At 40.9% G+C, this 72,089-nt stretch overlaps 2 long non-coding RNA genes across 3 annotated transcripts; one reads left to right on the forward strand and one right to left on the reverse strand.

Annotated features, from left to right (window-relative positions):
* Positions 1 to 6,677: 6,677 nt before the first annotated feature.
* Positions 6,678 to 14,135, reverse strand: LOC135289833 (uncharacterized). The gene is made up of 3 exons (XR_010352574.1): positions 13,956 to 14,135; positions 9,736 to 9,838; positions 6,678 to 9,027 (listed from the first exon to the last, which is right to left on the reverse strand). It is a non-coding gene; the product is annotated as an uncharacterized LOC135289833 (long non-coding RNA).
* Positions 14,136 to 20,931: 6,796 nt separating this feature from the next.
* Positions 20,932 to 31,739, forward strand: LOC135283836 (uncharacterized). 2 transcript variants are annotated; one of them, XR_010349445.1, is made up of 3 exons: positions 20,932 to 21,252; positions 26,391 to 26,489; positions 29,124 to 31,739. It is a non-coding gene; the product is annotated as an uncharacterized LOC135283836 (long non-coding RNA). The 2 variants fall into 2 exon arrangements; XR_010349444.1 differs by lacking the exon at positions 20,932 to 21,252 and having other exon boundaries at positions 26,354 to 26,489.
* The last annotated feature ends 40,350 nt before the right edge of the window (positions 31,740 to 72,089 follow it).

A 72,089-nucleotide genomic window follows, 5' to 3' on the forward strand; every position in this document is an offset into this window, starting at 1 on the left:
CATTGACAGTGTGATTAACCATCCCAAAAATGTACTTACAGGACTTTTCTTTCCCATGTATGACCTTTCAGCTTTAGTGAAAGAAATCTCTGCTGTATTAAATCACAGATTATTAAGAAAAAAATATTCTAATGAGCAGTCAGAATAATTTCTGAATATTATTTATTAACCAAACAATCATGATTTTGTATGTTCTGCAGCTTTTCATCACAGTTTTATGTTATTTCCAAGTCATGGTAAATATAACATGGGATTAGAAGGAGATTTATCATGACTTCTCAATTCAAAGTTTTTAATAATCTGGTAGAGTGCTTTTTCCTTTGAAAATTTTAATATGGGGTAAATAAAACAAAAAATATCCTTGCTGATTATGATCTTTTTCACCATCATGGCTATTATATGCATGAATTCTATGTGCTAAACACATATTAATGCTTTTCTAATATAAGAAAGATTGTTGATTGTTGGATACTAAATGCAAAGAAATTCAATAAAAGTAAACATGCAGTAAAACCACACTGAAATTAAATCTAGGAAAAATAAATAAGATACTGGGGATAAAAGTACTATAAAACTATCAGTTAAAATTTAGACTGGATGAAGATATTCTTTTCTTTTCTTGCCTTTCAATAATATAATTTCTCTTCTTAAGTTCCTTTCATTAATATTAGATTTTGTTGATGTACTAAGAAAAAAATCTATAAAATCTGATATATTAAAATATAAACAAATACAATGAGTCTAAGGCAGATTATTGGAAGAGGAAAAAAAAAATGCAACACATTTCCCTAAAGGTCTTCCTATAATGAAACAGAATAAGATAACTTTTGAATTGAGATTTTGCAGAAATATTTGTATAGAGGCTGTTTCTGGAAGTCAAATCATTAATGAACTAAACAGATATAATAATGCACAAATAACATGTTATTATGTTCAAAATTAAAGACAAAAATATACAGGTTGACAGTTGTATAAAGTGAGTAGTTTTTGAGGTTAGAGTGTAGGAAGATCATAATGAAAGCATTCCTCAAAATGGGATGAATCACTTTCTGATGTTTTTCAGCCATAATGTAAGAAAAAACCCAAACCATCACCCTAAAAGGTATAATATATAGCACCAAAATATAATGTAGAACTCTGTTGATATGTTTGGTTTTTTTTTTACCTATTTTCTTGTTTACTGACTGAATAAAAAGGATTTTTAACATTCAGCAAATCAAAATATTTAGTAGCAAAATTTTAGTCAATCCACTTTTATTTTTTTTATAGATCTTTCTATAAAAGGAGAGCTAGACTTATGTGGGAGTTGAAATCTTTACGAATTTAACTGTTTAACTATTGATTCATATTGATTGATATGCTTGTGGTTTGTTGATATTTTTACACGTACTGAAAGGAAAACATAAATACATAAATTCTCTGTATGTGTATATATATATATATATATGTGTGAAAAGAATTTAGACGCTTGCTGCAGAATAGTCTCCTAGTTCAACAAAGGATATGTCCAAGGAAGCTGCAGAAAAGAAAATTGTAATAGAAGATCCTCAGCAAAAGTAATATAATGACATTTTTCGATCACTAGCTGGAAGAGCCTGGCCTTTCCAGTCAGGACCTCAGCTTGAACTGTGATTGTCACTGGCATGCACAAGAGTATTGGGGCATTTCTAGATAAACAACTACCAGAAGAGGTATTTGCCAGCTGCAAGATTATGAGTTATGATTTTCAGTGTGTAACCTGTCAGAATCTATTAGTCTCTTCTTCTCTTCATACACACTTCTCTTGGATATGTACTGATCAGGCTAGTGATGCATTGAGACAAGACCTTGAGTGTACACTGTTCTAAGATACAACAGCCTGCATATTTACTTCAGAACAGGACATAGAAAATACCAAATCTGTGTTTTATTGGAAGTTTATCTTCAAAATGAATTCATTTAGATGTAGAAAACTCAGAGTATCTGAACGGAATAGAGGTCAGAGTTATGAAAGCATATGTCTTCCCTCTCCAGCAGTCTCTCAGGGTGGGTTTTTCTTCAGGTTTACTTTCAAGCCAGCAACTGTCAGTGAGTTTTTGGATTGCACTAAGCATTAGGGAACACCTGAAAGAAATTATCTTTTTTTCTTTTTACTTGTTCTGTATCGTGACTATCTTCTACCTGTTTTTCTTAGTCCTCTCAGTCTCTGCTCTTGCAATCCTCCTATAATGGATGAATATCTTCCTCCTTTCTCCTTCCACCCTGCCTGCCCATTATCCTGTGAGTGTGATTGCACATTATACCACATCACAACATAACCTTCACACAAATAGAAGAAAAATGAATCATAGATTACGACCACTTTCAAAACTATTCTCACCATTCAGAAAGATTGAGTTAGCTTTCCTACAAATAGTTGGAGTTGGCTATTGACAGACTTTATAATTCAATACTAATTCTAAATGCCAGCATACTTCAATTATCAAGATTATAATTAACCACATGGATTAATTTCCTGTTTTAAGTGTTCTGACTGATATATCCATGCTGCAACAATTAATGGAACCCATATGTGCTTTGGATACAGAACCCATTTCCTAAAAAACAGTAGTGTGGTAGCTGCATAACAAAGGTGTGAAAACTTCACTCAGTGGTGAGCGTGCACACTGGAAAAAATTTAAAAACTGCATGTTGGAGTTGCCAAAGAAATCTTATCAACAAAAAGAATTGGTTGACTGAGCTACAGACTGGAAGGTATGAACCAAGTGGAGCAAGGATGACTGAACCTGCAGTGTGCATGCTGAGAAAATCAGCTGTCTTGTCAAGAAAGGAAACGTATTGTTAACTCATGACAAAGTAAGTCACTGATTAATAAAAATACACTGAGCTACAGAAAATATCCTCTCCTCCTCACAGGGGAAATAACATTGCTTTTTTACTTATGGACACTTTGGTAGTTCAAAGTAATTTGAGTTAAAATGTAAACATAGCTGCATAAAAATATTGTCAGTGGGTTCAATAGACTTTGAAGGAAATGAAAATACTTATCTTAAAAATAATTCTTTCTCTGATTTGACTCTTTCTGCATGGCTTAAAATTCTATTACTTTTAATGTCATTCTTGTTTATTCTCTTCTGCAAAAAATAATTCTTCTAGCACTACTCAGCTGGCTTTCAAATGTAAATCAGACTTTTATCAAGGTATTCTATGCCAAATATATTATTTCTCCTTTTAGAGTTTTGCTTCTAACTCCTCTTTAGCAGCTTGTATCAGATTGTATAATTAGGAGCCTTTCCCTGCATTTCATTTTAATCCTCAGTACTATCAGTGACTTAAGCTGTGCAAGCCCCTGTTCACACACATCAGTTAAAAATCCCCACCAGAATCAAACCACCAAATCTCTTAACTATATATGGAATCTATAGCCATCTTAAGATCACTTTCAGATTGATTTTCCTGCTCTAGTGGAATTATAAACTTCAGTGAAAACAGATATTTTAGATTTCCAAGAGAGGCCTGACTCTGAGGTATTTGAGTGTGAAATTCAACGTTTCTTGCATTGGGGTCATCTTGGGCTAATGCAGCTGGAATGAGTCTCCCTTATACAACTAATAGATGATTTCTGCTCTATTTGGGATTCCATGGACAGATGCATTGGACTACAGTAAGATCAGAAAGTTCCTAGAACATTTTGGTAAGTTAAATTCACACCAAATCACACATTCAATTATTAAAATCACATTCATCCTCAAAATAAAATTGAATTTAGGAGGGTATACCTGTCTAGACACTGCTGATTTTTTACAGTCACATATTCTTGTCAGGCATTTCTTCTGATTTCCTGGATATTCTAAATATATATATTTGAAAGATTTATTCCACCTTAGAAAAAAATTTTCTCATTCCCTTTACTCACTATTAGCTATCAAACAGGCAGTATCTCCAAAGAATGCATTTTTCTGCACAGTAATATGACTATGTACCTGTATTGCTTGTGGAGTGGTTTGGTTGTATTGATAAGGAGCTTAAGAAAGTAATGCCTTTTTAAAACAATTTAAATAGCAGCCATTTAAAATGGTAACATTTCCTATTTTTTTTTTAAAGTCAGTTTTTTGGAAGCCTTTCTCAAGGGAATGTTGTGAATACAACTCAAGTTAAAACTGGTTACACAATACCTAGTTTGTAAAAAATGTATAGAAATACGGAAATCTATGCAACCACAGGTTTTTTTTTTGGGTTTTTTTGAGTTTTTTTAAATAATTTTCTCTCTGAGAGAAAGAGAATTTGCAAAGATTCTACTGTTAAATCATGACTGTTTAGCTGGACAGGATAACTGATGGCTGCTCAGTATGCTTATCTGGTTAGTAAAAATTGTCAGGGCATATTCTTGCATCTGAGTAAATAGAATTTTATATTTGTGTAAAACAACAGCTTAAAACTGACTTATTGTTTCCTCTAATATTTCCTAATGAACACCAGTAATTGAAACAGGTACCCACTGTCTTGCATCATGCTTTGTCATTAGCACCTTCTCTTGGAGATGCATCCACCTGGTCAAGTGGTGTTGAAATAGTTGTGATGCCTACATTTTCTGGTGCCTTCCATGTCATTTGATATGGACTTCTACAGACTAAGGAATTAATTAATGACTTCACTGGATATTTTACTGAGGGAATGCAGTGCTATACCCAGTGTGTTGTATTGCTGTAAGTTGACCTGTTGGATTTTTTAACAGAACTGTAGATGCAGGAGAATGACTTGGATGACATGAAGTCAGGCTGTGGAGAATATACCTCTCCAGCTTTGTGAGAGAGAGGAAATCTGCATTCAAGCTCAGACTGCATTCAATATTTGATGAATGAAAAGAAGTGCTATCACCACTTCAGATAGCTCTGAAGTAATAATAATGCATCATGACTGAAATATTAGAAAACCCTCCTCTTCATATTTGACAGAAAGTCACGATAGATCAAGTTGGTGATCACACATGTAAGATAAAGACCACTACTAATTTTTTTAAATTCATTTTTGTGACTACAGACAGTCTGTAGCACAGAGCATCCAATTACCTAAACCTTTCTCCTCTACTCTGAAGACAATATTGTTGCAAAGCTGTTTACCAGGGGAAAATAAACAATCCTTTCCTCTTTTATTTTCCTCACCAAATTGGATTTTCAGTGTATCCAGGGCTATCTTACTTTTACAATCATGGAATAGTGGAATCACTTATGTTGGAAAATACTTTTAAGGTCATAAATTCCAACAATTAACCCAGCACTGCCATGCCCACCACTAAACCATGGACTCAGTTTGCTGAGCTAACGTCCACAAAAAGGAAAATATTTGATGCTCAGGAAGACTGACATGTGTTTCCATGGAAACCATAATGCTTAAATTCAAATAAATTTGAATGAAGCTAAGGATTGCATTCCAGCTGAAGAACAGAATGGTCCAAATAACTTGTTATTTCAAATGCATTTCTAAACACATTATCCCCTCTCCCTTAGGAAAGAATGCAAATATGATTCAAATCCTGTCCCTGCTGAAATGAGTAAAATATAGCCTATGATGTAATAACTCAGAATCAGATTTCATATCCCTAAAATATGGATAATAAATAAAATAAGTAATTTACCAGAGCTGTGAGTACACCAAACATAAAGCATCAGAAATAGCAGTCTGTAAAAGGCCTACAAGATAAACTGTATCAGGAAAAAATTGAGACATCTTCAAATATTGAATAAGTATATAACGACATGTAATAAGGGCAGGAGAGGAAAAAGATAATATCTATCTAGTAAAGAAAAATGGGAGCTGTGGGGAGAGTAGAAGAGAGTGATATAGTCATGCACAGTGGGAAAGTGATTTTCAAGATATTAGATATTGACATCTGTTTTCCTTCCTGAACTAAAATAATAACACTTTAGTGAGTTTAGTGAGAAGAAATAGAAATCTCTGTGTGTGTGTTACAAAAACAGTGTTCACTGTTTGAAACCTATTTTACATCTTTTTTTTTCCCAACATTTTTTCCTTGTGCAGATTGTTGTTACATGGACAATGTCATACAGATTTTCATACTAAAAAGTGAATTTTGATCCACAGTAGGCCAGTGGAATACTGGGGCATGTTTGAGGTTTTATATACATATTTCTTCATGGTCACCTCCTTCTGTAAAAAAACAGGTCTTTATTTTAGATACCTAGACCTCTCTTGGACATGGTCAAAGGTTATAGTAAAGCTATTTGAACAAAAAAAAAAAATCATTGTTGTCACAGCACAGCAATCAAATACAGGGCAAAACTCAGAAGAAAAGAGAGCTGACAAAATAAATATTAACATCCGTCAGAAGGCTGATCTTCTGAGCACAAATAGATTTTTTTCTGCTTTTACCTTTCAATTGGTTTTTAAGAAAAAAATAACATTTTTTTGTAGTAAATTTATTTGTCTTTCAATTTTACCACTGTATGACAGGACATGGGGTTAGAAGAGAAACACTGATTTTGGTTCTAAAAATATGCTTTAGAAATACTTTTCAATCACAAAAATCTCTTTTATAATGAAAATAGTCAAGAATTATTGAAGTCCTCAAAGCCAAAAATTCAAAATAAACTTTCTTTGTATGCATTAGATTAAAATCAAAACTACATATTCTTAACTTAGATACTTAGCTTTCTTAGATGCATTTTCTTTCTTCTGGTTTAAGGTATATAAACTGGAATTTTTATTAACATAATGAGCAAATAAAAGCTAACTTATTCTCCATCCAAACTGAATGGCCTAATGCACTCTTTTTAGTGTCGTGGTGACGTCTCTCTTATTCCCCACTCATGTAAAGTGTCAATAGATTTATTGCTTTACTGTTATACTGTTTCCTCTCCATCCCAATTTTCAATGGGATGTGTATTTTCATCATTGCTGTTTTATCATTTTTGTGCAGTGATATGCTTCTGTGGGTAATGATGCAATCATTCAGTATTGAAGGTGTTCTGAGAAATCATGTTAGTCTGAGGGAGGTCTGCTGCCCATCCTACATCTCGATGATACATAACTGGCAAATACAGAAAAAGAAAAAAACAAACCAAAAAAGCCAGAAGAAAAAAATATATTAATGAGGTCTTAGTAGGAAAATTGATTTCTAGGTCAGCAAAAATATTTCTAGGCCAGGGAAATAAGATATAAGGTCTAATTGAAGAGTTGGAGGTCTTAGGAAGGCAACCTGAGTGTTATTCATATTAAAGCAAGTACAACAATTTCAACAGAAAGAAGGGATGTCACTGCACAGACTGTTTAATGATAGAATGCTGCCAATGAAAAGTGTGAAAAATGAAAAAAAAACAGAACATGGCCTTTCAGAGTGAACAGCTCTTCTTTGGATACTAATATAGTAATAAAAATATATCTCAAATAAAAGAATATATTTAAGAAACTACAGGATTAGCACAGATTTTTCATCTGTGTACCAACTGGTTTCTTTATTCAGGCAGGTCTCTAAACACTACTCAGTCCCTGTAGACATGAAAGAATGGAGTAACTGTTAAGTGAAATGCTAAGAGTAACAATGTGCTACAAACAAAGAAAAAATGGAAATATTTTGTGCACAAAAACTGCTCTTGCTAGGAAAACAAAAAATGAATAATGTAAAACTGGAAAACAGGTTTCCTATGGGAAGCTGATGTCTCTATTACATCTGAAATAGTGTATGAGAAAGATCACAGACAACACATCTTAAAATATTGTGTTTAAAAAACTGTTCATTGTATTAAAGAACACTACCTTAAGGTGGGAAAATAGAAATTCATAAGAAAAGAAGCTTTTAAAATGAAAACTTCTATGCAAATTACTAAAATCTGGGCCTGAATCTTCATCTTTCCTTTCCAAGAATTATGAACTTTAAGAGCGTTCCTCCATAGAGATAACATAAGTCGATAACATCTAGCTCTTTCTCTTGGGCATTATATAAATATTAAAAAGTGTTTTCACAGGAAGAAAAAAAAAAATCAAGGATTTAAATGTTCTGATAAAATTGACAATGCTTTTCTTCTCCCAGCCTGAGAAAATGGAGAATAGGTACAAGAGAATCTCAATTTATGAAAATTGTTGATGCCATATTTTTCACTTTCTTCTGCTTAGTGTTTTTAATACTATCCTGAATATGTATTCTCATCCCTTTCTAGAATTAAACATTAGCACATAAATCCATTAGAAGACTGAAGGTTCTGACACCACTGAGAGTTTAGTTTTTGCAGAAAAATTCTTTCCCCCTCTCCCCCCACTTCTTATTTACAAGGGGGAGGAGCAAAACAAAAGTGATGTGAGAATCAAGACTACCACTATCTCACTTTTTTGACGTATGGATATTTTAAGGCAGATGCCTAAAAAAATGTGCAAAACCACTACACACAAATAGTAACAGAATGATTTTTTGTTGCTGTTTTAAAGTCTAGAACCTTTAAAAATCATATATAAGAAGGTATTTGTAAGATGCTAGTTCTCCATGATCCCATTTGATCCAGTTGCTAAACAAAAAACCCAAATAATCTAAGGAAAAAATTGATGGGACCTTGACTTTATCAGTGATTTTTTTCAACTCCTTTTCTTAAGCAGAAAAGGATTAAAACAATTTTCCCACTTAGAGCCTCACTTTAAAGACTAAACCTACATTTTAAAACTGATTATCACTTCTTCTGAAGCTTTCACATGTGTATCTCCTTCCTCCATACACACATTCCCCAGCAGCCTTCAGCAATACAAAATGGAAGTTCCACAGCATTTACAGCAATTTGCAGTATTTAACAGTTTTGTTTTATACTTCATTCTTCAGAAACTTACGGTGACCTTGAATGCAAAAGAGAAAGATGGTCCCATGGAACAGGGTGCTGTAATTGCTACTCTGCCCTCTCTGATGTGGTGGGGGAAGGTTCATGGTGTGGATATTCCCACACCTCAGGGTGCAGAGGGTTGATAAAGCAGGAGTTTCTCTGGTCTTTCTCTTGCTGAATACAGCTCATCCATCCTCCATGAGAAGAGTTTTTGCCCTTCTGACAGTGTCTGAAATGCAGCAGTAAATTTGTGTCTGTTCAATGATGGATGGAGGTCAAAGTCTCTTTGTTTCAATAAGGTTTGTTTCAGCAAACCGAGATTATAAATATCAAAATTTACATAAGTGGCAACTCATCTGACATTCTGATGTTTACTTATTTCACGTATTCAAAAGAAGACTTTTTTTATTCTCTTTCTGGATCACTCATAATTTTTTCAACTGACACAATGGGAACATGTATTGATTTTGTTTGAAGATATGGGGAAACTTGCATGACTATTCATTTACTGAGGAACCCGCTAACTATTTCTAACCCACCTTTATCTCTTCAGAGTTAAATCTCGAAATAACATAGTCCATCCTGCTTGTCAAGTCATCCTCTCTATCAAACAATTTAAAACATATCCTTGTGACCAGACAGATGCAGAACAGCAGTAGAAAAATAAATAATTTCAATTATGCTCAAGACGTTCAAGTCAGTGGTGAATAATGCAATACCTGAATATTTCCTCCTGTTTGATTATGTGGGAAATATCTGTTCAGTATTTCTAGTTTACTTTAATGATTCAGCTGGAGTCCAGAGTATGCCAAAACCACACCTGCTACGTCTAGAGCTCAAACACTTCCAAATTTTCAGCGGTTAGCCAAACAAACCACCCAATCCATGCCATGCTCCTGGCAACTGTATAAACCAAAATATTTAGAATTTTTTTTACCTTTACATCCTCATGTGCCATCTGTTCAATGTGAAAAGCAGTGTGTTGGAGAGGGGACCTCATAGTTAAAGGGACATTCACATCTAGGTCCAGGGCTGCAGTCCTGAAAAAGGATTTCCCCTGAATTTAGATAGAAGGAAATTACAGTCGCAGTGACAGAGATATCTTCCAGCCTTTGGAGGCAAGGATGAAAAAGGACACTGTGTCATCTTTTGATTTTTTTTTAAAAAGAAGGCATTTAGTAAAGAAAGGTGGAGATCACAGGCAACCTCAAGGAAACTTAAGAAAGCAGAAAACAGTAGTGCATATAAGATGCTGACTGGAAGAGGTGTAAGGTTACCATAAAGTAGAAGTCTCCTCTGTCTGAATTTTTTAACCAAGAAAACAGGATTTAGACAACAATTTTTAATTGTTGGTTTTGTTTTTGGTTTGAGTGAGAATATATATACCCAAAATAGCTTTTGCACTCAAAATTTTGGTAGCAAGACAAAGCCTGTGTTTTAGGCACAAGCTTCAGTTGAGAAACTCTTGAGTTTTTGTTGCCTTTGAAAGAAGAGAGATTTTGGAAGAACACCAGAAATTTCATATTCTGGAAAAAAAAGTTGAAAAATAAAGTTCAACACAAAACCTGATTATTCTATAGGTGTTATTGAAGCAAAGCTTAGGACAATACCTAGAAGTTTCCTGAAATGGACTAAAAACTAGATATGATCAATTATAGCAATTATAGTAATTTGTTGGACCAGATGCTACGAAATGTTCATTTTACAGAGCTATTTTGTAAAACTCCTATTTTCCCATGGTAAAAGATGTCACAGAGATGAAAGGCTGAATAACAAACCAAAGATTTTTCCACAAAACAGGCAAGAGACATGGGAAACAGCACAATTTCAAGCCTTCTAACAGAGATGATTTGTACCAAATATTAAAATAACTTTAAAAGATTATAAGGTGACAAACCGTGGTGTGAAATGAATAATCACAATGAAGAACAGATTAAAAATTGAAATTTTAGCAATTCATCAGAATGTTCCATCCATGAAAATTGTATTAAATACATTCTCAAAAAAAATTTTTGTAGCAAGACTTGTACAGTACTCATAGTAGGGATTCTGGGAAAACCAAAAGAGGAATCTTTCCATTGTCAATTTTTTCTCATAAATGGGAGAACACAGGAATAAACACACGGTGTCTATATATTCAGGCCAACACGTAGCAATACATCAACTATGAGATTATTTCTGAAGCTACATAAAAAGCATATTATGGAATGTGTCGGATTTTTTAGAAGGTATTCAACAACAACAAAAAGAAAAAATATTAAACTAAAAGCATAAGTGAAGCTATAAACAACTGAAGACAGGTAAGACTCAAGAGAAACTCATAAAAGATTTAAGTTTATTAATGGGCACACTATGGCAATCCCAAAAAGTGAACAAACCCAACCCCCTGTGAAGTGAATAGAAGTCTGCACAGTACATGAGCCATGGGAATTCTGTACAGAGTTAAGGTATCACATTAAAGCTACATGAGGTTTTATTAGAGCCATAATAAGTACTATTTTATCTTGGTACTTTAAATACACTTTCATTTTGTTTTAAGTACACCACAGGACATCTAATTCAATATTTATTGAGAGTGTCACAAATGATATCTGAAACAACAGTTCCTAAGGATTTGTGTAATGTTTAGTGACAACTCTAGATTGAATCAAGGTCATATGCCTACCTTTCTTGTTCTCTTTTGTCATTCACTATTTTGACATTCCTTTTCCCTTGAACAACACTCATATTAGCCTATAATTAGAAGTACCAGGAACACTTTCTATTCCATTCATTTTTATGCACAACCCTTGGAAAATCTAGAGAGAATTAGGCAGCTTCTTGTAGCAACAAGCAAAAGACTTTTTATTATATTTCTGTAAAGGTATGAAACTACAAAATAAAATAATATTTGCACTTGGATACAAAAGAAAATAAAATTGAAGTACAACCTTCCAACTATTTTGAGACACTTTAACCTGTGGTTTGACTCTGCTTTCTACAAGAACCATGTAAGAAGATGTTGGCAATTTGGTTATGCTACGTGCCTTTGGACTGATTTTAATTATCAACCACCGATATAAAAAAAGTTCAAAGGGACCTTGTTGTCCTGTAGAAAGGATAAATGGACAAGGAAACAAGAGAGAAGATACCTTAGGAACCATTGCTGATATTTAATCCCCTCTGAAGCACCAAAAAAATTTCAGCTGTAAATGTCACTGCAGAAAGACCATTGTCCTGGTCTAGAAGACAGTGACTGAGGTGGTTTTTAACAAAGCACCAAGAGCAACATACAGTAATGACAAGTACAAATCATAAATGAGGGGCCTTCTGCTTTGTGCTGGGCACCAAAGAGCTTCTACACATCTAGCATAAATGAATTAGCCTTTGTTGTTTGTATTTTCTTAAAGTCTCTGCAATTCAAGCGACATCTCCATAACAACACAGCACCCTTTCGTCCTTATTGGATAAGATGGACCTCTTTTTGTTGGAAATTTCTGGCTTCTTTCCTCTATGCACAGAAAGTGGCTAAGACTTGTGGGAAAAATAACACTATACAATTATGTAATTGAAGTAAATTCTATAATTATTTTCTTTACAGCAGCATATTGGTAAATTTACTGCAGCACTGGTAAATTTAGGCGAAATGAGTTAACAATATTATGACAGTGCTGTGACCTGGGTATGTGACCCAGTATGGTAAGGTTCCTGCAATGTCTGCTATGTTTTCTACAGGAAATATCAGTTGTGATACAGAATATTCATTCTCATAACTTTGTATTTTACCAGAGAATAGATTTAGTGTTATATTATGAGAGAAAACAAGAGAAAAATGTTCCTTGAACATTAAATTTATGTGTTAATATTACTATATTTTTTCAAAGCATATTGTTTCATGTGACATTGTCAAGAAATAAGGAAAATCCAGCACTACCTAGTTATTAAAGATAGCATAGGCTTTGTTATGCCACTTGACAAGTTAATAATTTTAACCTCTGTTTGCACTCCTTGCATGATCAACATTGCAAATTAGTATTTGTCATGACTATATAAAAATTTATATTGCTTCATGCAAGTTTTGCATATGATTTTACTAAAACACTTAGCTACATTGATAAAATTTGAATTGTGACCTCAAAGGGGCTAAATACTTTTAGAAACAAAAAAAATATAGAGCTTTGATCTTATAGAAAATTGCTTTTACATGAACAACGAGGAAGAATTATTGACTTGTAGGCTTCATAATTAAAGTCTTCTTAGTCTTTATTTATACCTTTGTTTCAACACTGCATTTTTTCCAAAAGCATTTCATTATTTTGGCTAACACAAATATTAGTTAGTGAGTGTGACAATAATTTCTTCTTTACAATATTTTTATATTGTAATTTTTTCATTTGTGAATATGTAATACTTATTTGCAAATTGAAGACCAATATAGCAATGTAAGGCACTGAGATTCAACTAAGAAGCTGAACTATTCTGAGTTAAAAATCTCATTTACAATTAATTAATTTCTTTTGAACAGGTTATTCTCTTCATTGTTTTTTCCTACTTAAACTTTCATTAGAGTTTTACTATGAACCTAAGCATTTCAATAATTACATGTCTGCAAACTCATTGCAAGAAGAATGCATTCTGTTGCTTGCTGCCAAAATCTACTGTTCGTATAGCCAGTTGTTATCTAAGTAATTTTATCTATTGCTTGACAGGATGGCCTTTCTTTTATATAATTCACTGCTGAAATATAATTTAATCAACTAAATTTGTTTCATGAAAAGATTTAAAAGTACTATTAGCCTAAAACTGATTTTCTATGAACATAGCAAGACATAGGCCTCATAAATTATTGATGAGAAACAAACTGATGACATACAAGGCCACCTAGTTCACTGAAATGTTTGTGAAAAGTTTTTACACCTCTAGTAATTTTAATTGAGAGGAAAATGAAAAATATAGATAGAGATAATTAAAAAAACTACGGAAAGGCTTTTCTATTCTTCAATGCAACTATTTAAATTCTATATTGAATATACTTTTTTCTGAAAGAGATTTTAATTTTTCAACAGTTTGAAAATATTTTATAAGGGCCATGTTATTCAATAAAGTAACACAATATCAAAAAGTCAAACATATTCTTTATCCTATGATAGTAGTCTCTCAACCAACCTTTCTACTTACGCCCTCAAAGTAACACACTTTTTCCTGAATTCTGCCTTTGTACAGCAGCATTTCTCTTCTCACTTGCAAAATTCTCTGACTTATGCTTTTTTTCATCAAAACAGAAACCAATGAAAAATGTGCCCAGTATATGGCATAGATGCAATTGCTCTGTAAAACAGAAGAGGAGGGGCTGACTGATTCTCCTTCTGGGAGCTGTTGAGCAGGGTTAATCTACCAGCTGTAGCACATTGACTGGCACACTTTAGAGGGGCTGGATGGTGCAGTGAAATTCATCCCTTACCCAAAGCCACTTAGCTCAGCTTGTTGGGAAGCGCATACTGCCTTTCAGTCCTTCAGGAAATCAGGCATTTTCCTATAGTTCAGATGACACTCTAAAGAAAATTACTTTGATGAGTATGTTTTTTTAGCACAATCTAGAGAATGCAAGACAGAAATAATAAAATAAACCTGATATTTTTTACTATTGTCTCTCAATTGTGCACCTATTATCAGAAATTTTGGGTGTTTTCTACTTTTCAGAAATGCACAGAATTTAAAGAAAAGCATTTTAAGTTTCCCAGATCAGCATCTTCATTCAGCTATTTTAGCTTTGAGATAAATGGCCCTTCATGGATTTTTTCCCATGAATTTTTCCAATTTCTTTAAAATTGCTGATAATCTTCAAATATTCAGACTTCTGTGGCATAATTCCCAAAAAATATATGCAAAAGTATCCCAAAAATATGCAAAAACTTGTTTCATTTTTCTTGCTTTGAACTTGTCACCTCTTAGTGATATTTGATTGCTCACTAATTGCTTTGTGTCCCCACATCACACAATGTTTTATACATACCAGCATGACTTTCTCCTTATGTCACATTGCAATGTAGAAGAATCATAGTCTTCTCAGCTGTTTCTGAGAAAAAGCTGAATATTGGATTATCCTGTCATTTTATTTTTCAAATTTGGTTGGCTTTTTTTTATAATAAGAACATTATATGAATAGACAGTATTCAATAAACAGACTCTGATTTTCATTATGTTCTACTGGTTTTCATGATTTTATTATCCAGAATTAAAACAATTTGTGCAATTAACTGCCTCCATATTTTCTGTAAGAATACTTCTTGTACAGAAAATAAACAATATAGAAACTGTGAACAGCTTAGAAAATAGAGATGAGAATTTGAGTGGAGTTTGCACTACTAATAACAAGAAATTAAGCAAATCTGAATTCCATACAAAATACATCAATCCTTAAAGAACAGAATCTGAGGCAGAGGAAAGGCTGATGCATTTTTTGACAGGTCTTAGTTAACATGCAAAGTGTTCAAATATCAATACTAACAAGTAGATATATACAAACTTTAAAAACAGAGGGTTAAATTAATGCTGCATGGTGTTTTATTTAATGGTGAACAGATGAGTTCAGCAACTACTTATGCCTACTTGAAATTACTGAAATGAGAAAGAAGTATAACTTTAATTTACAGAAACACAAACTTTCACTTCTCATTTAACAAATTATAGCCTCTGATAAATGCATGGTTGCTTTATTGATACCACTGTCCATCCAGCATTTAAATTACTTGTGACCCTCTGTGGTATCTACAGAGGGAGATAAATGAAAGGCTTGGACCTTCATTCTAGCAATTGCAATATCCCAGATTGTGTTTATTGTCCATCCATTTAATCAATTAAACAGCCAAGGAGATCAGTTCCATATATTGAAACATCCCCTCAGTACTGGCCATAAGCTGAGTCTTCCCAGCTTCTTCTCTTAAAATACCTGTTTTCCTTTTTCTCCTTTGAGGTTCCAAGTTCTAAACACAGGCGGCTTTTTCCTTAAAGCACATTTGGAAAAGATAGTGAAACTTCCCCCTCTCTTCATGTGACAGACTCTTAGCTATGCCTCTTTCTTTTGACATCCAGTATGAGGAGGAGAGTAGTAATCCTGGGAAGTGGAGATTAGCACAAAATAGTTCTTTGAGCAACATGTGGCAGTGGCACCAGTAAATGTATCTCTGACCCTTAAAGTGTTTTTTTAATGTTACTTTTTCAGAATAGAGGAAATTATATTGGAGACCATTTACCCTGACAGCTATGGGGGAAAATAGAGAACTGTACAGAGAAAGGTGTCTGAAAACCTATCAGGATGTCTGTCTGGACAAACTCATTTGTTTGTATCCTCTGAAGTAAATAATTTGGATTCAGCTTGTAATTAATTTCATGCTTCTCTCTGCAGTGGAATGATCCCAGAATTCAGAAAAATATGTAAAAGCAAGGGACCATGCAACGCTTTGTACAGGTGAGACAGAGATCAGTGCATTCTTAGTTTATTGTTTATCTGTTACAAAATCAAAGACCAAGTCTGTGCAGCAGCTGATTTTGGTGTACATTTCTAGGCTATGTAAGGTTTAATTCTACCAGTACAAATTGAAATGAAGTTTGGGGATTCAGTTTGCTGTGTTCCTTCCCATTCACGCCTGTGTTTTTTGCAAACTTCCATCAGGGATGCTAATTTGTGTTAATTGATGCAGTTTTTTCCTCCTGTTCATGATAACACTCATTGTGAATCTGCTTACCAATCAAAAAGATCATAATAGACCACAATGGAAAATATACTAAGAATAACCAACCACATCTGCAAATAATATCAGTAGCATTTTCCTATTACATATGCTTCTTCAGAGTGAAATAAAAGATACAGGAAAAAATTGTCAGGAGCATTAATTAGCACCATGAGAGATTTTTACAAGTACAGAGAAAAAGAAGAAGCATATTGTTAATGTATATATTATGGTGCTGAAATAGAATGAAAAGCAAACCAAAACAAAAAAGATTATTTCCAAACCTGAACCACACTGTAGAAAGAAACAGTAATTGAAACTTTTCAATGATTGGATAGGAAACTAGAACCTAAGTTCACAGCTCACCTAGAAATAAGAGAGTTGATAAGATTAGGTAAGTTTTAAAGCTTGATTTTTCCACCTCTTTCCTATATATTTTAATGCTGTATATTGGAAAGAGTATACAGCTCTTGCACTCATTTTGTGGTAATTTCTCTGCCATGAAATGATAACTTTGAGAAGTCTATTGCCTTCCAGGAAAGTTTTTGATGAACAGATGTGTATCCTCTGTCTAAATAACATTGGCATGGAGGCTGGTGTTACATGGAAAAGCAGTTTTACAATTTTTGCTTTCATTACAGGGGTGCAAGATAATGCTCTGTATCCTCCCATGCATGATATCAAATATTTGATCTGGTTCTAGCATGTGGTGATTTAAAGCAAAAATACATTCACCTGAGGGAAGATGTCTTTCCCCTAAGTGCCACAGATCTACCAATTTATCTCCTGAGAACTGTTCTTAGAGACAGCCCTTGATCATAAATCCACATTTATGATCCCACTCCAAAATCTACAGCATGGCCAATCCACTTTGAATATGTTTGGCCTGTCTAATCCAAGTTTTCAGTTAAAAATCATATTCTTTACCTGAAATACGAATGTCATCATTAAAAAATAAAAATCTATTTCAATGGTTCCTGCAAGTGCCAATGGTTTTTCACAACTAAATTAACCCTTAGGCCAGGAATTTAGAAATGGTATTACATTTTTGTGGCCTAACAGTCAAAAGGAAATAGAGATGCATCTTGGAGACACCAAAAACAATTCTTCAACGACAATGAGTATCTTTAAAACATGCTACTCTTTCCAGAAACAGAAGCTTAGGTTAAAAGATCATATGTAGGCCATTGCTTTTCATCTACTCAACAGAGAAATGAAGAGGACATAATGGAAGAATGCAGGTTAAAAATAGAACAAATCTATAGCCCACAGATCTATAGCCCCTCTAAAAATTGCAGACAAGCTGTAGAACCCACAAAAAAAAACCTCAAAGAGATAAAAAAATCCAACAAAGTTTAAGCATGACAGTCTGAGTTAGTTTTTTAGTTATCAAAACTACAAGGGCTTGGAAGTCTATTGGTATTTTTTGGCCTTGACCTAAATGGTGGACTAACATAACAGCATGACACCATCAGGTGGTCCCAATTAATAATCTGACACTATTAGTCAGGGGTTTTTCTTTTTTCCTTTTTTTTTAATTTTATTTTTAAAGTTGTTCATCCAAATGTAAACAGTTTTGTTTGGGAAATGATTGAGGGCACACAAACAACAATGTCCTCTCGGAACAGCTGTTATAGCAGGAGAAAGGATTTTGAACTCTACAACTCATTAATTTACAAGGTAAGAGGAGGAGCATGTCAAGCAGTAGGGAGCCTGAGAGAAGAACAGAGGACTGGATGAGGTCAAAGAAACTGCCAGATCTCTGTGTTTACTGTTGGAAACCATTTCAGCTGCTAGAAGCAAGGAAAATAACTAATCAACTGTCTACTCCCTTCACAAGTCCCAGAACAACCTCTGAGGCTGCCATCTGTCCAAAAGAGATTATAGCTTGACCACCCTGTCATTAACCATCTAAAAGTTGTAAAGTAGAAGTGACTGAAAGTCTTCCACTGCAATACCTTTCTGTTAAAAGCACCTGATTGAAAATCTATTTTAAAGGAACAAAAAAATATTGATCTATATCAATAGGAATGTTCCATCAATGTTGATTCTTATTTATCTGCCTTGGGCTTTGGGCAGTCCTGTGAGGCAAGTGTTCAAAAGCTCTGTGATTATTGTTCTGTGTGATGAGTGGCTCCTGGTGAAGTGTGTTGAACTGTCAATGCAAAGAGCTGTACACAAGCCACAACAGCACCTTTCATAGGATCCCAGTCTTATGCCAAGCGCCTGATACACAGAAGACAGCTGCTGTTAACATCAAAAACATAGTAAATATGGTCTATCCAAGCAATCAGCATATGCAAAATTGTTTACTTAATGCAAATAAGAAAATTTATACAAATGAGACAAACAGAGACAAAATGTTTGAATAGGAAACCACATATAAAAAGAATAGAATGAAATAAAAAATTGGTTTGCAAGCTGTCGTTTAAATGCTGTCACAGATTTCTTCCTTAACATCAGTATGATCAACTCAGTAAACCCACAGGCAGTAGCAAGAAATAAAATAAAAAATAATCTGCAGTCTGATAGAGTCTTAATATTGCATATTGTGGTGGGCTACTCTTGCTTGAACACAAAGGTGCTGACAAAAGACACTGTATCATGTCCCATCCTCAAACTGGACGGGGAGAGAAAATATAGTGAAAGGTTTGTGGGTTGAGTAAGGGCAGTGAGAGATCACTGACCATTTACTGACAAACAGACTTGACTTGGGGAAATTATTGATTTTATTACCAAACAAATCCGAGCAGGATAATAAGAAGCAAATTCAAATCTTAGGAATAGCTTTCCCACCTCTTCCCTTCTTCCCCATGTAATGTTACTTCCAATTCTCTACCTCCTTCCCCCAGCAGCACAGAGTGATAGGAAATGGGGGCTGTGGTCAGTTTATTATGCATTGTCTCTGCCTCTCCTTGCTCCTGACTCTTGTCCCCTGCTCTAGTGTGGGATCCCTCCCACAGGAGACCGCTCTCTATAAACTTTTCCAAAGTGAGTCCTTCCCATGGGCTGAAGTATTTAATAAACTGCTCCAGTGTGTGGATGTTGGACCCATGACTGGTGATCTCTTTTTCGCTTCTATCTGATTTCCTAGTCACTTTCTCTTTCTTCCCTCATTTATTTTATTCTTTTTTTCTCTTGCTAATAGAAGATAGGGGTAAACCATATATCAATTTCAATATTGAGTGTGTAGTATGATAGTAAAATTTTGTGGGCTTCTTTAGACTCTTGACTTTTGCCATTCATTTTTACCCATGAGGTGTTCCCTTTAGCATAGGAGTGAGAGGTGACAGCTCCACACAAGCATGACAGCATAATGAATGCAGCATGTAGCCTTCAGTGACAGATTCAGAGTTTTACCCGGACATTAAAAAAAAAAAAAAAGAATTTACCTAAAGTGGATTTGACTCATTAGCAAAGATGCAATTGAAATTTAGATTTCTCTGATTCATAAACGGTTTAGTAGATTACTAGGACAGCCGAATTATTCTAGATAAATAGAGTTATTCTAGATAAAAAAAGAACAGTTTTCAGAAAACTCTCAGCAGAGTTGATGAGAACCTATTTGAACATGAATTTTCAGGACACTGCAAGGCAAATTAAAAGCCTAATGATCTATCTCCATTTTCACACGAGGTCAGGAAAGAATTGCAACCCAAGAGTGGAATCAATGGAATGGAATATGTGCTAGTCAAATAGCTGAAGACCAGAAAGGACATCAGCTCAGAGAGAATATGACTGGTCACTAAAAAAAGGGTTATCATTACTGAAACACAAAATATCAAAATCAGTCCAGATATAATCTGATTAATGAATAAAGAAAAATGTGAAGGACATATACTTGTTTCATGGATTCAAGCCAGATGACAGAAGTCTTTATCATCACTATAAAGACCACAGAAAAAGATGTATTACAGAAGGTTACAGATAAAATTAATTTAATTTTGTGCAGAGCACATATTTTTTGAAAAGCCTTTTACTGATATATTGGGACAACTACTACTTAAGAACATTACTTGGCATTTTTGTACCTTTTGGTCCCTTGCACCGCACCACGTTTCCTCTCACACCATTTTCTTGTAGTCACTAAATGTCCAAATTTTCTGTTTTTTGGGATTTTTTTGCCGGCGCATTTCATTTGATGATGTTATAAGTTTGGTTTTTTATAAAGTTGGGGTTTGCTTGTTGTAGGGGAAGGGAAGTGTCCAGGACTTGGTGGGGGCTGGAGGTGGATGGTGATTGGACCAAGGCACTGACCAATCACTCGACGCCCTGAAGAAATGATTGGTCCAGAATGAACACGAGTATGGACCAATCAAAGCACCCGAATTCCACCAATCAGTGCACGGATCCAAAACCCACCAATCCTAGACCAAGGGTAGTAATAAAAAGGGGGGTTTTCAGTTACAGGGGGTTCTTTCGCTTTTGTTGTTGGTGGTGTGCTGTTTGAGCTGTTGTAGAAGACCTGGGCTTATTCTGGGTCTTCAGTTCTCCCTGGCTTATTTTTTTTATTTTAGTAAACGAGAGCCTGTTTCAACTTGCTCTGGAATCTGGCCTCGTTTGAATTTGTAACATCTTTTGGGGACTCATCCGGGTTCGGCCACGACCCTGAGGTGGTCCGGGGTAGGCTGGAGCCCGAAGACGTGTCCAGCCACATTTTGGCTGCCGAGCTTTCGACTACATCGGACTGAGGAGGGGAAGGCGCCGACTCCCAAAGCCAGTGAGAAGAGCAGCAGCTCAAAAGCGTAAGCCCTCCGAGAGGGAGCAGGGAGACTCCTAGGGGTGGTATTAGGCAGTGGCCTGAATTGCTCCCCTTGAACTAGGACCCCAGTTAAAGGGGGTCATAGAGGGGGGCACACCTGGCACTCTGAACTAGGACCCCAGTTGAAGGGGGTCATAGGAGTGTCTGGGTGGGGGTTAGTGAGGCAGATTTGCCCGGTGGGGGGGGGCTTTCTGCCTACTAACTAAAACCATCCGGAGGGCTGTTCCTCAGAGGCAGACAGAAGTCTGACCTCTGAGGAACTAGGACCTTAGGTGTGGGAGGGAATACTCTCACATGGAGACTGGGTGTTTAAAGCAGCCACCGTGTGGGGGAGTGCCCCTTTTTTTCCAGGTCAGGGAAGGGGAGGGTGCTCCACCTAAGGGAAATAGGAACCTCCGAACTAGGACCCCAGTCGAAGGGGGTCATAGGAGGAAGTTGGCTACCCCGAGCTAGGATCCTAGCTAAAGAGGGTCATAGGGGTAGCTGAAAATATCTTCACAGGAGTGGTGACCCACAGGGGGGAGGTGGGCCACCGGCTGTGGAAGGGCCTTTCCAGTCACTAGGACTGGAAAGGAGGTTAGAATTGGCCTGGAACTAGGGAAAAGATTTTTTTTAATTATCATTTAAATTGCGTTTGGGAAGTGTGGGCTGGTAGGCAGCCACTTCAAGTGCTCTCTTTTGTTAGTGATTTTAAGTGTGGGCTGGCAGGCAGCCATTTTAAGTGCTCCTTTATCTTGGTGATTTTTAAGTGTGGGCTGGTAGGCAGCCATTTTAAGTGCTCCCTTATCCTGGTGATTTTTAAGTGTGTGAGCTGTGAAGCAGCCATTTTAGGTTCCTATTGTGTGGTGACTATTAGCTGAGAAGCGGCCATTTTGAGTTAAGTGTGTGTTTTGTAGTGTAAAGGCTGTGTAGCAGCCATTTTAAGTTCCTATTGTGTGGTGGCTATTGGCCGAGTGGTGGCCATTTTGAGTTAAGTGTTTGCTTTGTGGTGTAAAGGCTGCAGCGGCCATTTTGAGAAGTGAAACAGTACCCAGAAAACTAAGTGGCTATTTTACTTAAAGGTTGAATTAAATTGTTAGTTAAATTTCCTTCCAAAGTGCTGTTTGGATTTTTGATTCTCTTAAAACAGATTAGTTTACTCCTTTAATTGAATTGTTCCCATTTTGTTACATTGGAGCCATTACTTACTGTAATTCCTTATAAGTCTAAGATATAGTTAATTTCTTTAAAACTCACTATTTTGTTTTAATTCCTACAATTTGCCATTTTATTCATTAATCCAAATTCGCCATCTTTATTTTAATTCCCACGTCCTGCCATTTTGATTAATTTATTATCCTGTAGCTGTTTTATTTAAATTGTAAAAGTTATTAAAATTCATTTATATAAAATCGGCCATTTTATTTCAATTCCCACATCCTGTCACTTTCTTTATTATATCTTTATTTCATTTGTCATAGGACGCCATATTTATTTTTATTTTATTTCTATAAAATCCGCCATCTTTATTTTGATTCCCACCTTAAACAGCCATATTTATTTTATTTCATTTATATAAAATCAGCTATTTTTGTTTCAATTCCCACATCCTGTCATTTTCTTTGTCACATCTTAACTCCATTTATTATAGGACGCCATATTTATTTTTATTTTATTTCTATAAAATCCGCCATCTTTATTTTGATTCCCACCTTAAACAGCCATATTTACTTTATTTCATTTACGTAAAATCAGCCATTTTTATTTCAATTCCCACGTTTAAGTGGTTCCCACGGTTAACTCCCGTGCCCTGTTATTTTATCTGTTTTACTTAAATAATCATATTTAATTTTATTTTATTTCTATAAGAGCCGCCATCTTTATTTTGATTCCCACCTTAAACAGCCATATTTATTTCATTTACATAAAATCAGCCATCTTTATTTCAATTCCCATGTTTAAGTGGTTCCCACAGTTAACTCCTGTGCCCTGTTATTTTATCTGTTTTATTTTAAATCATCGTATTTAGTTTTATTTCATTTCTATAAAACCCACCATATTTATTTTGATTCCCACCATAAGTTGTCATATTTATTTTATTGCATTTCAATTCCCACGCTTGGTGTTGCCTACATTTAGTTATATTTGGCCTTTTTAAACAGTGTTGCTGGTGTGTATTAAAGAATAAGAGGAGAGTTTAAACTCTAAAATGGGACAGTGTGCAGGAAAGAGTGTAGCTAAGAAAAGAAAGGTGAAGCAAACCTTTAAGAGCATACCTCCCAGTAGTCCATTGGGGAAAATGTTAGGTAATTGGGACGATAATGAGAACTTAAAAGAGTTAAATAGAATACAAATGATAAAGTATTGCACAGAAATATGGCCTACAGAAAGCATAGCTGAAGGTCCAGTATATTGGCTATGTTATGGCACTGAAGAAAAGTGGTTGTGTGTGGCTTTAAAGAGATATGTTAATACCAGGGTAGAGCCATGCCAACAGGAAATTGAATATGCTAAATGTTGGCTGGAAAAGGAGAAGCAAGAAGAAGAAATAATAATGTATAAAGTCTCCAAAGAAAAAGAAAAAGAAGTTAATAAGGTACCAGAAAGGAGGTGGGACCCATTAGATCATCTTCCTCCTCCACCCCCTCCAGATCCAATAGAATACCTCCCATTACCTCCTCCTTCCTCAAGTTCACCTATATATGATTTGCCACCACCTCCCCCAGAGTTATACCCCACAATACCAACCTCAGGGGAAAAACTAAGACAGAAATCTAGAAACAATAAAATCACCTCCCTCCTTAAGCAGGGAACACCATATTGTAGATGCATCTTCCTCTGTGCCATCTCCCCTCCCAGTAACACCTGAGCCTGAGCACTCAAATTCATCTTTAATTTTGCCAAGGGCATCAAATTCTTCAAATACTACCCAAAGTACCCCTACCCCTATAGCAATTCCTAAAACCTTCCAAAATCCTCCTTTTTATTTTTCCCCTATATTTCCACCAATCCCTCAAAATCCCATTTTTGGTACTCCCTTTCTATATACCCCATGTACCCCAAAACCCTAAAAGTCAAATAGAGGAAGAGCATGTAAGAATAGAAACAACCTGCTGTTGTAAAGATAAAGAAGAAAATAAAATAACTGAGCAGGACAAACATGTTGAGGGTCATCCATATAACACAAGGTTCCAAGCAAAGAGAATGAAGGAAAATCTAGAAAAGACTGAAAAATTATTTCCTCTAAGGGAAGTACCTATGGGTGGAGCCAGGGGAGGTATAGGGTTTGTGAATGCTCCGTTAACCACTTCAGAGGTCAGAAACTTTAAGAAGGAAATTAAACCCCTCCTGGAAGACCCTATAGGTGTCTCCCAACAATTGGATCAGTTTTTAGGACCTAATATTTACATGTGGGAGGAACTAAATTCAATTATGGACATACTATTTTCTTCAGAGGAAATACAAATGATCAGAGCAGCAGGCATGAGAATATGGGAGAGAGAAAATTGAGGTGGCCCTAGAGGGGAGGACAAAATGCCACTTAATGTACCAGACTGGGATCCCAACGAGGAGGAAGGAAGAACAAACATGAGACAATACAGGACATTAATAATCAGAGGAATACGGGAGGCAGTACCAAGAACCAATAATGCCCGACTAACTTTTGACAGCCAACAGGAGAAGGATGAGTCTCCAAGTGCTTGGTTGGAGAGGTTAAAAAGAAATTTTCAACTATATTCAAGTGTAGATCCAGATAGCGCAGAAGGGCAAGTGTTAGTCAAAATACAATTTGTTACAAAAGCATGGGTGGATATAAGAAGGAAGCTAGAAAAGATAGATGATTGGCAAGAAAAAGGTATGAATGAACTGTTAAGAGAAGCACAGAATGTATATTTGAGGAGAGATGAGGAGAAGACAAGAACCAAGGCTAAAATCATGGTAGCAGTAGCAAGAGAAAGTACAGAATTTGGAAATGATGGATGAACTAGAGAAGGAAGGGATAAGTATACTGGACCTAGAGGAAATGAATTTAAAAAGCCATTTGGTGGAAACAGTGAATATACTAAAGACAGTAGAACACCGTGGATGGAAAGGAGACCACTATGGGCAGAGATTACATGTTTTCATTGTGGTGAGAAAGGACACACAAGGAACTTTTGTAAAAAGAGAAAAATAGATGATGCTATGTCCCAAGAACAAGAGGAATTAGAAAGCTTAGAGGGAACGATTAGGGGTGTCGGGGGCTCTATGCTCTGAGGGATGGATTAGGTTATCAAAAGGAGCCCCTGGTAAACTTGGAAATTGGCCCTCAGAGCGAGGAAACCGAATTCTTAGTAGACACTGGAGCAGACCGATCAAGCGTTTCAAAAATCCCTAAAGGATGCAAATTGAGTAATAGGACTTGCAAAGTTAGAGGTGCTGAAAATAATCCTTTTGAAGTACCTATCATAGAGGATGTAACAGTGAAGGGAAGTTTCAGAGAAGGCTGTACTGACCTCCTATATTTGCCAGAACTTGATTCGAATCTCCTAGGCCAGGACTTACAGGTGCAATTAAAAATAGAAGTGGTGCCAGAGGGAAAGCATATGGTAGCAAAGATGATGTTATTAAAAGATGAGGATGAAAAAGGAATTAATGCGAATGTGTGGGCAGAGGAAGGAAGATATGGGTTGCTGGACATTACACCTATTCAGATTGAAATGAAACCAAACCTTCCTCCAATTAGAGTTAAGCAGTATCCAATTTCTGTAGAAGGAAAACAAGGACTGAAACCAGTTATCAAAAATTTGCTGAAGGAAGGTATATTAGAACCATGCATGTCACCGCACAACACACCTGTATTACCTATCAGGAAACCAGATGGTACGTATCGTTTGGTTCAAGACTTACGAGAAGTAAATAAACAATTACAAGGTATCCTGTAGTTGCCAACCCATATAACTTACTAAGTAAAGTACCAGCAACCCATGCATGGTTCAGTGTTACAGATTTAAAAGATGCATTTTGGTCGTGCCACTAGAGAAAGAAAGCAGGAAATGGTTTGCGTTTGAGTGGGAAGATGAGGAGACTGGAAGGAAACAACAATTACAGTGGACAAGGTTACCACAAGGTTTTACAGAGTCACCTAATTTGTTTGGACAGACCTTGGAGGAAATAATGAAGCACTTTACACCTGAGGACAATACCCAAGTTCTGCAGTATGTGGACGATCTACTAATTTCTGGAGAACAAAAGGAGGAGGTACAGAAAACAACAGTTAACTTGTTGAACTTCCTAGGTGAAAAAGAGTTGAAAGTATCAAAAAGAAAATTGCAATATGTGGAACCCAAAGTAAAATATTTAGGACATTTAATTGGAAAAGGTTATAAGAAATTAGATGCTGATCGAATTCAAGGGATATTTTCGTTACCAGCACCAAAAACAAAAACAGACATAAGAAAATTACTGGGACTAATTGGATATTGTAAGTTGTGGATTGATGGTCATACAAAATTAGTCAAATTTTTATACAATAAATCAGTCGAAGATGAACCTATTAATTGGAATGAAGATGATGATGCAAAATTAGAAGAACTCAAAGAGAAATTAGTGAAAGCTCCAGTTCTAGGTTTACCAGACTTAAATAGACTGTTTGAATTGTTTGTTAACGTTGAAGATGGAATAGCCTATGGTGTTATAACACAAGATTGGTGCGGGGTACGGAAACCCATAGCCTATCTTTCAAAATTAATGGACCCAGTTGTCAGAGGCTGGCCTACGTGCCTTCAAGCTGTAGCTGCCACAGTAACCCTGGTAGAAGAAGGCTACAAACTAACCTTGAGGAACAAAATCAAAGTGTATACACCCCATGATTTAAAAAGCCTACTGAGCAAATGAGCCTGTCAGTGGATTTCCGACAGCCGACTGTTAAAATATGAATGGATTTTAAATAACAGTGACAACATAGAATTTTCCACCACAAGGATACAAAAATTATTTTTATACGGAGAACCTAAGGAAGAGCTCGAACACCACTGCCTCGAGACCATAGATATGCAAATAAAAGTAAGAGAGGATTTACAGGAACAGCCAATACCAGAAGGAGAAATACTTTTTGTAGATGGGTCATCTCGGGTGGTGGATGGGAAGCGAACATCAGGCTATGCAGTAGTGGATGGCCATGCTATGATAATAATAGAACAAGGAAAATTAGGTGTAAACTGGTCAGCTCAGTGCTGTGAAATCTATGCACTATTGAGAGGATTGAAGCAGCTTGAAGGAAAAAGTGGAACTATTTATACTGACTCTAAATATGCTTATGGAATAGTCCACACCTTTGGTAAGATTTGGGCAGAAAGAGGATTTATTAATACAAAAGGGAAAACCCTAATCCACAAAGGTCTCATAAAAACAGTTTTGGAAGCTCTGAAAGGGCCTAAGGAAATTGCTATTGTTCGTGTGAAAGGACACCAAAGAGGGGACACTAAGGAGATAGAAGGAAATAATTTAGCTGATATGGCAGCAAAACAGGCTGCTCTAGAGGACTCAGAAAAGATCTTTAAGTTGAATGAAATAGGAAATGGGAAGGAAGAGGATAAAGGAGTAGAAGAAATTCCTGTTTTTGATGAAAAAGAGCAGGAAGAGCTACTAAAACAAGGTGCAATATTGAAGGAAACAGGAAAATGGGAAATGCCAGATGGGAGGCAAATAGTAAACAAAGCACTCACCAGAAAGATATTGGAAGACCTGCATGCATCAACCCATTGGGGGACTCAAGCGTTACATGACCATTTTATGAGGACCTATGTATGTATTGGAGTATGGGAAATGGCCAGAATAATAACTAGAGATTGCATGATACGTCAGAGAATAAATAGAAAAGTAATGAGAAAACCGCCTCAAGGGGGAAGAGAACTAGCAAAGAGACCATTCCAAAGCATCCAAATAGATTTCACAGAATTGCCGCAAGTGCAAAGGTACAAATATCTATTGGTAATAATAGACCATCTGACACACTGGGTGGAAGCCTATCCGACCACCAGAGAAACTGCAGAAACTGTAAGTAAGATCCTATTAGAACACATCATACCCCGGTATGGAATCATAAACACCATCGATTCAGACAGAGGTCCTCACTTCACAGCTAAAATAATACAACAGCTTGTAGAAGCCCTTAACATCACATGGAGGTTTCATACACCTTGGAGACCCCAGAGTTCTGGGAGAGTAGAACGGATGAATCAAACCCTCAAGAATACACTTACCAAATTAACAGAAGAGACAAAAATGAATTGGCTAAAATGTCTCCCTTTAGCTTTATTAAAAATAAGGACAAGACCGAGAGCAAATGTAGGAGTTTCCCCATATGAAATGATGTTTGGGCTACCATTTTTAACAACTCTAGGACATGCAGGAACATACGAAGAAGGAGAAATGAGTGTAAGAAAATATATAAAGACCATCACCAGCACTTTAGAAGAGCTAAGAGTTGAAGGATATCTTCCTCAATCCACTCCTATTGATTTCAAGATTCATAAATTTCAGCCCAGTGATTGGGTACTAATTAGAGCTTGGAAAGAACAACCCTTAGTCCCAAAGTGGGAAGGTCCTTTTCAAGTGCTATTGACTACCGAAACAGCTGTCCGGACACAGGAACGAGGGTGGACACATATAACTAGAGTAAAAGGGCCAGTTTCCGCACCCAAGGAGTTACTACCAACGTTAGCAAAATCTAAAGAGACCTCGGATACACTGCCGAAAAACCCATAGACTGTAATTCCTGAGAGTTGTTAGGAAAATGTTTGTGAAAAATTGTTATGTTTTTAGTAGAATGGATATTTGGTGTGAAAGATGTAGTAATTGTGAAATACTAATTTCTGGTATCTTTTGTTGCAGATCAGAAGATCCAAGCAGAGAAATAGAGCATTCTCCCACGCATCTAGCAATCTGGCCCTAAAAAGGATAGAAGAAACAAGTTGATACAAAAGGGAAAGTGAACTCCTGCTACAGTAACGGGTAAGAGTAACACGTTAAGAAAAGGAAAAAGGGGGGCAAGACCGGATCAAGTTACATTCTCGCCATAGAAAGTTGCTGATCCTCTACGGAGGGAAGACATGATTAGGAGAGTGGCTTGTACCGGACCCCCGTTCCTATGTATCCTCCTACTTATGATCCTTGATAAGGAATGGACAGAACCATGCGAAAAGTGTTACTACCCTTTGTACGCAGGAGAATCTCGGACTGCCGTCCTCAGAACACACACTAACCCGAGTCCTAATTGTATCAACTTTTTATCGGTAACAGCATGCATAGAGGACGGTAAAACATATTGGCTGTTCGAAAAAATAGGAAATTTTAAACACAAATTGTTGGGGGAACGCCCTATAAAAGAAAAGTGGATCTGTTCTGCAAAGAAACCTATTGAAGGGCAAGTAAGAGATGACAATTATGAACCTGATCTGATAAAAGAAAAAGAAATAAAAGGGGTAATCAAAAAGGGACCAAAAATCTCGACTCTGGGAGGGAAGAACCTATTTCTTGACCTAGCAGAGAAAATCAGTCGCAAATTTAATGTCTCCAACTGCTGGATCTGTGGGGACACTCGTATGGCCGAGATTTGGCCATGGGAAGGGATTCCTATGAGTCCGAGAGATGTGCTTAGGATTCTAGAGAAAGAAGGATCCGAACGAGACAGCAGACCAGAAGAAGGAGTCTGGAAACTGAGATCCGAAGTAATTGGTGAAGAGTGTCTTTGGAGGAGACATCAAAAGTACACCGTGCATTTGGGTGAGATCCATTGCAAACGTTATTTAGTCCTAGATGACACCCGTCAGTGGTGGATCCCCAAAAATCCCCATTTGTATTGGTCTAGGTCCAAGAGATTCCAATGTTCATACATAGAAAGAGAAAAGCTATATGAATGTCCCACCAGAGAACCCAATCCATTCTGGGATGTACCACAACTTGCCAAATTTTGGAACCAAACTAGTTATCAATTAGAGAGCCAGCTCCAGTTTTGGAGAGCTCCCAAAAATTTATACTGGTTGTGCGGAAAAAGAGCTTATGTAGTCCTGCCAAAAGGATGGGCTGGAAGTTGTACATTGGGAGTAATAAGACTCTCCTTCTTTCTCCTCCCCAGGGTAGAAGGATACCATTTAGGGATACCCCTATATGATGAGCTAGCCTGGAAAAAGCGAGACTTATCCATAGGAGGCACCCAACAATGGGGGGAGGAAGAATGGCCACCAGAACGTATTATAGCCACCTACGGTCCAGCTGCTTGGGCTCAAGATGGGTCATGGGGATATAGGACACCTATTTACATGCTAAACCGAATAATCAGGTTGCAAGCCCTATTAGAAATCATCTCTAACCAATCCACTTTAACTATAGACCTCCTTAATGCTCAATCCAGACAAATGAGAGCGATGATTTATCAGAACCAGCTAGCTTTAGACTGCCTTCTAGCTGAAGAAGGAGGAGTCTGTGGAAAATTTAATTCCTCAGAATGCTGTATTGAGATAGGTGATAACAGCAAAGTAATTACTAATATTACTACCAACATTAGAAAACTAGCCCGTGTCCCTGTCCAGAGGTGGACCCCATTGATTCAAACTGATTTAGGAAATTGGTGGAATAACTTATTAAAAAGGGATTGGTGGAAGAAAGTATTGGTAATCCTAAGTGGTGCCCTAATAAGTATTGTTCTCCGTCCATGTATGATCCCATGCCTCATCCGGGTCGTTACGAAAACCGTGATCAGCTCCCTCGAGCTCACCCTCAAAAGTGGAAACAAGGACAAAGATGCTAAGAACATTTTAATGTTACAAGAACAAGGAGTGGAACCCAACCCAATGGCAGAGACAGATGAGTCCGCAGCCGAAACGTACAGGAGATACCAGAAATTAAGAAAATCATATACCATAGAAGAAGAAACTGTTTAAAAACAGTTCAAAATGAACTGTTGAAGAGACTTTCTAAAGAAACTGTTTTAAGACTGTTCAAAAATGAACTACTAAGAGACTGTTTAAAAAGACTGTTTAAGGAAAGACTGAGTGGAGCTGTTGATGCGGGCTAAAGCCCGATCAAAGTTTTAGAGAGGGGAGTTGTTATAAGTTTGGTTTTTAATAAAGTTGGGGTTTGCTTGTTGTGGGGGAAGGGAAGTGTCCAGGACTTGGTGGGGGCTGGAGGTGGATGGTGATTGGACCAGGGCACTGACCAATCACTCGACGCCCTGAAGAAATGATTGGTCCAGAATGAACACGAGTACGGACCAATCAAGGCGCCCGAATTCCAACAGTCGGTGTTCGGATCCAAAACCCACCAATCCTAGACCAAGGGTAGTAATAAAAAGGGGGGGTTTTCAGTTACAGGGGGTTCTTTCGCTTTTGTTGTTGGTGGTGTGCTGTTTCAGCTGTTGTAGAAGACCTGGGCTAATCCTGGGTCTTCAGTTCCCCCTGGCTTATTTTTTTTATTTTAAAAAACGAGAGCCTGTTTCAACTTGCTCTGGAATCTGGCCTCGTTTGAATTTTTAACAATCATATCTCCTTTCCAGAGCGTTTGTAAGCCTTTCTTTGCAGGGTCGCAAGATTTCGTTTCCCTTCCCGAAAGGAAATTTCATTTCCTTTCGGGAAGGGAAACGAAATCTTGCGATTTCAATGGGAATCAATTGGGCTATCTTTGGACCAAGTCCCAGCACTTGACAGTGTCTCATGCCTTTTGATGGGTTTGTCTTTGCCGGTGATTTTTTTCTTTTTTTTCAGCAGCAATGCCATGGCTCTCATATCTTCCCCTACAAGTTGTGTCTTCCTCCTCGACTTTTCTTCCTGCCTTTGCAGCACCTGTGAGCTGAGCTTTGGCATCTTCTGGTCCTTGGCACTGCACCTCATGTAATCCTGGTCCATTTTCTTGCACTCACTCAATTTGCAAATTTTTTTTTATTTTCATCAGCAACCATGCCATGGCTCTGATATCTCCCCCTGCAAGTTGTGTCTTCCTCCTCGTCTATTTGCCCTGCCTTGCCTGCATGTCTGAGCTTAGTTTTTGTACCTTTTGGTCCCTTGCACTGCAGCACGTTTCCTCCCACACCATTTTCTTCTAGTCACTAAATGTCCCAATTTTCTGGATTTGGGAATTTTTGCGGGCGCATTTCATTTGATCATATCTCCTTTCCAGAGCGTTTGTAAGCCTTTCTTTGCAGGGTCGCAAGATTTCGTTTCCCTTCCCGAAAGGAAATTTCATTTCCTTTCGGGAAGGGAAACGAAATCTTGCGATTTCAATGGGAATCAATTGGGCTATCTTTGGACCAAGTGCCAGCACTTGACAGTGTCTCATGCCTTTTGATGGGTTTGTCTTTGCCGGTGATTTCTTTTTTTTCAGCAGCAATGCCATGGCTCTCATATCTTCCCCTACAAGTTGTGTCTTCCTCCTCGACTTTTCTTCTAGCATTTGCAGCACCTGTGAGCTGAGCTTTGGCATCTTCTGGTCCTTGGCACTGCACCTCATGTAATCCTGGTCCATTATCTTGCACTCACTCAATTTGCAAATTTTTTTTTTATTTTCATCAGCAACCATGCCATGGCTCTGATATCTCCCCCTGCAAGTTGTGTCTTCCTCCTCGTCTATTTGCCCTGCCTTGCCTGCATGTCTGAGCTTAGTTTTTGTACCTTTTGGTCCCTTGCACTGCACCACGTTTCCTCCCACACCATTTTCTTGTAGTCACTAAATGTCCAAATTTTCTGGTTTTGGGAATTTTTTTGTGGGCGCATTTCATTTGATCATATCTCCTTTCCAGAGCGTTTGTAAGCCTTTCTTTGCAGGGTCGCAAGATTTCAATGGGAATCAATTGGGCTATCTTTGGACCAAGTGCCAGCACTTGACAGTGTCTCATGCCTTTTGATGGGTTTGTCTTTGCCGGTGATTTTTTTCTTTTTTTTCAGCAGCAATGCCATGGCTCTCATATCTTCCCCTACAAGTTGTGTCTTCCTCCTCGACTTTTCTTCCTGCCTTTGCAGCACCTGTGAGCTGAGCTTTGGCATCTTCTGGTCCTTGGCACTGCACCTCATGTAATCCTGGTCCATTTTCTTGCACTCACTCAATTTGCAAATTTTTTTTTATTTTCATCAGCAACCATGCCATGGCTCTGATATCTCCCCCTGCAAGTTGTGTCTTCCTCCTCGTCTATTTGCCCTGCCTTGCCTGCATGTCTGAGCTTAGTTTTTGTACCTTTTGGTCCCTTGCACTGCAGCACGTTTCCTCCCACACCATTTTCTTCTAGTCACTAAATGTCCCAATTTTCTGGATTTGGGAATTTTTGCGGGCGCATTTCATTTGATCATATCTCCTTTCCAGAGCGTTTGTAAGCCTTTCTTTGCAGGGTCGCAAGATTTCGTTTCCCTTCCCGAAAGGAAATTTCATTTCCTTTCGGGAAGGGAAACGAAATCTTGCGATTTCAATGGGAATCAATTGGGCTATCTTTGGACCAAGTGCCAGCACTTGACAGTGTCTCATGCCTTTTGATGGGTTTGTCTTTGCCGGTGATTTCTTTTTTTTCAGCAGCAATGCCATGGCTCTCATATCTTCCCCTACAAGTTGTGTCTTCCTCCTCGACTTTTCTTCTAGCATTTGCAGCACCTGTGAGCTGAGCTTTGGCATCTTCTGGTCCTTGGCACTGCACCTCATGTAATCCTGGTCCATTATCTTGCACTCACTCAATTTGCAAATTTTTTTTTTATTTTCATCAGCAACCATGCCATGGCTCTGATATCTCCCCCTGCAAGTTGTGTCTTCCTCCTCGTCTATTTGCCCTGCCTTGCCTGCATGTCTGAGCTTAGTTTTTGTACCTTTTGGTCCCTTGCACTGCACCACGTTTCCTCCCACACCATTTTCTTGTAGTCACTAAATGTCCAAATTTTCTGGTTTTGGGAATTTTTTTGTGGGCGCATTTCATTTGATCATATCTCCTTTCCAGAGCGTTTGTAAGCCTTTCTTTGCAGGGTCGCAAGATTTCAATGGGAATCAATTGGGCTATCTTTGGACCAAGTGCCAGCACTTGACAGTGTCTCATGCCTTTTGATGGGTTTGTCTTTGCCGGTGATTTTTTTCTTTTTTTTCAGCAGCAATGCCATGGCTCTCATATCTTCCCCTACAAGTTGTGTCTTCCTCCTCGACTTTTCTTCCTGCCTTTGCAGCACCTGTGAGCTGAGCTTTGGCATCTTCTGGTCCTTGGCACTGCACCTCATGTAATCCTGGTCCATTTTCTTGCACTCACTCAATTTGCAAATTTTTTTTTATTTTCATCAGCAACCATGCCATGGCTCTGATATCTCCCCCTGCAAGTTGTGTCTTCCTCCTCGTCTATTTGCCCTGCCTTGCCTGCATGTCTGAGCTTAGTTTTTGTACCTTTTGGTCCCTTGCACTGCAGCACATTTCCTCCCACACCATTTTCTTGTAGTCACTAAATGTCCAAATTTTCTGGATTTGGGAATTTTTGCGGGCGCATTTCATTTGATCATATTTCCTTTCCAGAGGGTTTGTAAGCCTTTCTTTGCAGGGTCGCAAGATTTCGTTTCCCTTCCCGAAAGGAAATTTCATTTCCTTTCGGGAAGGGAAACGAAATCTTGCGATTTCAATGGGAATCAATTGGGCTATCTTTGGACCAAGTGCCAGCACTTGACAGTGTCTCATGCCTTTTGATGGGTTTGTCTTTGCCGGTGATTTTTTTCTTTTTTTTCAGCAGCAATGCCATGGCTCTCATATCTTCCCCTACAAGTTGTGTCTTCCTCCTCGACTTTTCTTCTAGCATTTGCAGCACCTGTGAGCTGAGCTTTGGCATCTTCTGGTCCTTGGCACTGCACCTCATGTAATCCTGGTCCATTTTCTTGCACTCACTCAATTTGCAAATTTTTTTAAAATTTTCATCAGCAACCATGCCATGGCTCTGATATCTCCCCCTGCAAGTTGTGTCTTCCTCCTCGTCTATTTGCCCTGCCTTGCCTGCATGTCTGAGCTTAGTTTTTGTACCTTTTGGTCCCTTGCACTGCAGCACGTTTCCTCCCACACCATTTTCTTGTAGTCACTAAATGTCCAAATTTTCTGGTTTTGGGAATTTTTGCGGGCGCATTTCATTTGATCATATCTCCTTTCCAGAGCGTTTGTAAGCCTTTCTTTGCAGGGTCGCAAGATTTCGTTTCCCTTCCCGAAAGGAAATTTCATTTCCTTTCGGGAAGGGAAACGAAATCTTGCGATTTCAATGGGAATCAATTGGGCTATCTTTGGACCAAGTGCCAGCACTTGACAGTGTCTCATGCCTTTTGATGGGTTTGTCTTTGCCGGTGATTTTTTTCTATTTTTTCAGCAGCAATGCCATGGCTCTCATATCTTCCCCTGCAAGTTGTGTCTTCCTCCTCGAGTTTTCTTCCTGCCTTTGCAGCACCTGTGAGCTGAGCTTTGGCATCTTCTGGTCCTTGGCACTGCACCTCATGTAATCCTGGTCCATTTTCTTGCACTCACTCAATTTGCAAATTTTTTTTTATTTTCATCAGCAACCATGCCATGGCTCTGATATCTCCCCCTGCAAGTTGTGTCTTCCTCCTCGTCTATTTGCCCTGCCTTGCCTGCATGTCTGAGCTTAGTTTTTGTACCTTTTGGTCCCTTACACTGCACCACGTTTCCTCCCACACCATTTTCTTTTAGTCACTAAATGTCCAAATTTTCTGGTTTTGGGAATTTTTTTGCGGGCGCATTTCATTTGATCATATCTCCTTTCCAGAGCGTTTGTAAGCCTTTCTTTGCAGGGTCGCAAGATTTCGTTTCCCTTCCCGAAAGGAAATTTCATTTCCTTTCGGGAAGGGAAACGAAATCTTGCGATTTCAATGGGAATCAATTGGGCTATCTTTGGACCAAGTGCCAGCACTTGACAGTGTCTCATGCCTTTTGATGGGTTTGTCTTTGCCGGTGATTTTTTTCTTTTTTTTCAGCAGCAATGCCATGGCTCTCATATCTTCCCCTACAAGTTGTGTCTTCCTCCTCGACTTTTCTTCCTGCCTTTGCAGCACCTGTGAGCTGAGCTTTGGCATCTTCTGGTCCTTGGCACTGCACCTCATGTAATCCTGGTCCATTTTCTTGCACTCACTCAATTTGCAAATTTTTTTTTATTTTCATCAGCAACCATGCCATGGCTCTGATATCTCCCCCTGCAAGTTGTGTCTTCCTCCTCGTCTATTTGCCCTGCCTTGCCTGCATGTCTGAGCTTAGTTTTCGTACCTTTTGGTCCCTTGCACTGCAGCACGTTTCCTCCCACACCATTTTCTTGTAGTCACAGAACGTCCAAATTTTCTGGTTTTGGGGATTTTTTTTGCCGGTGCATTTCATTTGATCATATCTCCCTTCCAGAGCGTTTGTAAGCCTTTCTTTGCAGGGTCGCAAGATTTCGTTTCCCTTCCCGAAACGAAATTTCATTTCCTTTCGGGAAGGGAAACGAAATCTTGCGATTTCAATGGGAATCAATTGGGCTATCTTTGGACCAAGTCCCAGCACTTGACAGTGTCTCATGCCTTTTGATGGGTTTGTCTTTGCCGGTGATTTTTTTCTTTTTTTTCAGCAGCAATGCCATGGCTCTCATATCTTCCCCTACAAGTTGTGTCTTCCTCCTCGACTTTTCTTCTGGCATTTGCAGCACCTGTGAGCTGAGCTTTGGCATCTTCTGGTCCTTGGCACTGCACCTCATGTAATCCTGGTCCATTTTCTTGCACTCACTCAATTTGCAAATTTTTTTTTTATTTTCATCAGCAACCATGCCATGGCTCTGATATCTCCCCCTGCAAGTTGTGTCTTCCTCCTCGTCTATTTGCCCTGCCTTGCCTGCATGTCTGAGCTTAGTTTTTGTACCTTTTGGTCCCTTGCACTGCAGCACGTTTCCTCCCACACCATTTTGTTCTAGTCACTAAATGTCCAAATTTTCTGGATTTGGGAATTTTTTTGCGGGCGCATTTCATTTGATCATATCTCCTTACCAGAGCGTTTGTAAGCCTTTCTTTGCAGGGTCGCAAGATTTCGTTTCCCTTCCCGAAAGGAATTTTCATTTCCTTTCGGGAAGGGAAACGAAATCTTGCGATTTCAATGGGAATCAATTGGGCTATCTTTGGACCAAGTGCCAGCACTTGACAGTGTCTCATGCCTTTTGATGGGTTTGTCTTTGCCGGTGATTTTTTTCTATTTTTTCAGCAGCAATGCCATGGCTCTCATATCTTCCCCTGCAAGTTGTGTCTTCCTCCTCGACTTTTCTTCCTGCCTTTGCAGCACCTGTGAGCTGAGCTTTGGCATCTTCTGGTCCTTGGCACTGCACCTCATGTAATCCTGGTCCATTTTCTTGCACTCACTCAATTTGCAAATTTTTTTTTTTTTTTCATCAGCAACCATGCCATGGCTCTGATCTCTCCCACTGCAAGTTGTGTCTTCCTCCTCGTCTATTTGCCCTGCCTTGCCTGCATGTCTGAGCTTAGTTTTTGTACCTTTTGGTCCCTTGCACTGCAGCATGTTTCCTCCCACACCATTTTCTTGTAGTCACTAAATGTCCAAATTTTCTGGATTTGGGAATTTTTGCGGGCGCATTTCATTTGATCATATCTCCTTTCCAGAGCGTTTGTAAGCCTTTCTTTGCAGGGTCGCAAGATTTCGTTTCCCTTCCCGAAAGGAAATTTCATTTCCTTTCGGGAAGGGAAACGAAATCTTGCGATTTCAATGGGAATCAATTGGGCTATCTTTGGACCAAGTGCCAGCACTTGACAGTGTCTCATGCCTTTTGATGGGTTTGTCTTTGCCGGTGATTTTTTTCTTTTTTTTCAGCAACAATGCCATGGTTCTCATATCTTCCCCTGCAAGTTGTGTCTTCCTCCTTGACTTTTCTTCTAGCATTTGCAGCACCTGTGAGCTGAGCTTTGGCATCTTCTGGTCCTTGGCACTGCACCTCATGTAATCCTGGTCCATTATCTTGCACTCACTCAATTTGCAAATTTTTTTTTATTTTCATCAGCAACCATGCCATGGCTCTGATATCTCCCCCTGCAAGTTGTGTCTTCCTCCTCGTCTATTTGCCCTGCCTTGCCTGGATGTCTGAGCTTAGTTTTTGTACCTTTTGGTCCCTTGCACTGCACCACGTTTCCTCCCACACCATTTTCTTCTAGTCACTAAATGTCCAAATTTTCTGGATTTGGGAATTTTTTTGCGGGCGCATTTCATTTGATCATATCTCCTTTCCAGAGCGTTTGTAAGCCTTTCTTTGCAGGGTCGCAAGATTTCGTTTCCCTTCCCAAAAGGAAATTTCATTTCCTTTCGGGAAGGGAAACGAAATCTTGCGATTTCAATGGGAATCAATTGGGCTATCTTTGGACCAAGTGCCAGCACTTGACAGTGTCTCATGCCTTTTGATGGGTTTGTCTTTGCCGGTGATTTTTTTCTATTTTTTCAGCAGCAATGCCATGGCTCTCATATCTTCCCCTGCAAGTTGTGTCTTCCTCCTCGACTTTTCTTCCTGCCTTTGCAGCACCTGTGAGCTGAGCTTTGGCATCTTCTGGTCCTTGGCACTGCACCTCATGTAATCCTGGTCCATTTTCTTGCACTCACTCAATTTGCAAATTTTTTTTTTTTTTTCATCAGCAACCATGCCATGGCTCTGATCTCTCCCACTGCAAGTTGTGTCTTCCTCCTCGTCTATTTGCCCTGCCTTGCCTGCATGTCTGAGCTTAGTTTTTGTACCTTTTGGTCCCTTGCACTGCAGCATGTTTCCTCCCACACCATTTTCTTGTAGTCACTAAATGTCCAAATTTTCTGGATTTGGGAATTTTTGCGGGCGCATTTCATTTGATCATATCTCCTTTCCAGAGCGTTTGTAAGCCTTTCTTTGCAGGGTCGCAAGATTTCGTTTCCCTTCCCGAAAGGAAATTTCATTTCCTTTCGGGAAGGGAAACGAAATCTTGCGATTTCAATGGGAATCAATTGGGCTATCTTTGGACCAAGTGCCAGCACTTGACAGTGTCTCATGCCTTTTGATGGGTTTGTCTTTGCCGGTGATTTTTTTCTTTTTTTTCAGCAGCAATGCCATGGCTCTCATATCTTCCCCTGCATGTTGTGTGTTCCTCCTCGACTTTACTTCTAGCATTTGCAGCACCTGTGAGCTGAGCTTTGGCATCTTCTGGTCCTTGGCACTGCACCTCATGTAATCCTGGTCCATTTTCTTGCACTCACTCAATTTGCAAATTTTTTTTTTATTTTCATCAGCAACCATGCCATGGCTCTGATCTCTCCCACTGCAAGTTGTGTCTTCCTCCTCGTCTATTTGCCCTGCCTTGCCTGGATGTCTGAGCTTAGTTTTTGTACCTTTTGGTCCCTTGCACTGCACCACGTTTCCTCCCACACCATTTTCTTGTAGTCACTAAATGTCCAAATTTTCTGGATTTGGGAATTTTTGCGGGCGCATTTCATTTGATCATATCTCCTTTCCAGAGCGTTTGTAAGCCTTTCTTTGCAGGGTCGCAAGATTTCGTTTCCCTTCCCGAAAGGAAATTTCATTTCCTTTCGGGAAGGGAAACGAAATCTTGCGATTTCAATGGGAATCAATTGGGCTATCTTTGGACCAAGTCCCAGCACTTGACAGTGTCTCATGCCTTTTGATGGGTTTGTCTTTGCCGGTGATTTTTTTCTTTTTTTTCAGCAGCAATGCCATGGCTCTCATATCTTCCCCTGCAAGTTGTGTCTTCCTCCTCGACTTTTCTTCCTGCCTTTGCAGCACCTGTGAGCTGAGCTTTGGCATCTTCTGGTCCTTGGCACTGCACCTCATGTAATCCTGGTCCATTTTCTTGCACTCACTCAATTTGCAAATTTTTTTTTTTTTTTCATCAGCAACCATGCCATGGCTCTGATCTCTCCCACTGCAAGTTGTGTCTTCCTCCTCGTCTATTTGCCCTGCCTTGCCTGCATGTCTGAGCTTAGTTTTTGTACCTTTTGGTCCCTTGCACTGCAGCATGTTTCCTCCCACACCATTTTCTTGTAGTCACTAAATGTCCAAATTTTCTGGATTTGGGAATTTTTGCGGGCGCATTTCATTTGATCATATCTCCTTTCCAGAGCGTTTGTAAGCCTTTCTTTGCAGGGTCGCAAGATTTCGTTTCCCTTCCCGAAAGGAAATTTCATTTCCTTTCGGGAAGGGAAACGAAATCTTGCGATTTCAATGGGAATCAATTGGGCTATCTTTGGACCAAGTGCCAGCACTTGACAGTGTCTCATGCCTTTTGATGGGTTTGTCTTTGCCGGTGATTTTTTTCTTTTTTTTCAGCAGCAATGCCATGGCTCTCATATCTTCCCCTGCATGTTGTGTGTTCCTCCTCGACTTTACTTCTAGCATTTGCAGCACCTGTGAGCTGAGCTTTGGCATCTTCTGGTCCTTGGCACTGCACCTCATGTAATCCTGGTCCATTTTCTTGCACTCACTCAATTTGCAAATTTTTTTTTTATTTTCATCAGCAACCATGCCATGGCTCTGATCTCTCCCACTGCAAGTTGTGTCTTCCTCCTCGTCTATTTGCCCTGCCTTGCCTGGATGTCTGAGCTTAGTTTTTGTACCTTTTGGTCCCTTGCACTGCACCACGTTTCCTCCCACACCATTTTCTTGTAGTCACTAAATGTCCAAATTTTCTGGATTTGGGAATTTTTGCGGGCGCATTTCATTTGATCATATCTCCTTTCCAGAGCGTTTGTAAGCCTTTCTTTGCAGGGTCGCAAGATTTCGTTTCCCTTCCCGAAAGGAAATTTCATTTCCTTTCGGGAAGGGAAACGAAATCTTGCGATTTCAATGGGAATCAATTGGGCTATCTTTGGACCAAGTCCCAGCACTTGACAGTGTCTCATGCCTTTTGATGGGTTTGTCTTTGCCGGTGATTTTTTTCTTTTTTTTCAGCAGCAATGCCATGGTTCTCATATCTTCCCCTGCAAGTTGTGTCTTCCTCCTCGACTTTTCTTCTAGCATTTGCAGCACCTGTGAGCTGAGCTTTGGCATCTTCTGGTCCTTGGCACTGCACCTCATGTAATCCTGGTCCATTTTCTTGCACTCACTCAATTTGCAAATTTTTTTTTATTTTCATCAGCAACCATGCCATGGCTCTGATATCTCCCCCTGCAAGTTGTGTCTTCCTCCTCGTCTATTTGCCCTGCCTTGCCTGCATGTCTGAGCTTAGTTTTTGTACCTTTTGGTCCCTTGCACTGCAGCACGTTTCCTCCCACACCATTTTCTTGTAGTCACTAAATGTCCAAATTTTCTGGATTTGGGAATTTTTTTGCGGGCGCATTTCATTTGATCATATCTCCTTTCCAGAGCGTTTGTAAGCCTTTCTTTGCAGGGTCGCAAGATTTCGTTTCCCTTCCCGAAAGGAAATTTCATTTCCTTTCGGGAAGGGAAACGAAATCTTGCGATTTCAATGGGAATCAATTGGGCTATCTTTGGACCAAGTGCCAGCACTTGACAGTGTCTCATGCCTTTTGATGGGTTTGTCTTTGCCGGTGATTTTTTTCTTTTTTTTCAGCAGCAATGCCATGGCTCTCATATCTTCCCCTGCAAGTTGTGTCTTCCTCCTCGACTTTTCTTCTAGCATTTGCAGCACCTGTGAGCTGAGCTTTGGCATCTTCTGGTCCTTGGCACTGCACCTCATGTAATCCTGGTCCATTTTCTTGCACTCACTCAATTTGCAAATTTTTTTTTATTTTCATCAGCAACCATGCCATGGCTCTGATATCTCCCCCTGCAAGTTGTGTCTTCCTCCTCGTCTATTTGCCCTGCCTTGCCTGCATGTCTGAGCTTAGTTTTTGTACCTTTTGGTCCCTTGCACTGCACCACGTTTCCTCCCACACCATTTTCTTGTAGTCACTAAATGTCCAAATTTTCTGGATTTGGGAATTTTTTTGCGGGCGCATTTCATTTGATCATATCTCCTTTCCAGAGCGTTTGTAAGCCTTTCTTTGCAGGGTCGCAAGATTTCGTTTCCCTTCCCGAAAGGAAATTTCATTTCCTTTCGGGAAGGGAAACGAAATCTTGCGATTTCAATGGGAATCAATTGGGCTATCTTTGGACCAAGTGCCAGCACTTGACAGTGTCTCATGCCTTTTGATGGGTTTGTCTTTGCCGGTGATTTTTTTCTTTTTTTTCAGCAGCAATGCCATGGCTCTCATATCTTCCCCTGCAAGTTGTGTCTTCCTCCTCGACTTTTCTTCTAGCATTTGCAGCACCTGTGAGCTGAGCTTTGGCATCTTCTGGTCCTTGGCACTGCACCTCATGTAATCCTGGTCCATTTTCTTGCACTCACTCAATTTGCAAATTTTTTTTTATTTTCATCAGCAACCATGCCATGGCTCTGATATCTCCCCCTGCAAGTTGTGTCTTCCTCCTCGTCTATTTGCCCTGCCTTGCCTGCATGTCTGAGCTTAGTTTTCGTACCTTTTGGTCCCTTGCACTGCACCACGTTTCCTCCCACACCATTTTCTTTTAGTCACAGAACGTCCAAATTTTCTGGTTTTGGGGATTTTTTTTGCCGGTGCATTTCATTTGATCATATCTCCCTTCCAGAGCGTTTGTAAGCCTTTCTTTGCAGGGTCGCAAGATTTCGTTTCCCTTCCCGAAAGGAAATTTCATTTCCTTTCGGGAAGGGAAACGAAATCTTGCGATTTCAATGGGAATCAAATGGGCTATCTTTGGACCAAGTCCCAGCACTTGACAGTGTCTCATGCCTTTTGATGGGTTTGTCTTTGCCGGTGATTTTTTTCTTTTTTTTCAGCAACAATGCCATTGTTCTCATATCTTCCCCTGCAAGTTGTGTCTTCCTCCTCGACTTTTCTTCTAGCATTTGCAGCACCTGTGAGCTGAGCTTTGGCATCTTCTGGTCCTTGGCACTGCACCTCATGTAATCCTGGTCCATTATCTTGCACTCACTCAATTTGCAAATTTTTTTTTTTTTTTCATCAGCAACCATGCCATGGCTCTGATATCTCCCCCTGCAAGTTGTGTCTTCCTCCTCGTCTATTTGCCCTGCCTTGCCTGCATGTCTGAGCTTAGTTTTCGTACCGTTTGGTCCCTTGCGCTGCACCACGTTTCCTCCCACACCATTTTCTTGTAGTCACTAAATGTCCAAATTTTCTGGTTTTGGGGATTTTTTTTGCCGGTGCATTTCATTTGATCATATCTCCCTTCCAGAGCGTTTGTAAGCCTTTCTTTGCAGGGTCGCAAGATTTCGTTTCCCTTCCCGAAAGGAAATTTCATTTCCTTTCGGGAAGGGAAACGAAATCTTGCGATTTCAATGGGAATCAAATGGGCTATCTTTGGACCAAGTGCCAGCACTTGACAGTGTCTCATGCCTTTTGATGGGTTTGTCTTTGCCGGTGATTTTTTTCTTTTTTTTCAGCAACAATGCCATGGCTCTCATATCTTCCCCTGCAAGTTGTGTCTTCCTCCTCGACTTTTCTTCTAGCATTTGCAGCACCTGTGAGCTGAGCTTTGGCAATTTCTGGTCCTTGGCACTGCACCTCATGTAATCCTGGTCCATTTTCTTGCACTCACTCAATTTGCAAATTTTTTTTTTTTTTTCATCAGCAACCATGCCATGGCTCTGATATCTCCCCCTGCAAGTTGTGTCTTCCTCCTCGTCTATTTGCCCTGCCTTGCCTGCATGTCTGAGCTTAGTTTTTGTACCTTTTGGTCCCTTGCACTGCACCACGTTTCCTCCCACACCATTTTCTTGTAGTCACTAAATGTCCAAATTTTCTGGATTTGGGGATTTTTTTGCCAGTGCATTTCATTTGATCATATCTCCTTTCCAGAGCGTTTGTAAGCCTTTCTTTGCAGGGTCGCAAGATTTCGTTTCCCTTCCCGAAAGGAAATTTCATTTCCTTTCGGGAAGGGAAACGAAATCTTGCGATTTCAATGGGAATCAATTGGGCTATCTTTGGACCAAGTGCCAGCACTTGACAGTGTCTCATGCCTTTTGATGGGTTTGTCTTTGCCGGTGATTTTTTTCTTTTTCTTCAGCAGCAATGCCATGGCTCTCATATCTTCCCCTACAAGTTGTGTCTTCCTCCTCGACTTTTCTTCTGGCATTTGCAGCACCTGTGAGCTGAGCTTTGGCATCTTCTGGTCCTTGGCACTGCACCTCATGTAATCCTGGTCCATTTTCTTGCACTCACTCAATTTGCAAATTTTTTTTTTATTTTCATTAGCAACCATGCCATGGCTCTGATATCTCCCCCTGCAAGTTGTGTCTTCCTCCTCGTCTATTTGCCCTGCCTTGCCTGCATGTCTGAGCTTAGTTTTTGTACCTTTTGGTCCCTTGCACTGCAGCACGTTTCCTCCCACACCATTTTCTTGTAGTCACTAAATGTCCAAATTTTCTGGATTTGGGAATTTTTTTGCGGGCGCATTTCATTTGATCATATCTCCTTTCCAGAGCGTTTGTAAGCCTTTCTTTGCAGGGTCGCAAGATTTCGTTTCCCTTCCCGAAAGGAAATTTCATTTCCTTTCGGGAAGGGAAACGAAATCTTGCGATTTCAATGGGAATCAATTGGGCTATCTTTGGACCAAGTGCCAGCACTTGACAGTGTCTCATGCCTTTTGATGGGTTTGTCTTTGCCGGTGATTTTTTTCTATTTTTTCAGCAGCAATGCCATGGCTCTCATATCTTCCCCTACAAGTTGTGTCTTCCTCCTCGACTTTTCTTCCTGCCTTTGCAGCACCTGTGAGCTGAGCTTTGGCATCTTCTGGTCCTTGGCACTGCACCTCATGTAATCCTGGTCCATTTTCTTGCACTCACTCAATTTGCAAATTTTTTTTTTTTTTTCATCAGCAACCATGCCATGGCTCTGATCTCTCCCACTGCAAGTTGTGTCTTCCTCCTCGTCTATTTGCCCTGCCTTGCCTGCATGTCTGAGCTTAGTTTTTGTACCTTTTGGTCCCTTGCACTGCAGCATGTTTCCTCCCACACCATTTTCTTGTAGTCACTAAATGTCCAAATTTTCTGGATTTGGGAATTTTTGCGGGCGCATTTCATTTGATCATATCTCCTTTCCAGAGCGTTTGTAAGCCTTTCTTTGCAGGGTCGCAAGATTTCGTTTCCCTTCCCAAAAGGAAATTTCATTTCCTTTCGGGAAGGGAAACGAAATCTTGCGATTTCAATGGGAATCAATTGGGCTATCTTTGGACCAAGTCCCAGCACTTGACAGTGTCTCATGCCCTTTGATGGGTTTGTCTTTGCCGGTGATTTTTTTCTTTTTTTTCAGCAGCAATGCCATGGCTCTCATATCTTCCCCTGCAAGTTGTGTCTTCCTCCTCGACTTTTCTTCTAGCATTTGCAGCACCTGTGAGCTGAGCTTTGGCATCTTCTGGTCCTTGGCACTGCACCTCATGTAATCCTGGTCCATTTTCTTGCACTCACTCAATTTGCAAATTTTTTTTTTTTTTTCATCAGCAACCATGCCATGGCTCTGATATCTCCCCCTGCAAGTTGTGTCTTCCTCCTCGTCTATTTGCCCTGCCTTGCCTGCATGTCTGAGCTTAGTTTTTGTACCTTTTGGTCCCTTGCACTGCACCACGTTTCCTCCCACACCATTTTCTTGTAGTCACTAAATGTCCAAATTTTCTGGATTTGGGGATTTTTTTGCCAGTGCATTTCATTTGATCATATCTCCTTTCCAGAGCGTTTGTAAGCCTTTCTTTGCAGGGTCGCAAGATTTCGTTTCCCTTCCCGAAAGGAAATTTCATTTCCTTTCGGGAAGGGAAACGAAATCTTGCGATTTCAATGGGAATCAATTGGGCTATCTTTGGACCAAGTGCCAGCACTTGACAGTGTCTCATGCCTTTTGATGGGTTTGTCTTTGCCGGTGATTTTTTTCTTTTTCTTCAGCAGCAATGCCATGGCTCTCATATCTTCCCCTACAAGTTGTGTCTTCCTCCTCGACTTTTCTTCTGGCATTTGCAGCACCTGTGAGCTGAGCTTTGGCATCTTCTGGTCCTTGGCACTGCACCTCATGTAATCCTGGTCCATTTTCTTGCACTCACTCAATTTGCAAATTTTTTTTTTATTTTCATTAGCAACCATGCCATGGCTCTGATATCTCCCCCTGCAAGTTGTGTCTTCCTCCTCGTCTATTTGCCCTGCCTTGCCTGCATGTCTGAGCTTAGTTTTTGTACCTTTTGGTCCCTTGCACTGCAGCACGTTTCCTCCCACACCATTTTCTTGTAGTCACTAAATGTCCAAATTTTCTGGATTTGGGAATTTTTTTGCGGGCGCATTTCATTTGATCATATCTCCTTTCCAGAGCGTTTGTAAGCCTTTCTTTGCAGGGTCGCAAGATTTCGTTTCCCTTCCCGAAAGGAAATTTCATTTCCTTTCGGGAAGGGAAACGAAATCTTGCGATTTCAATGGGAATCAATTGGGCTATCTTTGGACCAAGTGCCAGCACTTGACAGTGTCTCATGCCTTTTGATGGGTTTGTCTTTGCCGGTGATTTTTTTCTATTTTTTCAGCAGCAATGCCATGGCTCTCATATCTTCCCCTACAAGTTGTGTCTTCCTCCTCGACTTTTCTTCCTGCCTTTGCAGCACCTGTGAGCTGAGCTTTGGCATCTTCTGGTCCTTGGCACTGCACCTCATGTAATCCTGGTCCATTTTCTTGCACTCACTCAATTTGCAAATTTTTTTTTTTTTTTCATCAGCAACCATGCCATGGCTCTGATCTCTCCCACTGCAAGTTGTGTCTTCCTCCTCGTCTATTTGCCCTGCCTTGCCTGCATGTCTGAGCTTAGTTTTTGTACCTTTTGGTCCCTTGCACTGCAGCATGTTTCCTCCCACACCATTTTCTTGTAGTCACTAAATGTCCAAATTTTCTGGATTTGGGAATTTTTGCGGGCGCATTTCATTTGATCATATCTCCTTTCCAGAGCGTTTGTAAGCCTTTCTTTGCAGGGTCGCAAGATTTCGTTTCCCTTCCCAAAAGGAAATTTCATTTCCTTTCGGGAAGGGAAACGAAATCTTGCGATTTCAATGGGAATCAATTGGGCTATCTTTGGACCAAGTCCCAGCACTTGACAGTGTCTCATGCCCTTTGATGGGTTTGTCTTTGCCGGTGATTTTTTTCTTTTTTTTCAGCAGCAATGCCATGGCTCTCATATCTTCCCCTGCAAGTTGTGTCTTCCTCCTCGACTTTTCTTCTAGCATTTGCAGCACCTGTGAGCTGAGCTTTGGCATCTTCTGGTCCTTGGCACTGCACCTCATGTAATCCTGGTCCATTTTCTTGCACTCACTCAATTTGCAAATTTTTTTTTATTTTCATCAGCAACCATGCCATGGCTCTGATATCTCCCCCTGCAAGTTGTGTCTTCCTCCTCGTCTATTTGCCCTGCCTTGCCTGCATGTCTGAGCTTAGTTTTCGTACCTTTTGGTCCCTTGCACTGCACCACGTTTCCTCCCACACCATTTTCTTTTAGTCACAGAACGTCCAAATTTTCTGGTTTTGGGGATTTTTTTTGCCGGTGCATTTCATTTGATCATATCTCCCTTCCAGAGCGTTTGTAAGCCTTTCTTTGCAGGGTCGCAAGATTTCGTTTCCCTTCCCGAAAGGAAATTTCATTTCCTTTCGGGAAGGGAAACGAAATCTTGCGATTTCAATGGGAATCAAATGGGCTATCTTTGGACCAAGTGCCAGCACTTGACAGTGTCTCATGCCTTTTGATGGGTTTGTCTTTGCCGGTGATTTTTTTCTTTTTTTTCAGCAACAATGCCATTGTTCTCATATCTTCCCCTGCAAGTTGTGTCTTCCTCCTCGACTTTTCTTCTAGCATTTGCAGCACCTGTGAGCTGAGCTTTGGCATCTTCTGGTCCTTGGCACTGCACCTCATGTAATCCTGGTCCATTATCTTGCACTCACTCAATTTGCAAATTTTTTTTTTTTTTTCATCAGCAACCATGCCATGGCTCTGATATCTCCCCCTGCAAGTTGTGTCTTCCTCCTCGTCTATTTGCCCTGCCTTGCCTGCATGTCTGAGCTTAGTTTTCGTACCGTTTGGTCCCTTGCACTGCACCACGTTTCCTCCCACACCATTTTCTTGTAGTCACTAAATGTCCAAATTTTCTGGTTTTGGGGATTTTTTTTGCCGGTGCATTTCATTTGATCATATCTCCCTTCCAGAGCGTTTGTAAGCCTTTCTTTGCAGGGTCGCAAGATTTCGTTTCCCTTCCCGAAAGGAAATTTCATTTCCTTTCGGGAAGGGAAACGAAATCTTGCGATTTCAATGGGAATCAATTGGGCTATCTTTGGACCAAGTCCCAGCACTTGACAGTGTCTCATGCCCTTTGATGGGTTTGTCTTTGCCGGTGATTTTTTTCTTTTTTTTCAGCAGCAATGCCATGGCTCTCATATCTTCCCCTGCAAGTTGTGTCTTCCTCCTCGACTTTTCTTCTAGCATTTGCAGCACCTGTGAGCTGAGCTTTGGCATCTTCTGGTCCTTGGCACTGCACCTCATGTAATCCTGGTCCATTTTCTTGCACTCACTCAATTTGCAAATTTTTTTTTATTTTCATCAGCAACCATGCCATGGCTCTGATATCTCCCCCTGCAAGTTGTGTCTTCCTCCTCGTCTATTTGCCCTGCCTTGCCTGCATGTCTGAGCTTAGTTTTCGTACCTTTTGGTCCCTTGCACTGCACCACGTTTCCTCCCACACCATTTTCTTTTAGTCACAGAACGTCCAAATTTTCTGGTTTTGGGGATTTTTTTTGCCGGTGCATTTCATTTGATCATATCTCCCTTCCAGAGCGTTTGTAAGCCTTTCTTTGCAGGGTCGCAAGATTTCGTTTCCCTTCCCGAAAGGAAATTTCATTTCCTTTCGGGAAGGGAAACGAAATCTTGCGATTTCAATGGGAATCAAATGGGCTATCTTTGGACCAAGTGCCAGCACTTGACAGTGTCTCATGCCTTTTGATGGGTTTGTCTTTGCCGGTGATTTTTTTCTTTTTTTTCAGCAACAATGCCATTGTTCTCATATCTTCCCCTGCAAGTTGTGTCTTCCTCCTCGACTTTTCTTCTAGCATTTGCAGCACCTGTGAGCTGAGCTTTGGCATCTTCTGGTCCTTGGCACTGCACCTCATGTAATCCTGGTCCATTATCTTGCACTCACTCAATTTGCAAATTTTTTTTTTTTTTTCATCAGCAACCATGCCATGGCTCTGATATCTCCCCCTGCAAGTTGTGTCTTCCTCCTCGTCTATTTGCCCTGCCTTGCCTGCATGTCTGAGCTTAGTTTTTGTACCGTTTGGTCCCTTGCACTGCACCACGTTTCCTCCCACACCATTTTCTTGTAGTCACTAAATGTACAAATTTTCTGGATTTGGGAATTTTTGCGGGCGCATTTCATTTGATCATATCTCCTTTCCAGAGCGTTTGTAAGCCTTTCTTTGCAGGGTCGCAAGATTTCGTTTCCCTTCCCGAAAGGAAATTTCATTTCCTTTCGGGAAGGGAAACGAAATCTTGCGATTTCAATGGGAATCAAATGGGCTATCTTTGGACCAAGTGCCAGCACTTGACAGTGTCTCATGCCTTTTGATGGGTTTGTCTTTGCCGGTGATTTTTTTCTTTTTTTTCAGCAACAATGCCATGGCTCTCATATCTTCCCCTGCAAGTTGTGTCTTCCTCCTCGACTTTTCTTCTAGCATTTGCAGCACCTGTGAGCTGAGCTTTGGCAATTTCTGGTCCTTGGCACTGCACCTCATGTAATCCTGGTCCATTTTCTTGCACTCACTCAATTTGCAAATTTTTTTTTTTTTTTCATCAGCAACCATGCCATGGCTCTGATATCTCCCCCTGCAAGTTGTGTCTTCCTCCTCGTCTATTTGCCCTGCCTTGCCTGCATGTCTGAGCTTAGTTTTTGTACCTTTTGGTCCCTTGCACTGCACCACGTTTCCTCCCACACCATTTTCTTGTAGTCACTAAATGTCCAAATTTTCTGGATTTGGGGATTTTTTTGCCAGTGCATTTCATTTGATCATATCTCCTTTCCAGAGCGTTTGTAAGCCTTTCTTTGCAGGGTCGCAAGATTTCGTTTCCCTTCCCGAAAGGAAATGAAATTTCCTTTCGGGAAGGGAAACGAAATCTTGCGATTTCAATGGGAATCCATTGGGCTATCTTTGGACCAAGTGCCAGCACTTGACAGTGTCTCATGCCTTTTGATGGGTTTGTCTTTGCCGGTGATTTTTTTTCTTTTTTTTCAGCAGCAATGCCATGGTTCTCATATCTTCCCCTGCAAGTTGTGTCTTCCTCCTCGACATTTCTTCTAGCATTTGCAGCACCTGTGAGCTGAGCTTTGGCATCTTCTGGTCCTTGGCACTGCACCTCATGTAATCCTGGTCCATTTTCTTGCACTCACTCAATTTGCAAATTTTTTTTTTATTTTCATCAGCAACCATGCCATGGCTCTGATCTCTCCCACTGCAAGTTGTGTCTTCCTCCTCGTCTATTTGCCCTGCCTTGCCTGCATGTCTGAGCTTAGTTTTTGTACCTTTTGGTCCCTTGCAGTGCAGCATGTTTCCTCCCACACCATTTTCTTGTAGTCACTAAATGTCCAAATTTTCTGGATTTTGGAATTTTTGCGGGCGCATTTCATTTGATCATATCTCCTTTCCAGAGCGTTTGTAAGCCTTTCTTTGCAGGGTCGCAAGATTTCGTTTCCCTTCCCGAAAGGAAATTTCATTTCCTTTCGGGAAGGGAAACGAAATCTTGCGATTTCAATGGGAATCAATTGGGCTATCTTTGGACCAAGTGCCAGCACTTGACAGTGTCTCATGCCTTTTGATGGGTTTGTCTTTGCCGGTGATTTTTTTCTATTTTTTCAGCAGCAATGCCATGGCTCTCATATCTTCCCCTGCAAGTTGTGTCTTCCTCCTCGACTTTTCTTCTAGCATTTGCAGCACCTGTGAGCTGAGCTTTGGCATCTTCTGGTCCTTGGCACTGCACCTCATGTAATCCTGGTCCATTTTCTTGCACTCACTCAATTTGCAAATTTTTTTTTTTTTTTCATCAGCAACCATGCCATGGCTCTGATCTCTCCCACTGCAAGTTGTGTCTTCCTCCTCGTCTATTTGCCCTGCCTTGCCTGCATGTCTGAGCTTAGTTTTTGTACCTTTTGGTCCCTTGCACTGCAGCATGTTTCCTCCCACACCATTTTCTTGTAGTCACTAAATGTCCAAATTTTCTGGATTTGGGAATTTTTGCGGGCGCATTTCATTTGATCATATCTCCTTTCCAGAGCGTTTGTAAGCCTTTCTTTGCAGGGTCGCAAGATTTCGTTTCCCTTCCCGAAAGGAAATTTCATTTCCTTTCGGGAAGGGAAACGAAATCTTGCGATTTCAATGGGAATCAATTGGGCTATCTTTGGACCAAGTGCCAGCACTTGACAGTGTCTCATGCCTTTTGATGGGTTTGTCTTTGCCGGTGATTTTTTTTCTTTTTTTTCAGCAGCAATGCCATGGCTCTCATATCTTCCCCTGCAAGTTGTGTCTTCCTCCTCGACTTTTCTTCCTGCCTTTGCAGCACCTGTGAGCTGAGCTTTGGCATCTTCTGGTCCTTGGCACTGCACCTCATGTAATCCTGGTCCGTTTTCTTGCACTCACTCAATTTGCAAATTTTTTTTTTATTTTCATCAGCAACCATGCCATGGCTCTGATCTCTCCCACTGCAAGTTGTGTCTTCCTCCTCGTCTATTTGCCCTGCCTTGCCTGCATGTCTGAGCTTAGTTTTTGTACCTTTTGGTCCCTTGCAGTGCAGCACGTTTCCTCCCACACCATTTTCTTGTAGTCACTAAATGTCCAAATTTTCTGGATTTGGGAATTTTTGCGGGCGCATTTCATTTGATCATATCTCCTTTCCAGAGCGTTTGTAAGCCTTTCTTTGCAGGGTCGCAAGATTTCGTTTCCCTTCCCGAAAGGAAATGAAATTTCCTTTCGGGAAGGGAAACGAAATCTTGCGATTTCAATGGGAATCAATTGGGCTATCTTTGGACCAAGTGCCAGCACTTGACAGTGTCTCATGCCTTTTGATGGGTTTGTCTTTGCCGGTGATTTTTTTTCTTTTTTTTCAGCAGCAATGCCATGGTTCTCATATCTTCCCCTGCAAGTTGTGTCTTCCTCCTCGACATTTCTTCTAGCATTTGCAGCACCTGTGAGCTGAGCTTTGGCATCTTCTGGTCCTTGGCACTGCACCTCATGTAATCCTGGTCCATTTTCTTGCACTCACTCAATTTGCAAATTTTTTTTTTATTTTCATCAGCAACCATGCCATGGCTCTGATCTCTCCCACTGCAAGTTGTGTCTTCCTCCTCGTCTATTTGCCCTGCCTTGCCTGCATGTCTGAGCTTAGTTTTTGTACCTTTTGGTCCCTTGCAGTGCAGCATGTTTCCTCCCACACCATTTTCTTGTAGTCACTAAATGTCCAAATTTTCTGGATTTTGGAATTTTTGCGGGCGCATTTCATTTGATCATATCTCCTTTCCAGAGCGTTTGTAAGCCTTTCTTTGCAGGGTCGCAAGATTTCGTTTCCCTTCCCGAAAGGAAATTTCATTTCCTTTCGGGAAGGGAAACGAAATCTTGCGATTTCAATGGGAATCAATTGGGCTATCTTTGGACCAAGTGCCAGCACTTGACAGTGTCTCATGCCTTTTGATGGGTTTGTCTTTGCCGGTGATTTTTTTCTATTTTTTCAGCAGCAATGCCATGGCTCTCATATCTTCCCCTGCAAGTTGTGTCTTCCTCCTCGACTTTTCTTCTAGCATTTGCAGCACCTGTGAGCTGAGCTTTGGCATCTTCTGGTCCTTGGCACTGCACCTCATGTAATCCTGGTCCATTTTCTTGCACTCACTCAATTTGCAAATTTTTTTTTTTTTTTCATCAGCAACCATGCCATGGCTCTGATCTCTCCCACTGCAAGTTGTGTCTTCCTCCTCGTCTATTTGCCCTGCCTTGCCTGCATGTCTGAGCTTAGTTTTTGTACCTTTTGGTCCCTTGCACTGCAGCACGTTTCCTCCCACACCATTTTCTTGTAGTCACTAAATGTCCAAATTTTCTGGATTTGGGAATTTTTTTGCGGGCGCATTTCATTTGATCATATCTCCTTTCCAGAGCGTTTGTAAGCCTTTCTTTGCAGGGTCGCAAGATTTCGTTTCCCTTCCCGAAAGGAAATTTCATTTCCTTTCGGGAAGGGAAACGAAATCTTGCGATTTCAATGGGAATCAATTGGGCTATCTTTGGACCAAGTGCCAGCACTTGACAGTGTCTCATGCCTTTTGATGGGTTTGTCTTTGCCGGTGATTTTTTTTTTTTTTTTCAGCAGCATTGCCATGGCTCTCATATCTTCCCCTGCATGTTGTGTGTTCCTCCTCGACTTTACTTCTAGCATTTGCAGCACCTGTGAGCTGAGCTTTGGCATCTTCTGGTCCTTGGCACTGCACCTCATGTAATCCTGGTCCATTTTCTTGCACTCACTCAATTTGCAAATTTTTTTTTATTTTCATCAGCAACCATGCCATGGCTCTGATATCTCCCCCTGCAAGTTGTGTCTTCCTCCTCGTCTATTTGCCCTGCCTTGCCTGCATGTCTGAGCTTAGTTTTCGTACCTTTTGGTCCCTTGCACTGCACCACGTTTCCTCCCACACCATTTTCTTGTAGTCACAGAACGTCCAAATTTTCTGGTTTTGGGGATTTTTTTTGCCGGTGCATTTCATTTGATCATATCTCCCTTCCAGAGCGTTTGTAAGCCTTTCTTTGCAGGGTCGCAAGATTTCGTTTCCCTTCCCGAAACGAAATTTCATTTCCTTTCAGGAAGGGAAAGGAAATCTTGCGATTTCAATGGGAATCAATTGGGCTATCTTTGGACCAAGTGCCAGCACTTGACAGTGTCTCATGCCTTTTGATGGGTTTGTCTTTGCCGGTGATTTTTTTCTTTTTTTTCAGCAGCAATGCCATGGCTCTCATATCTTCCCCTACAAGTTGTGTCTTCCTCCTCGACTTTTCTTCTGGCATTTGCAGCACCTGTGAGCTGAGCTTTGGCATCTTCTGGTCCTTGGCACTGCACCTCATGTAATCCTGGTCCATTTTCTTGCACTCACTCAATTTGCAAATTTTTTTTTTATTTTCATCAGCAACCATGCCATGGCTCTGATATCTCCCCCTGCAAGTTGTGTCTTCCTCCTCGTCTATTTGCCCTGCCTTGCCTGCATGTCTGAGCTTAGTTTTTGTACCTTTTGGTCCCTTGCACTGCAGCACGTTTCCTCCCACACCATTTTCTTGTAGTCACTAAATGTCCAAATTTTCTGGATTTGGGAATTTTTTTGCGGGCGCATTTCATTTGATCATATCTCCTTTCCAGAGCGTTTGTAAGCCTTTCTTTGCAGGGTCGCAAGATTTCGTTTCCCTTCCCGAAAGGAAATTTCATTTCCTTTCGGGAAGGGAAACGAAATCTTGCGATTTCAATGGGAATCAATTGGGCTATCTTTGGACCAAGTGCCAGCACTTGACAGTGTCTCATGCCTTTTGATGGGTTTGTCTTTGCCGGTGATTTTTTTTTTTTTTTTCAGCAGCATTGCCATGGCTCTCATATCTTCCCCTGCATGTTGTGTGTTCCTCCTCGACTTTACTTCTAGCATTTGCAGCACCTGTGAGCTGAGCTTTGGCATCTTCTGGTCCTTGGCACTGCACCTCATGTAATCCTGGTCCATTTTCTTGCACTCACTCAATTTGCAAATTTTTTTTTATTTTCATCAGCAACCATGCCATGGCTCTGATATCTCCCCCTGCAAGTTGTGTCTTCCTCCTCGTCTATTTGCCCTGCCTTGCCTGCATGTCTGAGCTTAGTTTTCGTACCTTTTGGTCCCTTGCACTGCACCACGTTTCCTCCCACACCATTTTCTTGTAGTCACAGAACGTCCAAATTTTCTGGTTTTGGGGATTTTTTTTGCCGGTGCATTTCATTTGATCATATCTCCCTTCCAGAGCGTTTGTAAGCCTTTCTTTGCAGGGTCGCAAGATTTCGTTTCCCTTCCCGAAACGAAATTTCATTTCCTTTCGGGAAGGGAAAGGAAATCTTGCGATTTCAATGGGAATCAATTGGGCTATCTTTGGACCAAGTGCCAGCACTTGACAGTGTCTCATGCCTTTTGATGGGTTTGTCTTTGCCGGTGATTTTTTTCTTTTTTTTCAGCAACAATGCCATTGTTCTCATATCTTCCCCTGCAAGTTGTGTCTTCCTCCTCGACTTTTCTTCTGGCATTTGCAGCACCTGTGAGCTGAGCTTTGGCATCTTCTGGTCCTTGGCACTGCACCTCATGTAATCCTGGTCCATTTTCTTGCACTCACTCAATTTGCAAATTTTTTTTTTATTTTCATCAGCAACCATGCCATGGCTCTGATATCTCCCCCTGCAAGTTGTGTTTTCCTCCTCGTCTATTTGCCCTGCCTTACCTGCATGTCTGAGCTTAGTTTTTGTACCTTTTGGTCCCTTGCACTGCAGCATGTTTCCTCCCACACCATTTTCTTCTAGTCACTAAATGTCCAAATTTTCTGGATTTGGGAATTTTTTTGCGGGCGCATTTCATTTGATCATATCTCCTTTCCAGAGCGTTTGTAAGCCTTTCTTTGCAGGGTCGCAAGATTTCGTTTCCCTTCCCGAAAGGAAATTTCATTTCCTTTCGGGAAGGGAAACGAAATCTTGCGATTTCAATGGGAATCAATTGGGCTATCTTTGGACCAAGTGCCAGCACTTGACAGTGTCTCATGCCTTTTGATGGGTTTGTCTTTGCCGGTGATTTTTTTCTATTTTTTCAGCAGCAATGCCATGGCTCTCATATCTTCCCCTGCAAGTTGTGTCTTCCTCCTCGACTTTTCTTCCTGCCTTTGCAGCACCTGTGAGCTGAGCTTTGGCATCTTCTGGTCCTTGGCACTGCACCTCATGTAATCCTGGTCCATTTTCTTGCACTCACTCAATTTGCAAATTTTTTTTTTTTTTTCATCAGCAACCATGCCATGGCTCTGATCTCTCCCACTGCAAGTTGTGTCTTCCTCCTCGTCTATTTGCCCTGCCTTGCCTGCATGTCTGAGCTTAGTTTTTGTACCTTTTGGTCCCTTGCACTGCAGCATGTTTCCTCCCACACCATTTTCTTGTAGTCACTAAATGTCCAAATTTTCTGGATTTGGGAATTTTTGCGGGCGCATTTCATTTGATCATATCTCCTTTCCAGAGCGTTTGTAAGCCTTTCTTTGCAGGGTCGCAAGATTTCGTTTCCCTTCCCGAAAGGAAATTTCATTTCCTTTCGGGAAGGGAAACGAAATCTTGCGATTTCAATGGGAATCAATTGGGCTATCTTTGGACCAAGTGCCAGCACTTGACAGTGTCTCATGCCTTTTGATGGGTTTGTCTTTGCCGGTGATTTTTTTCTTTTTTTTCAGCAGCAATGCCATGGTTCTCATATCTTCCCCTGCAAGTTGTGTCTTCCTCCTCGACTTTTCTTCTAGCATTTGCAGCACCTGTGAGCTGAGCTTTGGCATCTTCTGGTCCTTGGCACTGCACCTCATGTAATCCTGGTCCATTATCTTGCACTCACTCAATTTGCAAATTTTTTTTTTTTTTTCATCAGCAACCATGCCATGGCTCTGATATCTCCCCCTGCAAGTTGTGTCTTCCTCCTCGTCTATTTGCCCTGCCTTGCCTGCATGTCTGAGCTTAGTTTTTGTACCTTTTGGTCCCTTGCACTGCAGCACGTTTCCTCCCACACCATTTTCTTGTAGTCACTAAATGTCCAAATTTTCTGGATTTGGGAATTTTTTTGCGGGCGCATTTCATTTGATCATATCTCCTTTCCAGAGCGTTTGTAAGCCTTTCTTTGCAGGGTCGCAAGATTTCGTTTCCCTTCCCGAAAGGAAATTTCATTTCCTTTCGGGAAGGGAAACGAAATCTTGCGATTTCAATGGGAATCAATTGGGCTATCTTTGGACCAAGTGCCAGCACTTGACAGTGTCTCATGCCTTTTGATGGGTTTGTCTTTGCCGGTGATTTTTTTTTTTTTTTTCAGCAGCATTGCCATGGCTCTCATATCTTCCCCTGCATGTTGTGTGTTCCTCCTCGACTTTACTTCTAGCATTTGCAGCACCTGTGAGCTGAGCTTTGGCATCTTCTGGTCCTTGGCACTGCACCTCATGTAATCCTGGTCCATTTTCTTGCACTCACTCAATTTGCAAATTTTTTTTTATTTTCATCAGCAACCATGCCATGGCTCTGATATCTCCCCCTGCAAGTTGTGTCTTCCTCCTCGTCTATTTGCCCTGCCTTGCCTGCATGTCTGAGCTTAGTTTTCGTACCTTTTGGTCCCTTGCACTGCAGCACGTTTCCTCCCACACCATTTTCTTGTAGTCACAGAACGTCCAAATTTTCTGGTTTTGGGGATTTTTTTTGCCGGTGCATTTCATTTGATCATATCTCCCTTCCAGAGCGTTTGTAAGCCTTTCTTTGCAGGGTCGCAAGATTTCGTTTCCCTTCCCGAAACGAAATTTCATTTCCTTTCAGGAAGGGAAAGGAAATCTTGCGATTTCAATGGGAATCAATTGGGCTATCTTTGGACCAAGTGCCAGCACTTGACAGTGTCTCATGCCTTTTGATGGGTTTGTCTTTGCCGGTGATTTTTTTCTTTTTTTTCAGCAGCAATGCCATGGCTCTCATATCTTCCCCTACAAGTTGTGTCTTCCTCCTCGACTTTTCTTCTGGCATTTGCAGCACCTGTGAGCTGAGCTTTGGCATCTTCTGGTCCTTGGCACTGCACCTCATGTAATCCTGGTCCATTTTCTTGCACTCACTCAATTTGCAAATTTTTTTTTTATTTTCATCAGCAACCATGCCATGGCTCTGATATCTCCCCCTGCAAGTTGTGTTTTCCTCCTCGTCTATTTGCCCTGCCTTACCTGCATGTCTGAGCTTAGTTTTTGTACCTTTTGGTCCCTTGCACTGCAGCACGTTTCCTCCCACACCATTTTCTTCTAGTCACTAAATGTCCAAATTTTCTGGATTTGGGAATTTTTGCGGGCGCATTTCATTTGATCATATCTCCTTTCCAGAGCGTTTGTAAGCCTTTCTTTGCAGGGTCGCAAGATTTCGTTTCCCTTCCCGAAAGGAAATTTCATTTCCTTTCGGGAAGGGAAACGAAATCTTGCGATTTCAATGGGAATCAATTGGGCTATCTTTGGACCAAGTCCCAGCACTTGACAGTGTCTCATGCCTTTTGATGGGTTTGTCTTTGCCGGTGATTTTTTTCTTTTTTTTCAGCAGCAATGCCATGGTTCTCATATCTTCCCCTGCAAGTTGTGTCTTCCTCCTCGACTTTTCTTCTAGCATTTGCAGCACCTGTGAGCTGAGCTTTGGCATCTTCTGGTCCTTGGCACTGCACCTCATGTAATCCTGGTCCATTATCTTGCACTCACTCAATTTGCAAATTTTTTTTTTATTTTCATCAGCAACCATGCCATGGCTCTGATATCTCCCCCTGCAAGTTGTGTCTTCCTCCTCGTCTATTTGCCCTGCCTTGCCTGCATGTCTGAGCTTAGTTTTTGTACCTTTTGGTCCCTTGCACTGCAGCACGTTTCCTCCCACACCATTTTCTTGTAGTCACTAAATGTCCAAATTTTCTGGATTTGGGAATTTTTTTGCGGGCGCATTTCATTTGATCATATCTCCTTTCCAGAGCGTTTGTAAGCCTTTCTTTGCAGGGTCGCAAGATTTCGTTTCCCTTCCCGAAAGGAAATTTCATTTCCTTTCGGGAAGGGAAACGAAATCTTGCGATTTCAATGGGAATCAATTGGGCTATCTTTGGACCAAGTGCCAGCACTTGACAGTGTCTCATGCCTTTTGATGGGTTTGTCTTTGCCGGTGATTTTTTTTTTTTTTTTTCAGCAGCATTGCCATGGCTCTCATATCTTCCCCTGCATGTTGTGTCTTCCTCCTCGACTTTACTTCTAGCATTTGCAGCACCTGTGAGCTGAGCTTTGGCATCTTCTGGTCCTTGGCACTGCACCTCATGTAATCCTGGTCCATTTTCTTGCACTCACTCAATTTGCAAATTTTTTTTTATTTTCATCAGCAACCATGCCATGGCTCTGATATCTCCCCCTGCAAGTTGTGTCTTCCTCCTCGTCTATTTGCCCTGCCTTGCCTGCATGTCTGAGCTTAGTTTTCGTACCTTTTGGTCCCTTGCACTGCACCACGTTTCCTCCCACACCATTTTCTTGTAGTCACAGAACGTCCAAATTTTCTGGTTTTGGGGATTTTTTTTGCCGGTGCATTTCATTTGATCATATCTCCCTTCCAGAGCGTTTGTAAGCCTTTCTTTGCAGGGTCGCAAGATTTCGTTTCCCTTCCCGAAACGAAATTTCATTTCCTTTCGGGAAGGGAAAGGAAATCTTGCGATTTCAATGGGAATCAATTGGGCTATCTTTGGACCAAGTGCCAGCACTTGACAGTGTCTCATGCCTTTTGATGGGTTTGTCTTTGCCGGTGATTTTTTTCTTTTTTTTCAGCAACAATGCCATTGTTCTCATATCTTCCCCTGCAAGTTGTGTCTTCCTCCTCGACTTTTCTTCTGGCATTTGCAGCACCTGTGAGCTGAGCTTTGGCATCTTCTGGTCCTTGGCACTGCACCTCATGTAATCCTGGTCCATTTTCTTGCACTCACTCAATTTGCAAATTTTTTTTTTATTTTCATCAGCAACCATGCCATGGCTCTGATATCTCCCCCTGCAAGTTGTGTTTTCCTCCTCGTCTATTTGCCCTGCCTTACCTGCATGTCTGAGCTTAGTTTTTGTACCTTTTGGTCCCTTGCACTGCAGCACGTTTCCTCCCACACCATTTTCTTGTAGTCACTAAATGTCCAAATTTTCTGGATTTGGGAATTTTTTTGCGGGCGCATTTCATTTGATCATATCTCCTTTCCAGAGCGTTTGTAAGCCTTTCTTTGCAGGGTCGCAAGATTTCGTTTCCCTTCCCGAAAGGAAATTTCATTTCCTTTCGGGAAGGGAAACGAAATCTTGCGATTTCAATGGGAATCAATTGGGCTATCTTTGGACCAAGTGCCAGCACTTGACAGTGTCTCATGCCTTTTGATGGGTTTGTCTTTGCCGGTGATTTTTTTCTATTTTTTCAGCAGCAATGCCATGGCTCTCATATCTTCCCCTGCAAGTTGTGTCTTCCTCCTCGACTTTTCTTCCTGCCTTTGCAGCACCTGTGAGCTGAGCTTTGGCATCTTCTGGTCCTTGGCACTGCACCTCATGTAATCCTGGTCCATTTTCTTGCACTCACTCAATTTGCAAATTTTTTTTTATTTTCATCAGCAACCATGCCATGGCTCTGATATCTCCCCCTGCAAGTTGTGTCTTCCTCCTCGTCTATTTGCCCTGCCTTGCCTGCATGTCTGAGCTTAGTTTTCGTACCGTTTGGTCCCTTGCACTGCACCACGTTTCCTCCCACACCATTTTCTTGTAGTCACTAAATGTCCAAATTTTCTGGTTTTGGGGATTTTTTTGCCGGTGCATTTCATTTGATCATATCTCCCTTCCAGAGCGTTTGTAAGCCTTTCTTTGCAGGGTCGCAAGATTTCGTTTCCCTTCCCGAAAGGAAATTTCATTTCCTTTCGGGAAGGGAAACGAAATCTTGCGATTTCAATGGGAATCAAATGGGCTATCTTTGGACCAAGTGCCAGCACTTGACAGTGTCTCATGCCTTTTGATGGGTTTGTCTTTGCCGGTGATTTTTTTCTTTTTTTTCAGCAACAATGCCATTGTTCTCATATCTTCCCCTGCAAGTTGTGTCTTCCTCCTCGACTTTTCTTCTAGCATTTGCAGCACCTGTGAGCTGAGCTTTGGCATCTTCTGGTCCTTGGCACTGCACCTCATGTAATCCTGGTCCATTATCTTGCACTCACTCAATTTGCAAATTTTTTTTTTTTTTTCATCAGCAACCATGCCATGGCTCTGATATCTCCCCCTGCAAGTTGTGTCTTCCTCCTCGTCTATTTGCCCTGCCTTGCCTGCATGTCTGAGCTTAGTTTTCGTACCGTTTGGTCCCTTGCACTGCACCACGTTTCCTCCCACACCATTTTCTTCTAGTCACTAAATGTCAAAATTTTCTGGTTTTGGGGATTTTTTTTGCTGGTGCATTTCATTTGATCATATCTCCCTTCCAGAGCGTTTGTAAGCCTTTCTTTGCAGGGTCGCAAGATTTCGTTTCCCTTCCCGAAAGGAAATTTCATTTCCTTTCGGGAAGGGAAACGAAATCTTGCGATTTCAATGGGAATCAAATGGGCTATCTTTGGACCAAGTGCCAGCACTTGACAGTGTCTCATGCCTTTTGATGGGTTTGTCTTTGCCGGTGATTTTTTTCTTTTTTTTCAGCAACAATGCCATGGCTCTCATATCTTCCCCTGCAAGTTGTGTCTTCCTCCTCGACTTTTCTTCTAGCATTTGCAGCACCTGTGAGCTGAGCTTTGGCAATTTCTGGTCCTTGGCACTGCACCTCATGTAATCCTGGTCCATTTTCTTGCACTCACTCAATTTGCAAATTTTTTTTTTTTTTTCATCAGCAACCATGCCATGGCTCTGATATCTCCCCCTGCAAGTTGTGTCTTCCTCCTCATCTATTTGCCCTGCCTTGCCTGCATGTCTGAGCTTAGTTTTTGTACCTTTTGGTCCCTTGCACTGCACCACGTTTCCTCCCACACCATTTTCTTGTAGTCACTAAATGTCCAAATGTTCTGGATTTGGGAATTTTTTTGCGGGCGCATTTCATTTGATCATATCTCCTTTCCAGAGCGTTTGTAAGCCTTTCTTTGCAGGGTCGCAAGATTTCGTTTCCCTTCCCAAAAGGAAATTTCATTTCCTTTCGGGAAGGGAAAGGAAATCTTGCGATTTCAATGGGAATCAATTGGGCTATCTTTGGACCAAGTGCCAGCACTTGACAGTGTCTCATGCCTTTTGATGGGTTTGTCTTTGCCGGTGATTTTTTTCTATTTTTTCAGCAGCAATGCCATGGCTCTCATATCTTCCCCTGCAAGTTGTGTCTTCCTCCTCGACTTTTCTTCCTGCCTTTGCAGCACCTGTGAGCTGAGCTTTGGCATCTTCTGGTCCTTGGCACTGCACCTCATGTAATCCTGGTCCATTTTCTTGCACTCACTCAATTTGCAAATTTTTTTTTTTTTTTCATCAGCAACCATGCCATGGCTCTGATCTCTCCCACTGCAAGTTGTGTCTTCCTCCTCGTCTATTTGCCCTGCCTTGCCTGCATGTCTGAGCTTAGTTTTTGTACCTTTTGGTCCCTTGCACTGCAGCATGTTTCCTCCCACACCATTTTCTTGTAGTCACTAAATGTCCAAATTTTCTGGATTTGGGAATTTTTGCGGGCGCATTTCATTTGATCATATCTCCTTTCCAGAGCGTTTGTAAGCCTTTCTTTGCAGGGTCGCAAGATTTCGTTTCCCTTCCCGAAAGGAAATTTCATTTCCTTTCGGGAAGGGAAACGAAATCTTGCGATTTCAATGGGAATCAATTGGGCTATCTTTGGACCAAGTGCCAGCACTTGACAGTGTCTCATGCCTTTTGATGGGTTTGTCTTTGCCGGTGATTTTTTTTCTTTTTTTTCAGCAGCAATGCCATGGCTCTCATACCTTCCCCTGCAAGTTGTGTCTTCCTCCTCGACTTTTCTTCCTGCCTTTGCAGCACCTGTGAGCTGAGCTTTGGCATCTTCTGGTCCTTGGCACTGCACCTCATGTAATCCTGGTCCATTTTCTTGCACTCACTCAATTTGCAAATTTTTTTTTTATTTTCATCAGCAACCATGCCATGGCTCTGATATCTCCCACTGCAAGTTGTGTCTTCCTCCTCGTCTATTTGCCCTGCCTTGCCTGCATGTCTGAGCTTAGTTTTTGTACCTTTTGGTCCCTTGCAGTGCAGCATGTTTCCTCCCACACCATTTTCTTGTAGTCACTAAATGTCCAAATTTTCTGGATTTGGGAATTTTTGCGGGCGCATTTCATTTGATCATATCTCCTTTCCAGAGCGTTTGTAAGCCTTTCTTTGCAGGGTCGCAAGATTTCGTTTCCCTTCCCGAAAGGAAATTTCATTTCCTTTCGGGAAGGGAAACGAAATCTTGCGATTTCAATGGGAATCAATTGGGCTATCTTTGGACCAAGTGCCAGCACTTGACAGTGTCTCATGCCTTTTGATGGGTTTGTCTTTGCCGGTGATTTTTTTCTTTTTTTTCAGCAACAATGCCATGGTTCTCATATCTTCCCCTGCAAGTTGTGTCTTCCTCCTCGACTTTTCTTCTAGCATTTGCAGCACCTGTGAGCTGAGCTTTGGCATCTTCTGGTCCTTGGCACTGCACCTCATGTAATCCTGGTCCATTTTCTTGCACTCACTCAATTTGCAAATTTTTTTTTATTTTCATCAGCAACCATGCCATGGCTCTGATATCTCCCCCTGCAAGTTGTGTCTTCCTCCTCGTCTATTTGCCCTGCCTTGCCTGCATGTCTGAGCTTAGTTTTCGTACCTTTTGGTCCCTTGCACTGCACCACGTTTCCTCCCACACCATTTTCTTTTAGTCACAGAACGTCCAAATTTTCTGGTTTTGGGGATTTTTTTTGCCGGTGCATTTCATTTGATCATATCTCCCTTCCAGAGCGTTTGTAAGCCTTTCTTTGCAGGGTCGCAAGATTTCGTTTCCCTTCCCGAAAGGAAATTTCATTTCCTTTCGGGAAGGGAAACGAAATCTTGCGATTTCAATGGGAATCAAATGGGCTATCTTTGGACCAAGTCCCAGCACTTGACAGTGTCTCATGCCTTTTGATGGGTTTGTCTTTGCCGGTGATTTTTTTCTTTTTTTTCAGCAACAATGCCATTGTTCTCATATCTTCCCCTGCAAGTTGTGTCTTCCTCCTCGACTTTTCTTCTAGCATTTGCAGCACCTGTGAGCTGAGCTTTGGCATCTTCTGGTCCTTGGCACTGCACCTCATGTAATCCTGGTCCATTATCTTGCATTCACTCAATTTGCAAATTTTTTTTTTTTTTTCATCAGCAACCATGCCATGGCTCTGATATCTCCCCCTGCAAGTTGTGTCTTCCTCCTCGTCTATTTGCCCTGCCTTGCCTGCATGTCTGAGCTTAGTTTTCGTACCGTTTGGTCCCTTGCACTGCACCACGTTTCCTCCCACACCATTTTCTTGTAGTCACTAAATGTCCAAATTTTCTGGTTTTGGGGATTTTTTTGCCGGTGCATTTCATTTGATCATATCTCCCTTCCAGAGCGTTTGTAAGCCTTTCTTTGCAGGGTCGCAAGATTTCGTTTCCCTTCCCGAAAGGAAATTTCATTTCCTTTCGGGAAGGGAAACGAAATCTTGCGATTTCAATGGGAATCAAATGGGCTATCTTTGGACCAAGTGCCAGCACTTGACAGTGTCTCATGCCTTTTGATGGGTTTGTCTTTGCCGGTGATTTTTTTCTTTTTTTTCAGCAACAATGCCATGGCTCTCATATCTTCCCCTGCAAGTTGTGTCTTCCTCCTCGACTTTTCTTCTAGCATTTGCAGCACCTGTGAGCTGAGCTTTGGCAATTCCTGGTCCTTGGCACTGCACCTCATGTAATCCTGGTCCATTTTCTTGCACTCACTCAATTTGCAAATTTTTTTTTTTTTTTCATCAGCAACCATGCCATGGCTCTGATATCTCCCCCTGCAAGTTGTGTCTTCCTCCTCGTCTATTTGCCCTGCCTTGCCTGCATGTCTGAGCTTAGTTTTTGTACCTTTTGGTCCCTTGCACTGCACCACGTTTCCTCCCACACCATTTTCTTGTAGTCACTAAATGTCCAAATTTTCTGGATTTGGGGATTTTTTTGCCGGTGCATTTCATTTGATCATATCTCCCTTCCAGAGCGTTTGTAAGCCTTTCTTTGCAGGGTCGCAAGATTTCGTTTCCCTTCCCGAAAGGAAATTTCATTTCCTTTCGGGAAGGGAAACGAAATCTTGCGATTTCAATGGGAATCAATTGGGCTATCTTTGGACCAAGTGCCAGCACTTGACGGTGTCTCATGCCTTTTGATGGGTTTGTCTTTGCCGGTGATTTTTTTCTTTTTTTTCAGCAACAATGCCATGGTTCTCATATCTTCCCCTGCAAGTTGTGTCTTCCTCCTCGACTTTTCTTCTAGCATTTGCAGCACCTGTGAGCTGAGCTTTGGCATCTTCTGGTCCTTGGCACTGCACCTCATGTAATCCTGGTCCATTTTCTTGCACTCACTCAATTTGCAAATTTTTTTTTATTTTCATCAGCAACCATGCCATGGCTCTGATATCTCCCCCTGCAAGTTGTGTCTTCCTCCTCGTCTATTTGCCCTGCCTTGCCTGCATGTCTGAGCTTAGTTTTTGTACCTTTTGGTCCCTTGCACTGCACCACGTTTCCTCCCACACCATTTTCTTGTAGTCACTAAATGTCCAAATTTTCTGGATTTGGGGATTTTTTTGCCGGTGCATTTCATTTGATCATATCTCCCTTCCAGAGCGTTTGTAAGCCTTTCTTTGCAGGGTCGCAAGATTTCGTTTCCCTTCCCGAAAGGAAATTTCATTTCCTTTCGGGAAGGGAAACGAAATCTTGCGATTTCAATGGGAATCAATTGGGCTATCTTTGGACCAAGTGCCAGCACTTGACGGTGTCTCATGCCTTTTGATGGGTTTGTCTTTGCCGGTGATTTTTTTCTTTTTTTTCAGCAACAATGCCATGGTTCTCATATCTTCCCCTGCAAGTTGTGTCTTCCTCCTCGACTTTTCTTCTAGCATTTGCAGCACCTGTGAGCTGAGCTTTGGCATCTTCTGGTCCTTGGCACTGCACCTCATGTAATCCTGGTCCATTTTCTTGCACTCACTCAATTTGCAAATTTTTTTTTATTTTCATCAGCAACCATGCCATGGCTCTGATATCTCCCCCTGCAAGTTGTGTCTTCCTCCTCGTCTATTTGCCCTGCCTTGCCTGCATGTCTGAGCTTAGTTTTCGTACCTTTTGGTCCCTTGCACTGCACCACGTTTCCTCCCACACCATTTTCTTTTAGTCACAGAACGTCCAAATTTTCTGGTTTTGGGGATTTTTTTTGCCGGTGCATTTCATTTGATCATATCTCCCTTCCAGAGCGTTTGTAAGCCTTTCTTTGCAGGGTCGCAAGATTTCGTTTCCCTTCCCGAAAGGAAATTTCATTTCCTTTCGGGAAGGGAAACGAAATCTTGCGATTTCAATGGGAATCAAATGGGCTATCTTTGGACCAAGTCCCAGCACTTGACAGTGTCTCATGCCTTTTGATGGGTTTGTCTTTGCCGGTGATTTTTTTCTTTTTTTTCAGCAACAATGCCATTGTTCTCATATCTTCCCCTGCAAGTTGTGTCTTCCTCCTCGACTTTTCTTCTAGCATTTGCAGCACCTGTGAGCTGAGCTTTGGCATCTTCTGGTCCTTGGCACTGCACCTCATGTAATCCTGGTCCATTATCTTGCATTCACTCAATTTGCAAATTTTTTTTTTTTTTTCATCAGCAACCATGCCATGGCTCTGATATCTCCCCCTGCAAGTTGTGTCTTCCTCCTCGTCTATTTGCCCTGCCTTGCCTGCATGTCTGAGCTTAGTTTTCGTACCGTTTGGTCCCTTGCACTGCACCACGTTTCCTCCCACACCATTTTCTTGTAGTCACTAAATGTCCAAATTTTCTGGTTTTGGGGATTTTTTTGCCGGTGCATTTCATTTGATCATATCTCCCTTCCAGAGCGTTTGTAAGCCTTTCTTTGCAGGGTCGCAAGATTTCGTTTCCCTTCCCGAAAGGAAATTTCATTTCCTTTCGGGAAGGGAAACGAAATCTTGCGATTTCAATGGGAATCAATTGGGCTATCTTTGGACCAAGTGCCAGCACTTGACAGTGTCTCATGCCTTTTGATGGGTTTGTCTTTGCCGGTGATTTTTTTCTTTTTTTTCAGCAACAATGCCATGGCTCTCATATCTTCCCCTGCAAGTTGTGTCTTCCTCCTCGACTTTTCTTCTAGCATTTGCAGCACCTGTGAGCTGAGCTTTGGCAATTCCTGGTCCTTGGCACTGCACCTCATGTAATCCTGGTCCATTTTCTTGCACTCACTCAATTTGCAAATTTTTTTTTTTTTTTCATCAGCAACCATGCCATGGCTCTGATATCTCCCCCTGCAAGTTGTGTCTTCCTCCTCGTCTATTTGCCCTGCCTTGCCTGCATGTCTGAGCTTAGTTTTTGTACCTTTTGGTCCCTTGCACTGCACCACGTTTCCTCCCACACCATTTTCTTGTAGTCACTAAATGTCCAAATTTTCTGGATTTGGGGATTTTTTTGCCGGTGCATTTCATTTGATCATATCTCCCTTCCAGAGCGTTTGTAAGCCTTTCTTTGCAGGGTCGCAAGATTTCGTTTCCTTTCCCGAAAGGAAATTTCATTTCCTTTCGGGAAGGGAAACGAAATCTTGCGATTTCAATGGGAATCAATTGGGCTATCTTTGGACCAAGTGCCAGCACTTGACGGTGTCTCATGCCTTTTGATGGGTTTGTCTTTGCCGGTGATTTTTTTCTTTTTCTTCAGCAGCAATGCCATGGCTCTCATATCTTCCCCTACAAGTTGTGTCTTCCTCCTCGACTTTTCTTCTGGCATTTGCAGCACCTGTGAGCTGAGCTTTGGCATCTTCTGGTCCTTGGCACTGCACCTCATGTAATCCTGGTCCATTTTCTTGCACTCACTCAATTTGCAAATTTTTTTTTTATTTTCATTAGCAACCATGCCATGGCTCTGATATCTCCCCCTGCAAGTTGTGTCTTCCTCCTCGTCTATTTGCCCTGCCTTGCCTGCATGTCTGAGCTTAGTTTTTGTACCTTTTGGTCCCTTGCACTGCAGCACGTTTCCTCCCACACCATTTTCTTGTAGTCACTAAATGTCCAAATTTTCTGGATTTGGGAATTTTTTTGCGGGCGCATTTCATTTGATCATATCTCCTTTCCAGAGCATTTGTAAGCCTTTCTTTGCAGGGTTGCAAGATTTCGTTTCCCTTCCCAAAAGGAAATTTCATTTCCTTTCGGGAAGGGAAACGAAATCTTGCGATTTCAATGGGAATCAATTGGGCTATCTTTGGACCAAGTGCCAGCACTTGACAGTGTCTCATGCCTTTTGATGGGTTTGTCTTTGCCGGTGATTTTTTTCTATTTTTTCAGCAGCAATGCCATGGCTCTCATATCTTCCCCTGCAAGTTGTGTCTTCCTCCTCGACTTTTCTTCCTGCCTTTGCAGCACCTGTGAGCTGAGCTTTGGCATCTTCTGGTCCTTGGCACTGCACCTCATGTAATCCTGGTCCATTTTCTTGCACTCACTCAATTTGCAAATTTTTTTTTTTTTTTCATCAGCAACCATGCCATGGCTCTGATCTCTCCCACTGCAAGTTGTGTCTTCCTCCTCGTCTATTTGCCCTGCCTTGCCTGCATGTCTGAGCTTAGTTTTTGTACCTTTTGGTCCCTTGCACTGCAGCATGTTTCCTCCCACACCATTTTCTTGTAGTCACTAAATGTCCAAATTTTCTGGATTTGGGAATTTTTGCGGGCGCATTTCATTTGATCATATCTCCTTTCCAGAGCGTTTGTAAGCCTTTCTTTGCAGGGTCGCAAGATTTCGTTTCCCTTCCCGAAAGGAAATTTCATTTCCTTTCGGGAAGGGAAACGAAATCTTGCGATTTCAATGGGAATCAATTGGGCTATCTTTGGACCAAGTGCCAGCACTTGACAGTGTCTCATGCCTTTTGATGGGTTTGTCTTTGCCGGTGATTTTTTTTCTTTTTTTTCAGCAGCAATGCCATGGCTCTCATATCTTCCCCTGCAAGTTGTGTCTTCCTCCTCGACTTTTCTTCCTGCCTTTGCAGCACCTGTGAGCTGAGCTTTGGCATCTTCTGGTCCTTGGCACTGCACCTCATGTAATCCTGGTCCATTTTCTTGCACTCACTCAATTTGCAAATTTTTTTTTTATTTTCATCAGCAACCATGCCATGGCTCTGATCTCTCCCACTGCAAGTTGTGTCTTCCTCCTCGTCTATTTGCCCTGCCTTGCCTGCATGTCTGAGCTTAGTTTTTGTACCTTTTGGTCCCTTGCAGTGCAGCATGTTTCCTCCCACACCATTTTCTTGTAGTCACTAAATGTCCAAATTTTCTGGATTTGGGAATTTTTGCGGGCGCATTTCATTTGATCATATCTCCTTTCCAGAGCGTTTGTAAGCCTTTCTTTGCAGGGTCGCAAGATTTCGTTTCCCTTCCCGAAAGGAAATTTCATTTCCTTTCGGGAAGGGAAACGAAATCTTGCGATTTCAATGGGAATCAATTGGGCTATCTTTGGACCAAGTGCCAGCACTTGACAGTGTCTCATGCCTTTTGATGGGTTTGTCTTTGCCGGTGATTTTTTTCTATTTTTTCAGCAGCAATGCCATGGCTCTCATATCTTCCCCTGCAAGTTGTGTCTTCCTCCTCGACTTTTCTTCTAGCATTTGCAGCACCTGTGAGCTGAGCTTTGGCATCTTCTGGTCCTTGGCACTGCACCTCATGTAATCCTGGTCCATTTTCTTGCACTCACTCAATTTGCAAATTTTTTTTTTATTTTCATCAGCAACCATGCCATGGCTCTGATCTCTCCCACTGCAAGTTGTGTCTTCCTCCTCGTCTATTTGCCCTGCCTTGCCTGCATGTCTGAGCTTAGTTTTTGTACCTTTTGGTCCCTTGCACTGCACCACGTTTCCTCCCACACCATTTTCTTCTAGTCACTAAATGTCCAAATTTTCTGGTTTTGGGGATTTTTTGCCGGTGCATTTCATTTGATCATATCTCCTTTCCAGAGCGTTTGTAAGCCTTTCTTTGCAGGGTCGCAAGATTTCGTTTCCCTTCCCGAAAGGAAATGAAATTTCCTTTCGGGAAGGGAAACGAAATCTTGCGATTTCAATGGGAATCAATTGGGCTATCTTTGGACCAAGTGCCAGCACTTGACAGTGTCTCATGCCTTTTGATGGGTTTGTCTTTGCCGGTGATTTTTTTCTTTTTTTTCAGCAGCAATGCCATGGCTCTCATATCTTCCCCTACAAGTTGTGTCTTCCTCCTCGACTTTTCTTCTGGCATTTGCAGCACCTGTGAGCTGAGCTTTGGCATCTTCTGGTCCTTGGCACTGCACCTCATGTAATCCTGGTCCATTTTCTTGCACTCACTCAATTTGCAAATTTTTTTTTTTTTTTCATCAGCAACCATGCCATGGCTCTGATATCTCCCCCTGCAAGTTGTGTCTTCCTCCTCGTCTATTTGCCCTGCCTTGCCTGCATGTCTGAGCTTAGTTTTCGTACCTTTTGGTCCCTTGCACTGCACCACGTTTCCTCCCACACCATTTTCTTTTAGTCACAGAACGTCCAAATTTTCTGGTTTTGGGGATTTTTTTTGCCGGTGCATTTCATTTGATCATATCTCCCTTCCAGAGCGTTTGTAAGCCTTTCTTTGCAGGGTCGCAAGATTTCGTTTCCCTTCCCGAAAGGAAATTTCATTTCCTTTCGGGAAGGGAAACGAAATCTTGCGATTTCAATGGGAATCAAATGGGCTATCTTTGGACCAAGTCCCAGCACTTGACAGTGTCTCATGCCTTTTGATGGGTTTGTCTTTGCCGGTGATTTTTTTCTTTTTTTTCAGCAACAATGCCATTGTTCTCATATCTTCCCCTGCAAGTTGTGTCTTCCTCCTCGACTTTTCTTCTAGCATTTGCAGCACCTGTGAGCTGAGCTTTGGCATCTTCTGGTCCTTGGCACTGCACCTCATGTAATCCTGGTCCATTATCTTGCATTCACTCAATTTGCAAATTTTTTTTTTTTTTTCATCAGCAACCATGCCATGGCTCTGATATCTCCCCCTGCAAGTTGTGTCTTCCTCCTCGTCTATTTGCCCTGCCTTGCCTGCATGTCTGAGCTTAGTTTTCGTACCGTTTGGTCCCTTGCACTGCACCACGTTTCCTCCCACACCATTTTCTTGTAGTCACTAAATGTCCAAATTTTCTGGTTTTGGGGATTTTTTTGCCGGTGCATTTCATTTGATCATATCTCCCTTCCAGAGCGTTTGTAAGCCTTTCTTTGCAGGGTCGCAAGATTTCGTTTCCCTTCCCGAAAGGAAATTTCATTTCCTTTCGGGAAGGGAAACGAAATCTTGCGATTTCAATGGGAATCAAATGGGCTATCTTTGGACCAAGTGCCAGCACTTGACAGTGTCTCATGCCTTTTGATGGGTTTGTCTTTGCTGGTGATTTTTTTCTTTTTTTTCAGCAACAATGCCATGGCTCTCATATCTTCCCCTGCAAGTTGTGTCTTCCTCCTCGACTTTTCTTCTAGCATTTGCAGCACCTGTGAGCTGAGCTTTGGCAATTCCTGGTCCTTGGCACTGCACCTCATGTAATCCTGGTCCATTTTCTTGCACTCACTCAATTTGCAAATTTTTTTTTTTTTTTCATCAGCAACCATGCCATGGCTCTGATATCTCCCCCTGCAAGTTGTGTCTTCCTCCTCGTCTATTTGCCCTGCCTTGCCTGCATGTCTGAGCTTAGTTTTTGTACCTTTTGGTCCCTTGCACTGCACCACGTTTCCTCCCACACCATTTTCTTGTAGTCACTAAATGTCCAAATTTTCTGGATTTGGGGATTTTTTTGCCGGTGCATTTCATTTGATCATATC

The sequence above is a fragment of the Passer domesticus genome, chromosome 1, assembly GCF_036417665.1.
Source record: "Passer domesticus isolate bPasDom1 chromosome 1, bPasDom1.hap1, whole genome shotgun sequence".
Classification (NCBI taxonomy): domain Eukaryota; kingdom Metazoa; phylum Chordata; class Aves; order Passeriformes; family Passeridae; genus Passer; species Passer domesticus.